The sequence below is a fragment of the Pongo pygmaeus genome, chromosome 8, assembly GCF_028885625.2.
Source record: "Pongo pygmaeus isolate AG05252 chromosome 8, NHGRI_mPonPyg2-v2.0_pri, whole genome shotgun sequence".
NCBI lineage: Eukaryota > Metazoa > Chordata > Mammalia > Primates > Hominidae > Pongo > Pongo pygmaeus.
This window is the reverse complement of record NC_072381.2, coordinates 73,258,953-73,317,870: the sequence shown is the minus strand read 5'-3', so window position 1 is coordinate 73,317,870 and position 58,918 is coordinate 73,258,953. Positions and strand designations below refer to the sequence as shown.

Below are 58,918 nucleotides of genomic sequence, written 5' to 3'. Positions count from 1 at the left end.
ACACACACACATTTCTTCTAAAAAGAATGGTTAAAACTACCTATACACTGGAAACATATTTTCATATAACTTTGCTTATTATTATTTGTATTCATATTGTGTAAATTATGTCAGTAGCTAGAATGACATGGATTCGACAAGAATAGAGAAAAGGTGGTTTCATATCCCAGACTCTTAAAACACACTTTTCAGTTTAGGACACAAGCACTCTGAAGATATGTATATAGTCCTCATGTCTGGCATCTAATTCCTATGAGTTTCCTTCAATTAATACTAAACACATGTATAGAAATTGCCATAAACTGAGCTGTATGATGGTAATAATCCTCAAATGACAATTCAATCATCCAGATCTTTGGGTTGTCCTAATTCCATTATATGAGGTGGATCTAATGGTCATTAGATCCCTAGATATGAGGGATCCCTAGAAAAGTATTTTCTTAATCTTAGATAATAGTTTTCAATGCTTTAGTGAAAATTGTTTATGGAACTCTTCGATTTTAATCAATCTTTGAAAATGGCTCTTTCAATGGTTGATAAGGTAAGCCATCACACAGTACTTCTATACTGTAAAAAAAAGCTAAAACAGTAATCTTAATATACATTAGGTATTAAATACCTCTTATTTCCAGATGTATACAATAAATTCCTTTTATATCTTAGAGCTAAAACCAGAGAAAAAATTGTCTGTCTCCATAAACCATGCACTCTTGTCAGATAAAGAAAAAAGTGTAATTCATCTTTATCTTCTCTGATCTATTATGTGACTTTTAATTTTGATTTTAAAAATTGAACTTATTGATTTTTTTCTTGATATATAAATTATACATGTTCAGTGTCTATAGCATACATTAAAAATTGTTTAAAATACCTATAATCTCAGCAAACAGAAAATTTATTTTATTTTATTGAAAATATTACCTAACATTTTAATTTTCCTAAATATCAAAACTGTCTTATTAGCATACACTTTCAAAATAAATTTTATTCTATCTTCTTTAATAACATACCAGTTTTTCCTTTATATGTATTTTGAACATATATTTTCTTCACTAAATGCTATTTTAAAAGCATGGATTTCATTTGTTAGTATTCCATAACTAGCAATTATAAAGTTGGACATTTAGATTTATTTCAGTTTTCAATATTCACTTCTAAAGAAAGGTTACAATGAATATTTCTGTAGTTAAATCTAACCACACATGCAAGATTATTTCTTTAGAATACATTTTAGAAGTAGTATTACATTAAGGCATTTGACTTACACTTTTAAAATCTCTTTAGAAACTGTTCTGTTATTATAATGGTCTATTTTTGTATGCCTTGTATTATAATTTGTATCAAATATATTTTTATATGCATGGTATATATAAGAAATGCAAATCTAATTAGATAAAGCAACAAATATATTACATAATTGTGAGATATATTCTTTAAAGTTATTATATCTGAGAAGTCTCCTTTTTCTTTTAATCTTCACAAATGTTTTTTCTTTTGTTCACTCTAGAAGATTTTGATGTATTGGTTTTGAATGACCAGGATTATTTCAGAAGGATAAAACTAATAAAATATTATAGGCAACAAGAGCAGTGAGGTGCTGAGAGGCATGTAAAACTGTGAGTCTATAGCATTTAATGGAAAGACTGACAGAAGGGAGCTAAAAAAATATATTTTTGGTACCAGAGCCTACTTTTACAACTAATAATGCTGAACACAGCAAATTTGAACCTATTTAAATAATTAAAAAGTCTTAAATATGAATATTGTCAACACTAGTGTTGATTTTAAATAGAATTCAAACATAATTGAGAAGAATTTAGCCGGGTGTGGTGGCACGCACCTGTAGTCCCAGCTGCTAGGGAGGCTGAGGCAGGAGAATTGCTTGAACCCGAGAGGTGGAGGTGGAGGTTGCGGTTAGCCGAGGTCGCGCCATTGCACTCCAGCCTGGGCAACAAAGAGTGAGACTCCATCTCAAATAAATAAATAAATAAATTAATTAAATAAATAAATAAATAGATAAAAATAAAAAGGCTCAAGCCTGTAATTGCAACATTTTGGGAGGCTGAGGTGGGCAAACTGCTTGATCCAGGAGTTCGAGACCAGTCTGGGCAGCATTGTGAGACCCTGTCTCTAGAAAAAATTAAATTAAAATATTAGCCAGGTGTATTGCTGGCATGTGTCTGCAGTCTCAGCTTCTTGAGAGGCTGAGGTGGGAGGATCACTTGAGCTCAGGAGGTCCAGGCTGCAATGAAGTGCAATTGCACCACTGCACTCCAGCCTGGGCAACATAGCAAGATCCTGCCTCAAAAAAAAAAAAAAAAAAAAAGAAAGAAAGAAAGGAAAAAAGAAAAAGAAAAGGCTGTGTGGGTTGGCATGCACTTGAAATCCCAGCTAATTGGGAGGATGAGGCAGGAAGATAGAAGATAGTTTGAGCCCAGGAGTAAAAACCAGCCTGGACAACATCGTGAGACACTGTCTCAAATAAAATAAAACAAAATTAAAAAAAGACACATTTTAAATCTTCAATAATCTTTAAAAATATGACTTTTAAGATTCTTGGTTAATGCAATAGAAAATTCAGTGATCCCCACCTTTTCTTTCTTTCTTTTTTTTTTTTTTTTTGAGAATGGGGTCTCACTATATTGCCCAGGCAGGTTTTGAACTCCTAGGCTCAAGCTATCCTCCAGCCCTCTTTTTAATACAAATAAGCAACTCATCCTTAATAATAGTTTACTTGAAGACAAGGCATCTTTTTTTTTTTTTTTTTTTTTGAGATGGAGTCTTGCTCTGTTGCCCAGGCTGGAGTGCAGTGGCATGATCTCAGCTCACTGCAACCTCTGCCTCCCAGATTCAAGCAATTCTCCTACCTCAGCCTCCTTAGTAGCTGGGAATACAGGTGCCCGCCACAACGCCTGGCTAAGTTTTGTATTTTTAATAGAGATGGAGTTTCACCATGTTGACCAGGCTGGTTTCAAACTCCTGACCTCAGGTGATCCGCTCTCCTTGGCCTCCCAAAGTGCTGAGATTACAGGCATGAGCCACTGCACACAGCCTACAAGGCATCTTTCAAAAGCAAACATGTTATTCCTTACACAGCTTCTGAAGGTTAAACATGGGATGGACACTACTGATGTGTGGTCGGCTTTGTATGGCTCACTAAGTGGGAGGAATTTTTTTAATATCCTATGTCATAACTCTCAAAGAGCGTGTTAAAGCCAACCCAGGAAATTTCTTAGGAATAGAGGTCAACTTGACCGTTACAGTATTTCTCGGACTTGCGGCTGATGACAAGGCACAGCAGCCTGGGAATTACACAATCTCCGCTCTTATGCATTTCTTAATCATGCACTGGATACAGTTGCATGAATACTTTCTGTTCCTGTTCGAGTTTAGTAAAAATAGCAAAATAGAAGCGTCTATGGGGTTAGGAGAGGAAAAACACTCTAGCAGCAAATTCTGTTCCATTCGACCCAACGTACACGATAGTGATCAGAGGACGGCTCTGGAGAGCGCGTTTTCCTTTTGACCTTGTGTACTTCCTGTACTCTGCTGCTTCTGTGAGCATGCTGCTCAGGCAGGGCTCTGGGTCCTCAGCAGCACCGAGGCAGCAGAAACACCAGGTATCTGGTGCCCACCACACACCAGCAACTTCTGCAGGTCACTGCTGATCCCCACCAGGTCTGAGGGGCAGCTGCTCCTCCTGCATTTCACAGATGATTGAAGGAGGCTCCCCAAGGAAGCTGTCCTGGTCAGGTGGTTACAGGTGGCAGAGCAGGTGTGATAGCCCCAGGGCTGTCTGGCTCCAGAGCCTGTCCTTCCTCAACCCTACCACCCTACTTTACAACTTTACCTCCACTTGTTTTTCTTGCCAAAAACTTTTAGCACTACAGGAGAAAGAAGGCCTAGCTTCAGGGCGCTCACAGTCTAGTGAAGGAGAAAAGATGAATATTTAAAAAGGATTTTCTTCTCTGTGCAATGAGGAGCCTGGCATTCAGGGATTCTAACTGAAGCATCAAACCAGATTAGCTCAATGCAGGATGTTGGAACAGAGCACTGTGGGAATCCTGCTTACTGTCAGAGTTTGTATATGGGTAGCGAGGCATGGGGAGGAAGTGGGAAACAGTGAAAGTTGGAGGGACCAGGATTATATCCCAGAGTGATGGGTAAGGTGTAGACAGTGTAACAGCAACCTCAATAGTTTGTATTGATTTTGGACTTGCCAGAGCCAGGTCTGAAGTGCTTTCTAGGTTTTGATGCTTTGAATCCACCCTGTAAACCTTAAAGTAGGTACTGTTACTCTGTCCATTTCCACGTGAATAATGGAGACACAGGGAGGTTAGGGAAATTGCCCAGGCCCCCCAGCTAGTAAGTGGGGAGTCCTTGAACCTGGGCGGGCTGACTCCAAGCCCAAGTTCTTGATCACTGTACAAAGTAGAGGATAAGTTGGCAAATACTCTAATAGATTTCGCCATTATGCTTGTCAAATTTGTAATTATTTGCTTACTGTCTGTTTTCTCCTCTAACCTATGTCTCCAAGAGGGCAGGAACTGTGTCTGTCTGGCTCTCAGAGGTAATTTCAGCACCTAGACTAGTGACTGGCACATAAAAGGGTCTCAAGAGTTTCAAAGAATGGATGAAATGCATTGAGGGAAACAGAGGATTCCTTTCCATGAGCAGTCCCCACCCTCTGAGTCTGCCATTCAAGAGCTGATGAATATGAGCAAACTCACTTCCCTCCCTCCCTCGCCATCAGCAAAATGGGGTTGATAACAGAAGTGAAGCTCCAGAAAATGGTCTGGAAGTTCCTAAAAAGTTAAAAAATAGAGTTACCATAGGACTCAGCAATTCCACTCCTGGGTGTTTACCCAGGAGAATTGAGAATACAGTTATGTCCACACAAAAACTTGTGCAAGGATGTTCATAGTAGCATTATCCATGATAGGCAAAAAGTGGAAACAACTCAAATGCCCATCCACAGGTGAGTGCATAAACAAAACCAAGGAGATCCATACAAGCACATATTTGGTCATAAAAAGGAGTGAAGTGCTGAGACATGCAATAACCTGAGTAAACCTAAAAAATATTATGCTAAGTAAAGAAGCTGGTCACAAAAGGCCACAAAGTGTATGGTTCCATTTACATGAAATGCTCAGAACAGACAAGTCCATGGAGGCAAAAAGATTAGTGGTGGACAGGAGCAGAGTGGAGGGAGGAATGGGGAGTGAATGGGTACAGGGTATCTTTTTGGAGTGATGAGAATGTTCTGGAATTCAATAGTGATGATGGTTATGAATATACTAAAAACCACTTAGTTGGAGACAGAACTGGGTTCAATCCTGGCTGCCTCCTGGCTTGGTGTATGAGCTGGGCAAGTTGCTCCATTTTGGGATCCTCAGTTTCCTCATTTGTAGGAAGAGACCCTGATCCATTTTGATCCTCATCACCCTATTCGCTCCTTCTCCTAGGTCCTTGGTGACAAGCCAGGGAGGAAAGAATGTCCTCTGTTGCACTGGATTTCCCTGAGGGCAGTGGATTTCCCTGACTGCTCTGATTAGACAGGGCACTTTTCCTTTATGTTGCAGCCTCCTACCTTGCAGACGAGGCTTATCCTGGAATATTGTCTATTTTGTCCCCAAAATTCCTCAAGTGATTCCAGCATGCACCCAAGTTTGTGAACCACTAACTTCAGCTAACATGCACCAGAATCACAGGAAGGCGTTTGTTAAAACACCAATTGTTGGTTCCACCTCCAGAGTTTCTGGCTCTGCACACCTGGGCAGGGTGGAGCCTGGACATCTGCATTTCTAACAAGTTCCCAGGTGATACTCATGATGCTGTTCTGGCCCACAGTGAGCCCAGACTACAGCCATGGAGATCAGCCTCAGCTAGACAATAGACTCACCTGGACAGTAGACTCACCTGGGAGCTCTTGCAAACACACAGGCTGCACCAATTAAATCAGAATCTTTGAGGCAAGTCCAGGCCTCAGGACTTCCCCCTCAGCATTGCATTATGAAAATGTTCAGCCCAGCGCGGTGGCTCATGCCTGTAATCCCAGCACTTTGGGAGGCTGAGGCAGGCAGTTCATCTGAGGTCGGGAGTTCGAGACCAGCCTGGCCAACAAGTTGAAACCCCAGCTGTACTAAAAATACAAAAATTAGCCAGGTGTGATGGAACATGCCTGTAATCCCAGCTACTCGGGAGGCTGAGGCAGGAGAATCGCTTGAACCTGGGAGGTAGAGGTTGCAGTGAGCCGATATGGCGCCACCGCACTACATCCTAGGTGACAGAGTGATATCCTGTCTCAGAAATAAATAAATAAATAAACAAAAATAAAATAAAATGTTTAAACACACAGCAAAATGGAAAGAATCCTACAGTGAGCAGCTGTGTATCTACCACCTAGATTCTATCTTGGACATGTGACTATGCTTTGTCACACATCAATCCCAACACCCATTCCTCTAACCTCAGGATTTCTTAAAGCCTAAATTCCCCAATATTCAGCCAAGTTTGAGAACCAAGAGCTAGAGTTTCTGGGCTCCTGCTCTGTGAAGCTCTTTCTGGCTACGATCTGGGGTTTTCTGTGATGCCTTCCCCATCCCTAAGGGTTTGTTGAGCAAGAATACACGCATTTTTTGAGCACCTACTGAGTACCGTTGAGGCTCCCCTTTCCTTGAGCTGACTCTAGTGGTAGATTTCCTCTTCTGAAATGTTTTAAAGCCAGGAAAATTCAGACTAAGGAGCCCCGTGTACTCAGTATGAGGCCCTCTACTGATGGGGAGGGTCTTGCTGTGCCACCACCATCAAGACCTGACGATCTGGAGGTGACTTGTCCCGGACCTCCTATCTAACAAAAGACTGGGAAGAAATGAAGCTTCTGGAGAGGGATCCCTATTCGCTCATTCCAGGGTACCCTCCAAGCTGTCATTGTGGGTTCTGTATCCTGCCCTCAGAGCTCAAGGCTTTATAGGGTCAAGCAAACTGCTCTTCGGAGTACAGTGTGATTCTATGTGATAAATGCTCTGCCAAATCAACCAAGGTTTGCAAAGCACTGGACGTACACTTTGGAGGGGAAAATAATACAGGGCTGTGCTGTGTGGAAGCTTCCAGAAGAACGAACCTGACCAAGAACCATCCCTCCCTCCCCACACCATGGGTGTACAGCTGGCCCTCTGGGGCCTTGGAGTATAGAGGAAGAGGGAGAACCCACAGACATGCATAAGCTTGCTCTAGGCTGCCCAGGTTTCCAGTTGGGCACCTTTGGTTTTTCTTCCACTTCAGCTTCTGGCAGCTGGGGTTGGAGTAAGGGACCAGAGAGCTGCATTTATGTAGGCGACAGTCTTGGTGGGGTGGAGTAAATGAATGTGTGTTCTTGTTTTTGTTTCTAGGGAAACAGTGGAAAAGTTGCTAAATGTGGAAACCCAAGCTGTGGGTCTCTTTCTGGGGTTTCTTTCTCATCCTCTGTTTGGAGTGGCAAGTGGAGAGGAGAAAGTTTCAGAGGGAAGCCAACCCATGCAGTAATTCCCCCACGGACACAGGCTGAACTTGCAATCCCAGTGGGCAGGAGGCGGGTTCGGGATTTCCTGGCTGGTCAGTAGGGTTAGAGGGTTCATTCTGAAACAAAGGGGGTTTTCCCTCCATCACCAATGAGATCAGAAGAGCTACCGCTTGGAAATACAACCCTGTGTGGAGGTAGTTTCAGCTCTGCTGGTGACTAAAGCTTGGGAGTGGGGACTTCCTCAAACACTTTTCTTCAGTCATTTTGAAAATGTCTGACTCTTCTGGCTCCCTCAGACTGGAGTCTGTTTTGCTGGGGCTTTTAGTGTGACTCATTTTGTATGTCTTCCAAGGTGTCTTCACATCTTAACAAAAATGGTTTGCTGGTTTCTTGCGTCTTTAAGGCCCAAGGACCTTAAGCTCTGTGAGGACCATGGTTGCCTGGTGACCCGCTGGGCCTCCAGTGACTTCAGCACAGGACCTGGACAGACTGTGTTCTCCACATACATGGCTTGTTCCACAAACACTGCAGTTTTCCACAACACCAACCAACCAAACAAACAAAAAACCCAAATCATGCCAGTCCAATCATGGGGAATGGTTTTGTCATTTTAGCACATGAACCAGAATGACAGGAGCCAGGATAGAAAAGCATGTAGCTTTTCCAAAAAAGCTAATAAGGAAGATTAGGCAGTAAGATACAAAAATATAAATGGTAGAAAAATACAATCTGGTAAGCATGTTGTGATTGCTACTACTCTAAAACATGATGTAGTTAAAAACTGGGCCAGGCATGGTAGCTCACGCCTGTAATCTTAGTGCTTTGGGGGGCTGAGACAGGAGGATTGCTTGAGCTCAGGAGTTGGAGGTTACAGTGAGCTATGATTGAGCCACTGCACTCCAGCCTGGGTGACAGAGTGAGACCCTATCTCTAAAAACCCAAAATAAACAAACAAAACTGGCTGGGCTCAGTGGCTCATGCCTGTAATCCCAGCACTTTGGGAGGCCGAGACAGACAGATCACCTGAGGTCAGGAGTTCGAGACCAGCCTGGCCAACATTGTGAAACCCTGTCTTTACTAAAAAAGTATAAAAATTAGCCGGGCATGGTGGCACGTGCCTGTAATCCCAGCTACTCAGGAGGTAGGAGAATCACTTGAACCCGGGAGGCAGAGGTTGCAGTAAGCTGAGACCATGCGCCATTGCACTCCAGCCTGAGTGACAAGATCAAAACTCTGTCTCAAAAAAAAAAAAAAAAAAAAAAGAAAGAAAAAGAAAAAAAAAACTGGAAGGCAAAGGCAAATGGAAATGATTGTGTTAGTGAGATTACGGTCAGCGACCGTTAAAGGTTTTTCTTAAATTCTAACTGTTACACCATTATTGCAATATAAAAACCAAACCTTTGTGGCTATGCTTCATGATGGACACAGCCAGGGCTTGCATGGCAGAAGTCCTGCGGTGTCCTGGCTAGAAGAAGCTACTTGAGGAGTGGGTCCACCTTTTTCATGCATCTCCCCATGGCCTCACACCTAGTAGGGCCACACCTAGCACATAATAGGTGCTCAGTAAATACTCATTGAATTAGTGGTTCAGTGTGCAGATTATGCCAAAGGGTTACATCTTTTTGGAGGTACCCAGGGGCATTCTTTTTGGTGAGGGGACACAACAAACGATTATTACTGTACTTGAGAAGTGCTTAGGGGACAAGTTTTCTCTCATTGCTCAGGCTGGAGTGCAGTGGTGTGAACATGACTCACTGTTCACAGTGAGTCAACCTCCTGTGTTGAGTCACCAGGACTCAACCTCCTGGGCTCAAGCGATCCCTCCACCTCATCCTCCCAAGAAGCTGGGACTACAGGTGTGCACCACCACACCCAGCTAATTTTTAAAGATTTTTGTAGTGACGGGGTCTCTCCATGTTGCCTAGGCTGATCTTGAACTCCTGGGCTTAAGCAATCTTCCCAGCTTGGTCTCCTAAAGTACTGGGATTATAGGCATGAGCCACCTTGCCAGGCCTCAGAGGCATTTTGACTGGAAGAGAAGACTTGGGAAAAGAAATCATATCTGACCTGAAAACCACCATCCAAAGGAAAATAAGTCTCATCAACTCTCATCTTGATTGCATATAAGTTGGTTCCCTTCAATTAAAATGATTTAGTAAATGTATTATCAAATTACTTATCTATTTATTTAAACTCCTAAGCTTTTCTGCATGTAAATAAAATCACTAAAGAGGAAGAAATACCCCTTGTTAGATGTGGGACCTCATTCTGAGTCCAGAGTCCAAGGAAGGTGATGAAGCCTTGCTCTCAGGGAGGAGCGGCTGCCTAACTCATGTCTCCTTGTGGTTCAGGACCCAGAATCGGTCACCACAGGTCGGCCTCCCTCTTGCTTCCAATGCAGGCATCTGTGGAGCTAAGCAACAAGGTGTTTGCTGCCAGCTCTCCCTTCCTGGGGTCCTGGTGCCTGGGTCCACAACTAGGCCAGCCTCACCAGCACCTTTGTCAGGACATGGGTGGACTTGGCTTGGCGGGGAGGAGCAAGTGGGATGTTTTTGGCATGGTTTGATATTTGCTAACTGGTAAAGGTCTTGCTCCAAATATTCCCTCACCAACCACTTCTGTGTCTGAAATCCCTGTCACTCTTTGAGAGCAGGGTTTTGAAGATCCCTGCTTAGGTACAGATCTAGAAAGGGGGCCTTTCTGAGCCATTTCTTTAAGGGAAAAAGAGCTGCAAGGTGACTCCACTCTGGGGAAAATGAACCACCAAGTCAGGTTGGAAGAAATTGTGTCTGGGAGCTATTCATGATGTGCCCCTAGCCAGGGAGGCTCAGACCAAATTCTGTCTTTCCTAGTGAGTCTGCCTGGACTACTGATATTAATTCATACACACCGCTAGTTGGTTGCCCAACTTGCAAGACCCTGAGAGAATGGAATGCAATACAGACAACAGTTGGCTTCTTACCCATTGTTTCCCAAGCAGTGCACCAAGCCCCCTACATGTGATATTCTCTTTTTCCTTCCTTTTTTTTTTTTTTTTTTGAGACGGAGTCTCATTGTCGCCCAGGTTGGAGTGCAGTGGCACAATCTTGGCTCACTGCAACCTCCGCTACCCAGGTTCAAGCGATTTTCCAGTCTCAGCCTCCCACGTAGCTGAGACTACAGGCGTGTGCCACCACGCCCGGCTAATTTTTGTATTTTTTGTAAAGATGGGATTTTGCCACATTGACCAGGCTGGCCTTGAACTCTTGACCTCAGGTGATCTGCCCACCTCGGCCTTTCAAAGTGCTGGGATGAGCCACCATGCATGACCCACGTGATATTCTCTTTCAATTTTCCCAGCGACCATGTGAAGTAGAAATATCCCTACTTTATAGGACCAAAGATAGAGGCTCAGAGATAAGCGACTTGCCCAGTGTCATGCAGCTAAACATAGTTATGCTGATTAACAGCTAGTACCATTGAGTGCTGCAGGCCAAGGCACTACAAAGGATTCCTGTTTCAACTCACTTGATCCTCATTACATGCTTGTGGAATCCCCATTTTAACAGATGTGGAAACTGGAGTACAGGGAGGTTAAACAGGCTCTCCGAGGCATTCAGCTGACAGATGTCAGATGTCAGCCTGCTCTTCGCCGCCCTGCTGCATGCAGTGTTGGAGCCATCTGCGTATGAGCCACAAAAATGTGCTGAGAGCCTGCTGTGTGCCAGGCACATACACTTACCCTGGAGATCCGACAGCCCTGGCCTACTGGAGGTTACATGCTGGCGTCCTTGCACCAGGACCGGTCAGAGATGGCCCAGGGTAGCAAAATGGTTGGGACATCCAGGGGACATTGGGCCCAGGCAGTGAGTGGCCTTGATTCTTGTCTCCCCTGCCTGGGAAGGGCAGTCAGGGGTGACCCTGACCTCTTCCTGTGTGGCTAACCTGAGGCAATGATTATCCTCTCTAGGGGACTGAGGCAAGCAGCCAGGTGTCTTGAGGGCCCGCTTATCTCTGGACTTGGACCTCTATGGGGTCTTGTCTCATACACCCACTGTGGGGCTTTCCCTATCTCTGCTTTACCTGCACATTGCAGAATAGGAAATGCTGTTGAAGGACTCTATCCAAGAAGCCCCTCCCAATGAGATTTGAGGCCAGGATTAAGAGGCCTTAAATGGACATTTCTGCGAGGAAGAAATTGTGCGTGCTTAGATGTCTCTGTCTTTGGAGGGTTTGGAGGGTCAAGACACCACCAAATTTGTGTTTCACAGGCTTGAACTTGAACAAGTTTGTGTTTCACAACAGGGTTGATGGGGTCTGGACTCTCTCTGCTATGGGGTCTGGACTCTCTCTGCTATGGGGTCAGCCCTCCTGGAGTCCACCCCAGCTTGAGCACTGGAAGCCTGCCCTGGATTGGACAGGACCCCTGCGTTTCTCCCCCTGGCACTCACCCTCCGCTGATCAAATTATATCCTCGGCTTCCTCAGCAGTACAATCTTCAGAGGACTGTGGAGAGGATTAAACTGTTATTACTGTACATGAGAAGTGCTTACATCAGTGCCTGCTCATAATTTACATGCGATTATTATCATTATAATCCCACCTGGCCTGGTCAACATAAAGAAACCTGGGGCCTGTTCTGCCTCCCTACCCCACTTTATTTTTAAAATAGAGACAGGGTCTCCCTCCCTATGTTACCCAGGCTAGTCTTGAACTCCTGGCCTCAAGTGATCCTCTGGTCTCGGCCTCCCAAAGTTCTGGGATAACAGGTGTGAGCCACTGTGCCCAGCCTGCTCCTTCTCTTTATCTGCCAGGCTCGAGCCCTTCTCCCTGGTGGGACCCAGAAGGCCAGCCTGGCAGAGCTGTGTGAGGACCAGGTAAGCTCTCACACCCACCCTGCCTGGCATGTAGTAAGCCCTTCCTTGCCTCTTTAAAGAAGACCAAGGCAAATGGGTTTATGATTTCTCAGGAAGGTTTTGGTTCCGTTGTTTTTCCTTCCCAACTTCCCAATTGTCTACTGTATCTGCAAACTCCCTATCCTTCGATTCCAGATCTAGGGTGTCTCCTGCAGCTTCTGTCTAAACTAAGGATTGCCCTTTTGGTCCCTATTCCAGCCCTTCCCCTCTGGGAAATGACGTATGCCTTCCAGAACTTCTAACTTTACCACACCCTGATGGTGAGCTGGGCACTGACTGTGTGGCTGGCATTGTTCTTAATTACCACGTTCCAGGTCTTCACACAGATGGGCTTATTTGATCCTCACTGTGTTCCTATGAGGATGGTGTAATTATGATCTCTATTTCTTTAAAAAATAGAGATGGGGTCTAGCTATGTTGCCCAGGCTGGTCTCCAACTCCTGAGCTCAAGCAATTCTCCCCACCTCAGCCTCCCAAAGTGTTGAGATTACAGGCATGAGCCATCGTGCCTGGCCTATCATCCCCATTTAAAAGACAGAAAATCTGAGGCACAAGGAGGTTAAACAACTTGCCTGAGATCCCAGTTAGAAAGCAGTAAGTTTGAACCTAAGTAGTGTGACTCTAAGCCCCAGCTCCCAACCACACCATTTTATTGCCATCGTAACTCTAATGTTTAGAATCTATTGGATACTCAAAGGTCTTGGTGTGTCTTAAATTTAAATAAATAAATAAATAAATAAGAATCCATAGGAACTGGGAAAAGGAGCATGGTCTTTGTTCTACGAATGTTGTTTGTTCTACGAATGTTGTTTGTTCTTTTTTTTTTTTTTTCTCAGTCGAAAGATATTTTACTGCAAAATTGGAGATTTCAAATTCCCCCTGGTTATATTCTGCTAGTGTTTAACCTCCTTCTAAATAAGGCATTCTTTCTGAATCTCACTGCATTCTCTTGTACTAAAAAATATAACTATTTTTTCTTGCTCCATCACCTGTGGAGATGGAAAAGTACTGATCAGCACGTTCTCTCGCATGCTTGAAAATACTTTCCTGGTATCTCACATCTCTCTGAGCCCATTCTTCTCCAAAGCCAGAGGACCTGGCTCCTTTCCACTAGGCGGGTTTCCTGTTCGCAGCCCTGACAAGTGTCCAGAGTTTTCCAGCCTCTCTCCTTCCACTGGGTATGCACTGGGCCATAAGGGTGGCACTGAGGGTGCACACAGGGTCCAAAGCAAGCCATGTGGCTTGGGGTCCTCCATCTCTGCTCAGAATTTTATTTTAGCTTACTTTGTTATTTTTTATATTCCAGAACATTTAAAAAAGAAATGAAGGTGTAAAGAAGTGGGGTGGGGGGGCAGGTGGAAAACGTTAGCCTTAATCTCTCCTCCCCTGACATTTTCATACAGGTTGGAGTTGACTTTGAACCTGAGGGCCTAAGTGCCCGGCACTGCGAGGGTATGGCAGGGACTCCATTCTTGATCCTGGCCTTGAGGTTCTCACAATCTGAGCTTGTGAGTATCAAGAACAGCTCTGGGCTGGGCACAGTGGCTCACACCTGTAATTCCAGCACTTTGGGAGGCTGAGGTGGGCGGATCACCTGAGGTCAGAAGTTCGAGACTAGCCTGGCCAACATGGCGAAACCCCATCTCTATTAAAAAATACAAAATCTAGCCAGGTGTGGTGGCAGGCACCTGTAGTCCCAGCTACTCGGGAGGCTGAGGCAGAAGAATCACTTGAACCCGGGAGGCGGAGATTGCAGTGAGCCGAGATGGCGCCACTGCAGTTTGGCCCAGGCAGCAAAGCGAGACTCTGTCTCAGGAAAAAAAAAAAAGGAAAGGAAACCAGGCATGGTTGCTTACCTCTGTAATCCAACACTTTGGGAGGCTGAGGCAGAAGGATCAGTTGAGGCTAGGAGTTCGAGACCAGCCTGGGCAACATAGTGAGACCCCATCTCTACAAAAGATTAAAAAAAAATTAGCTGGGTGTGGTGGCACATGCCTCTAGTCACAGCTACTTGGGAGGCTGAGGTGAGAGAATCGCTTGAGTCTGGGAGGTCAAGGCTGCAGTGAGCTGAGATTGCACCACTGCACTCCAGACTGGATGACAGAGTAAGACCCTGTCTCTAAATAAATAAATAAATAAATAAATAAATAAAGGAAAGGAAGGGGGCTATGGCATGCTGTACGGTATGGGGGAGGTTGCAGGATTAGGTGGGACGCCAGGGTTGGCCACCTTAAGAAGGTGAGATTCAGCTTCTCGAAGCTGAGGGGTTTAACCATGTGAGTACGTGGGAGTGGAGCATTTCAGTCGGAGGGAATAGCTAGAGCCTAAAAGAAACAAAATCCAACACAAACATCAGGAAGCGGCCACCTAAGAGATAAGGAGTCTGAGAAAGGGCCAAGGGAAGGGAAGAAGGAGGGTTTCATGCCTATGCTAATTGCATTGTGGCTGCTCTGAGGGTGGGGTCATTTACCCAACCCCGGGGACCACCCTCTGCCCAAACCCTTAGGCTAATGGAAATCAGACCACTGTGGTGGTGGAAATAGCTCTGATCCAGGCTCTTTCATAACTAGGACACGGCCTTGAGTAAGCCACATGCTCCTTGGGCCTCAATGGCCTCGTCTGTAAAAGGAAACAGCTGAAAACTGGGTGCTTGCAGGCCCCTGAGTGTGCTTTGTAATAATAGCAATGTTATAAATAAGATGGCAATTGTAGCATCTTGCCAGGGTGAGTAAGTTAATTATTCTTATGATTGAGACTTTTAAAAATCAAAAGCAAAACCATCTGATTTCTGTGGTTTCTGAGGAAAAGAAAAGCAGGAAAGAAAGATGAAGGGAGGCCGGGCGGGGTGCTGACACCTGTAATCCCAGCACTTTGGGAGGCGGAGGAGGGTGGATCACTTGAGCTTAGGAGTTCAAGACCAGCCTGGGCAACATAGTGGGACCCTGTCTCTAAAATAAATAAATAAATAAATAAGCTGGATGTGACGATGCACACCAGTAGTCCCAGTTACTTGGGAGGCTGAGATGGAGGATCACTTGGGCCTGGGAGGTTGAGGCTACAGTGAGCTGTGATCATTCTACTACATTCCAGCCTAGGCAACAGAGTGAGATCCTATCTCTGGAAAAAAAAAAAAAGACACAAGTTTTCCTTTCGCCAGCATTTAACCATCTTCACTTTGTGGGTGGTGGGTGGGGGATTGGGGGGACCCTCTCAGCTGCTTGTGCTGCGGTGGTGGGTGGGGGGTGGGGGGACCCTCTCAGCTGCTCCCTGGCAGTAGTTCCTTAGCTGAGGTTCAGAACATTTGCAAGCAACCAACGGTCTGTCTGTTGGGAAGGTTTGGAAAGTATTATGCAAATGGTGAAAAAAACGGTCTTTGACAACTTAGGAAAGAATAAAACCTCGCAGAGTGTCCTAGCCTTTAGGCTGTTGGGGCCAGAAATACAAAGTCACGTTCTCATAATCTACTAAGTTGCTAAAAGGAGGGATTTGAGAGCATCATGTTGGCAGACATGGGGTTCTGCTCAAACTCTGAGATTTAGGGCCCTGTGATTCCAGGAAGGGCTTTCCCTGCTCACGACAGACAGGAGTGTTTGTTTTTTAAATGCTAGGGCAGAGGTGGGATGGGCTTGCTGGGGAAACTGGACTGATAAAGAAAATCCTCCAGAAAGCTACATCCAACAAAGGAGAGCTCACAGGAGTGTCAGAACAAGTAAGAGTCAGGACCTGAAGTCAGATTGCCAGAAGTCAAATCCCTGTATTCAAACCTTTCTCTGCCTCAATTTTCTCATTTTTTTTTTGTAGGTATAAAAATGATGCCTATTTCACAGGGCAGTTATGATGATCATGTGAATTAACACACACAAAGTCCTCAGCATTGTACCTGGAATATCCTAGTGAAACCCACCACTGGTGCTTTATCTTTGGGTTACATGGGTTCTTCCAAATGATGTCTGAGTGTTTTTCATTGAGGACTGTCTATTTATGGGATAGTTTTTGGTGCAGATACACTTTCAGGTAATGAATCTCTCTTCTTTCTAACCAAGGTTTTCTTTAATTTTGGCTGGGTATGGTGGCTTGCACCTGTAATCCCAGCATTTTGGGAGGCGGAGGCAGGAGGATTGCTTGAGCACAGGAGTTCAAGACCAGCCTGGGCAACATGGTGAGACCTTATCTTTGCAAAAAAAAGAAAAATTAGCTGGGTGTAGTGATGTGTGCCTGTAGTCCCAACTATTCAGGAGGCTGAGGTAGGAGGATTGCTTGAGGCCAGGACTGAGGCTGGAGATTGAGGATGGAGAATCACTTGAGCCCAGGAGTTCAAGGCTGCATGAGCTATGACTGGCATCACTGCATTCCAGTCTGGGTGACAAAGTAAGATCCTATCTCAAAAAAAAAAAAATTTCCTTAATTTTAAAAATGTTACCATTTTCTAAGCCAGCACTGTCCAACAGAATATAATGCAAACCACAAACATAATTTCAAATTTTTAGTAACTATATTTTAAAAAGTAAAAGACATGTGAAATTAATTTTTACAATATGTCTTAATCCAGTATATCCAAAATATTATTTTTTCAATGTATAATCAATATAAAAAATTATTAATGAGACTTTACATTCTTTTTTCCTTACTATGTCAAATCCAATGTATATTTCACAAATACAGCACATCTCAATTTGGACCAGCTGCATGTCAAGTTTTTAACAGCCACATGGGGCTACCACGTAGGACAGTGCAGTTCTAAGGACCAAGAGGATGGCTCTTGGCAGTGAGCTTGAGTGGGCTAATCAGGCTGAGCACAGACTCCCCCTAATCACACTATAATGATGGGCCTCTGAGACGGGGGGGTGTCTTCTAGTCACACAGAAGAAGGAGGATCCCTGGCCAGGTGCCATGGCTCACACCTATAATCCCAGCACTTTGGGAGGCCGAGGGAGGCAAATCACTTGAGGTCAGGAGTTCAAGACCAGCCTGGGCAACATGGAGAAACCCTGTCTCTACCAAAAATACAAAAAATCAGCTGGGCGTTGTGGCACTCGCCTGTGGTCTCAGTTACTCAGGAGAGATGGGAGGATTGCTTGAGCCCAGGAGGCAGAGGCTGCAGCGAGCCAAGATCATGCCATAGCACTATAACCTGGGTGACAGAGTGAGACTCCATCTCAAAAAAAAAAAAAAAAAAAGAACAAGGAGGATCCCAATGCAAGCCCCGTATTCCAAGAGTGTGGTTTTGAACTGAGGTATATTGAGCAAGCTCTTGCTTGCCCCCAACGGTCTTTTCCTCCCTCTCTACTAACCACACCCCTTACCTCATCCTGGCTTGAGGATTAAATACTAAGATGATCATCAGTCCTTCAATGATTATCATCCTTTATTAAGATGCAAATGCTGGACAAGATTTCAGTTAAGAGGAATAAGTTCAAAGGATCTATTGTACATGATGTCTATAGTTAATTTTTTTTTTTTCAGACAGTGGCTAGAGTACAATGGCATGATCACAGCTTACTGCAGTCTCAAACTCCTGGGCTCAATCAATCCTCTAGCCTCAGCCTCCCCAGTAGCTGAGACTACAAACATGCACCACCATGCTCAGCCTTGACTATACTTAATGACACTGTATTGTATTCTTTTTTGTTGTTGTTGTTGAGATGGAGTCTCACTCTGTCTCCCAGACTGGAGTACAGTGACGCAATCTCAGCTCAATGAAACCTCCGTCTCCGGGGTTCAAGTGATTCTCCTGCCTCAGCCTCCTGAGTAGCTGGGATTACAGGTGTGCACCACAACACCCAGCTAATTTTTATATTTTTAGTAGAGACGGGGTTTCACCATGTTGGTCAGGCTGGTCTTGAACTCCTGATCTCAGGTGACCCCTGGCTTGGCCTCCCAAAGTGCTGGGATTACAGGCGTGAGCCAACGCACCCAGCCCAATGTATTGTATTCTTGAGAATCACTGAGAGTAGATTTTAAGTGTTCTCACCACAGAAAACACTAAGTATGTGAAGTAATGCATGCTAATTAGTTCAATTTAGGGATTCCACAATGTATACATATTCCAGAACATTATGTTGTACACAATAAATATATACAATTTTTGTTTGTCAATTAACATAACAAATAAAAAAGATGTGAATATTGGGGAGAATATCTTCATTGAGTATCAGCTGAGACTAACGTAGTTGAGGTAGAGATTAGGACGGGAGGCAGAACATGTTTTTGGGTTCCGTCTGGAAACTCTGAGAAGTGGCCTTGCTTAAAAACCAGCATTGGTAGGATGACCCTCAATGGAGTCTTTAGGGTCCCGGCATTTAAAGAGTCCTTTCAGTACACAACACTTTATCCTAATGGGAACCTTATTAACCACGGCTGCAGCTATGTGAGCAAGAGCAGACTTCAAAATGCTGGGCACCTTGGGTCCATATATATATACATATATATATATATAATATATATATACACGTATATATATACACATATATATACACACGTGTATATATGTGTATATATATACTTTTTTTTTTTTTTTGAGACAGAGTCTCACTCTGATACCCAGGCTGGAGTGCAGTGGCACAATCTCAGCTCACTGCAACCTCTGCCTTCCCACTTCAAGCAATTCTCCTGTCTCAGCCTCCTGAGTAGCTGGGATTACAGGCATCTGCCACCACGCATGGCTAATTTTTGTATTTTTAGTAGAGACAGGGTTTCACCAGGTTGGTCAGGCTGGTCTTGAACTCCTGACCTCAAGCAATCCACCTGCCTTGGCCTCCCAAAGTGCTGGGATTACAGGTGTGTGCCACCGTGCCTGGCTGGGTCCATATTTTTCTAGATGAATGAGTCTGTATCTGAAAACTACATTAGGAGTCCTGTGAAGGAGAAAATTTGCAAATTTATCCTGCCCATACATTCCTATCCATCCAGAAGGAGAGACTACCCCCTTCTCCCTAGGGAAGTGCCCTTTGACCCTATTCAAGGAGACAGCTGGTCTTTGAGGTAGGATGTACCTTGGGGAAGGCTGGCTTGACTTTGAGGACAGTATCTCTTCTCTTCACCTCTCCCTCCCTCCCTCCAGTCATGTTCCAGTGAATCTGCACATCTTTCCTCCAGAGTTTTCTTGAAGGAGGTCTCATATCCCTATTTCCAAGTTCTTGGGAAAAGTGAAAGGGACCTCACTTTCACCTCTGTAAGCTAAGACTATTATTACCACCATGGATGCTCTAAAATCTGAAAAGAAACAGTATTCTTTTTTTGTTGTTTGTTTTTGAGACAGTCTCTGTCACCTAGGCTGGAGTGCAGTGGCACAATCACAGCTCACTGCAGCCTCGAACTCTCGGGCTCAAGTGATCCTCCCACCTCAGCCTCCCAAGTAGCTGGGATTATAAGCACACACCACCACACATGGCTAATTTACTTCTATTTTCATTATTTATTTATCTATTTATTTATTTTTATTTTTACTTTTTTTGAGATGAAGTCTTGCTCTATAGCCGTGGCTAGAGTGCAGTGGCGCGATCTTGGCTCACTGCAACCTCCGCCTCCCAGGTTCAAGCGATTCTCCCGCCTCAGCCTCCTGAGTAGCTAGAATTACAGGCGTGTGCTACTGCACCTGGCTAATTTTTCGTACATTTTAATAGAGATGGGGTTTCACCATGTTGGCCAGGCTGGTCTTGAACTCCCGACCTCAGGTGATCTGCCCGCCTCAGCCTCCCAAACTGCTAGGATTACAGGTGTGAGCTACCGTGCCTGGCCTATTTTTATTATTTATTTCTGATTAGAGACGGTCTTGCCATGATGCCCAGGCTGGTCTCGAATTCCTAAGCTCAAGCGATCCGCCCCCCTCGGCCTCCTAAAGTGCTGGGATTACAGGCGTGAGCCACCATGCCCGGCCAGAAATACTGTTTTTTGAGACAAGGTCTCACTCTGTCACCCAGGCTGGAGTGCAGTGGTGTGATCATGGCTCACTGCAGCCTAGACTTCCCTGGCTCAGGTGATCCTACCACCTCAGCCTCCTGTGTAGCTGGGACTACAGGAACATACCACCATGCCTGGCTATTTTTTGTATTTTTTTGTAAAGTTGGTGGTGTGTTTCACCATGTTGTCCAGGCTGGTCTCAAACTCCTGGACTCAAGCAATCTTAACCACCTTGACCTCCCAAACTGCTGGGTTACAGACATAAGCCACCGCACCTGGTGTGGAAATAATCATTTGTGGTGACACTTGGATTATCTACTTAACCCACAAATGTTTTTCCGTTCAACCTTCATGATTACTGTATTACTCTCATCCAACTTGTAATATTCCTAACTATATTGTCTTGAGTTTTCAGGCAGTCCTGAATGCTAATCTTCGACCCAATTTCTTTAGACTCATTGTGCTCCAAAGGAAGTTATCTAAAGTATATCCTCCATTAACAGATTTTTAAAGTTAAACTTTTATTTGTTTTTTGAGAAGGCGTCTTCCTCTGTTACCCAGGCTGGAGTGCAGTGGCACGATCTAGGCTCACTGCAACCTCAGCCTCCTGGGTTCAAGTGATTCTCCTGCCTCAGCCTCCCGAGTAGCTGGGATTACAGGCTTGCACCACCATGCCTGGCTATTTTTTTTTTTTTTTTATTTTCAGTAGAGACAGGGATTCACCATGTTGGTCAGGCTGATCTTGAACTCCTGACCTCAGGTGATCCAACCGCCTTGGCCTCCCAAAGTGCTGGGATTATAGGGGTGAGCCATCACACCCGGCCTAAAGTAAAACTTTTGTAAACAACCAAAATATTTTTATTGAGCCTTTTTTCTTGATTATTAATATGATACATATTTTTTTCTACAAAATTTAGAGTAGTCTGGAAAAGATGTAGAAGAAACATTTGTAATCCTACTGTCCAGAAAATACCACTGTTAATTTTTTGGTCAATGGGTAGTTGAACCGATTACGTTCTAGAGCAGCGGCCGGGAGTGGTGGCTCACGCCTGTAATCCCAGCACTTTGGGAGGCGGAGGGGAGCAGATCACAAGGTCAGGAGATCGAGACCATCCTGGCTAACATGGTGAAACCCCGTCTCTACTAACAACACAAAAAATTAGCCAGGTGTGGTGGCGGGCGCCTATAGTCCCAGCTACTCGTGAGGCTGAGGCAGGAGAAAGGCGTGAACCCGGGAGGCGGAGCTTGCAGTGAGCTGAGATCGCATTTCTGCACTCCATCTGTCTGGGCGACAGAGTGAGACTCTATCTCAAAAAAAAAAAAAAAAAAAAAAATACATCCCTAGTATAATCTTGGTGTGAAGCCAAGACAAGAACATGCAAAAAAAAAAAAAAGGGGAAGTATTCAATACATATTTATTCATCTATTCATTCATTCAGTGCCTTGAGCAGAGGTACAGAAGCATGTCAAGCTAATCGGGAAGTTTAGTCCAGTTGAGGATATAATCAACTAAAGGTCATCAAGGTGTAGACAGAGCATTTCACTGAAGTTGGAAGAGGAGCAACCTATTTCAGTAGTAGATACTATTTTTTTGGATGGAGGGTGGCTGTATCCTTTCATTCTTTAGTGAGAATTAAAAGTTAAAATTTAGCTGGGTGCGGTGGCTTACACCTGTAATCCCAGCACTTTGGGAGGCCAAGGCAGGCAGATCACTTGAGGTCAGGCGTTTGAGAACAGCCTGGACAATACAGCAAAACCCTGTCTCTACAAAAAATACAAAAATTAGCTGGGTGTGGTGGCGAGTGCCTGTAATCCCAGCTACTTGGTAGGCTGAGATAGGAGAATTGCTTGAGCCCAGGAGGTTGAGGCTGTAGTGAGCCCCATGATCCAGCCGCTGCACTCCAACCTGGGTGACAGAGCCAGACCCCGTCTCAAAAAAAAAAAAAAAAAAAAAAGTTAAAATTCACCATGGGAAAAAATTTTTACCATCTCAATAAATCGCATTTCACTAAGTGATGCTGTTTATATTTTAAATTTTTAACCAAAGCAAAAAAAAAAAAAAAAAGCCTACAGTCTGGCAAAAAATAAGAACCAACTATAAAGTGTAGTAACTTAATTGGTAAATGTGGTCAGCCTCTGGGAACTGAAATGAAGAGGCCGTTGAAGATCCGGTTGATGTTCTGTGATTACAGATTAAGGGGCAAGAACTTCCTTCTTCCTTAGTGACCCTAACCTTAAGTATAACTGCAGGTATGGAGTACAATGGTGTGTGTCTGGAGGAGAAGGAAGTAGGGGTGACGTAGGAAATATTGTCACTGAGTTTGGGAACTTGGATAGGTTGCTTATCTTTGGAGGGAGCTCAGCATCTTATGGTGGTAGAATGAATGGATGGGTTATAGGATTGGCAGGAATGAACAACCAGGTGAGTTCTGGGGACATTGGTGGGGCTATGTAGTGCTGCAGGATAGGGTATAAAATAAGAGCAATGAAGGAAGTTGAGGGGGATCCAGCGTGCCAGGGAGTGGTGTGTGCTACTTTGAGTTGCACACTCAAAGTCATCATGATGGAAGACATGATAGTCATAATCTCTGCATGGTAGATGACAAAGGATTTGTCCTTTCTTTTTTAAATTTTTTTTTGAGACGGAGTCTTGCTCTGTTGCCCAGGCTGGAGTGCGATGGCACAATCTCAGCTCACTGCAGCCTCCGCCTCCTGGGTTTAAGTGATTCTCCTGCCTCAGCCTCCTGAGTAGCTGGAATTACAGGCGCGCGCCACCACACCCAGCTAATTTTTGTATTTTTAGTGGAGACACGGTTTCACCATGTTGGCTAGGCTGGTCGTGAACTCCTGATCTCGTGATCTGCCCACCTCTGCCTTCCAAAGTGTCAGGATCACAGGCGTGAGCCACTGAGCCGGGACTTGTCCTTTCTTTTAAGTCCCTCCTTGCAATTCTTCACCTGCTGACTTTTCCATAGTAAGCATTAATTAATTAGTTAATTATTTTTGAGACAGGGTCTCACTGTGATGTCCAGGCTGGAGTGCAGTGTCACAATCGTGGCTCACTGCAGACTTCAACTCCTTGCCTAAAGTGGTCCTCCTGCCTTGGCATCAACCACTGTGCCTGGCCTATTAATTGTTTTTTTGTTGTTGTTTTTGAGAGTCTCATTCTGTCGCCCAGGCTGTAGTGCAGTGGCACAGTCTTGGTTCACTGCAACCTCCGCCTCCCGGGTTCAAGTGATTCTCCTGCCTCAGACTCCTGAGTAGCTGGGACTGCAGGTGCGCACCACCACGCCCGGCTATTTTTTTGTATTTTTAGTAGAGACAGGGTTTCACCATGTTGGTCAGCCTGGTTTTGAACTCCTGACCTCGTGATCTGCCCGCCTCAGCCTCCCAAAGTGCTGGGATTACAGGTGTGAACCACCTCGCCCAGCCCTAATTTTTTAATTAGAAAAGATACCTAACTAAAGATAGACAAAAATAATTTTAGCATAGCATCGATAGATAGTGTGTCTTGGGAGAAAGGTAAGACTTAAGAAGTCAAATAAAGACCTCTTTTCTTGATTCACATTCAAAGGGTCCTGCTCTCTCTAACCCATATATCCACTCCTGTGCCCTTTCTGAAATTTCCCGAGAGATGTGTTTCCACTATTTGTAATATCCTATAGTTTTTTGTTTAAGTCCTGTAGTTTTGGAATTGAAATTCTGTGTCCTATTAGACTCAGGGTAGCATTTTGAGAAGTTATTCAATGCCTTTCTTTTTTTTAAATACGATTTTTTGGCTGGACAAAGTGGCTTACACCTGTAATCCCAGCACTTTGAGAGGCCAAGACCCAAGTTCAAGACCAGTCTGGGCAACATAGTGAGACCCCGTCTCTACAAAACATTTAAAAATTAGCTGGGTGTGGTGGTGCATGCCTGTAGTCTCAGCTACTCAGGAGGCTGAGGAGGGAGGATTACTTGAGCCCGGGAGGTCAAGGCTGCAGTGAGCCATGATTGCATTGCTGCATTCCAGCCTGACAACAAAGTTGAGACGGAGTCTTGCTCTGTTGCCCAGGCTGGGGCTGGAGTGCAGTGGCGCCATCTCAGCTCACTGCAAGCTCCGCCTCCCGGGTTCCCGTCATTCTCCTGCCTCAGCCTCCCGAGTAGCTGGGACTACAGGCGCCCGCCACCGCGCCCGGCTAATTTTTTTTTTTTTTTTTGTATTTTTAATAGAGATGGGGTTTCATCATGTTAGCCAGGATGGTCTCGATCTCCTGACCTCGTGATCCGCCCATCTCGGCCTCCCAAAGTGCTGGGATTACAGGCGTGAGCCACCGCGCCTGGCCTGAAAAAAAAAAAAAACTTTTTTAAAGAACAGTTTTAGGATGGGCATAGTGGCTCACGCCTGTAATCCCAGCACTTTGGGAGGATGAGGCAGGGAGATCACTTGAGGCCAGGAGTTCAAGACCAGCCTGGCCAGCATGGCAAAACCCTGTCTCTACTAAAAATAGAAAAATTAGCTGGGCATAGTGGCACATGACTACAATCCCAGCTACTCAGGAGGCTGAGGCAGGAGGATCACTTGAACCTGGAAGGTGGAGGTTGCAGTGAGCCACTGCACTCTAGCCTGGGTGACAGAGCGAGACTCTGTCTCCAAAACAAAGCAAACAGACAAAAGAACAAAACCAACCCATTAACCCCAAGTTCTTCAACTTTTAGGTACCTAGGGAGGTTTCTGGACTAGGACTCTGGAGACAAAATTTTAAGAAGGGGAGCAATCATGCTCTTGGGAAAATACATATATATGTATTTTTAGACAGAGTCTCCCTCTGTCGCCCAGGCTGGAGTACAGTGGCACAATCTCGGCTCACTGTAACCTCCACCTGGCAGATTCAAGGGGTTCTCCTGCCTCAGCCTCCCGAGTAGCTGGGATTACAGGTGCATGCCACCACACCTGTCTAATTTTTTATATTTTTGGTAGAGAAGGGGTTTTACCATGTTGGCCAGGCTGGTCTCAAACTCCTGACCTCAAGTCATCTGTCTGCTTCAGCTTCCCAAAGTGCTGGGATTACAGGCATGAGCCACCGCACGCAGCCATGGTAAACTAATATTAATAGATGTGTGGCTATGGTGATGAGAAGGGAGGAGCTGGAGAAGGAGCTACATGGCCCTGCCAGGGATGCCCTTGAGACTATGCCCTCTTCCGGGGCATCCCTACATTGTTCCTCGGTAAGGAGACCAAGGACACAAGGAGAGCTGCTCCCTTGGGACCAGAAGCATCAAGATAATTTCCTGACCAGGTGCGTGGCATGTGCCTGTAGTCCCAGCTACCTGGGAGGCTGAGGCAGGAGAATTTGCTTGAGCCTCGGCATTTGAGTCCAGCCTGAGCAACATAGCAAGACTTTGTCGTAAGAAAAACAAAAGGTGATTTTTTTGTCTTGGCCACAGTCTCCCTGTCCACTAAATGATTGAGGGTGGGAATGGAAGTAGAACCAAAATAATAGGAAACTCAAAGTTGTCTGAGATCCATGAAAAAATAAGTCACTTTGTAAAAAACATGCCTTTTTTTTTTCTGTAACATCTTTTTTTAAATCAGATGTTTTCTCATTTATATGGACTCTAAATAAAATGAAGATCTCTTTTTAAAAGGATAATTTTTTAGAAGTTTTATGGAAAAAAAATTTTTTTTGAGACAGGTCTGGCTCTGTCACTCAGGCTGCAGTGCAGTGGCATGATCTGGCTCACTGCGACCTCCACCTCTCTGGCTCAAGTTAGCCTCCCAACTCAGCCTCCCAAGTGGCTGGGACTACAGGCATGAGCCCCCATGCCCAGCTGATTTTGGTATTTTTCATAGAGTCGGGGTCTTGCCATGTTGCCCAGGCTGGTTTCAAACTCCTGAGCTCAAGTGACCCACAAACCTTGGCCTCCCAAAGTGCTGGGATTACGAATGTGGGCCACTGTGCTGGCTTATTATGAAAATTCTCAAAAATATATTAAAGTAGGGAGGATGGTATAATGAACCTTCTTTTACTCATTGCTCAACTTCAGCAGTTATCAAACCACTACTATACCCTTCCCATCCCCTCTTAAACCGGATTATTTAGAAGCAAATCCTAGTCATTTTATCACGCTAAACAGAAATGCTTAGCATGTACCTCTATGAGAAAATAACAAAAAGGACTTCTGATTATTTACAAATCTTAATCTTGTTTCCCCTTCATTCCTCATCTATCCCAGGGCATGGATTAGGAAGCGTGAGTTCTAACCTTGGTTTGCCCCTTGCTAACCGTGTGAGCAGGGGCAAATTATTTAACCTTTCTGGACTTGCATTTTTCTCAACTGAGTGAGGGAACTAGATGATTTCTAAGATCCCTTCTAGTTCTAGAAATAAAAAATTCATGCAAGGGCCGTCCTTCAAGCCTCTAGAGACATACAGATTTGGTGCAGTATCTATTTACTGGTTTTTGTTTGTTCGTTTGTTTTGTTTTTTGGTGCAGTGCCCAGTTCAGAGTCAAGACCCTCTCAATGAAGAGTCAAGCAAAAGTCCTAGAGGCTGCTGGTGGTGGAATCTTTAACCTGGAGCTCTAGGAAAGTAATAAGCCTTGGAGCTGCCCCTTTGTGCAGTTTCCTGCTGCCCTCGGTATCTCTTCTCATAACCTCAATTTATCATTTTTTTTCTTTTTTTGAGATGGAGTCTTGCTCTGTCGCCCAGGCTGGAGTGCAATGGCATGATCTCTGCTCACTGCAACCTCTGCCTCCCAGGTTCAAGTGATTCTCCTGCCTCAGCCTCCTGAGTAGCTGGTATTAGAGGTGCCCGCCACCATGTCCAGATAATTTTTTGTATTTTTAGTAGAGACAGGGTTTCACCGTGTTATCCAAGCTAGTCTCAAACTCCTGACCTTAGGTGAGCGATCCGCCCACCTTGGCCTCCCAAAGTGCTGGTGTGAGCCACCCTGCCCTGCCGGCGACCCATTACTTTATTAAACAACAGGAACTGGTTTCTGTCATGTTCCAGGTGACTGTTAAGGAATAAGAATACTCATTTTATGGGCAAATCAACTGAATGTGAAGTAAAGTAGGTGCATTTCAGGTTGCCTGGTGAAAGAAGGATTAAGTCTGGTATAGGGTTTGTCTTTTAAAATTGTGGAAAACATGCATATCGTAGATTGACTTTTAGGGAAAGATGTGGGTCCTATTGGGTTAATGGCGAAATCTTTTGGTAAGATCGTGCCCAGCCCTGAGGACTGTTGCCAATGCCTCCCTCACCGCGTGTGCCATGTGCTCTTGAGGACATCGTCTCACTGGCTTCCCACACCATCATTACAGCTGGAACAAGGGATGCATAAAAAGTGAGTGGCCCAGCGTGGCTCAGCTAGTAAGTGAAGGACATGGGCTTGGACCCAGGACTTCCAGCTGCCGCAGCATGTGTCCTGCTCCCCTACAGCTTGAAGAGGGCTAAATGAGACTGGAGGACCTCTTAGAAAAAGAAACTTGATTATCAGCGTAGTGGGAGAAGAGCAAATGCTTATGAATACTGCACCTGTGCTTTAAAAGTCACCATGAGCTGGGCGTTGTGGCTCACGTCTATAATCCCGCACTTTGGGAGGCCGAGGCAGGTGGGTCACTTGAGGTCAGGAGTTCGAGGGCAGCTTGGTCAACATGACAAAAACCCCATCTGTACTAAAAAAAAAAAAAGAAAAAAAAAAAAGAAAGAAAAAAATTAGTCAAACGCGCTTGCTTGAACCCAGGAGGTGGAGGTACAGCCTGGGCGACAGAGAGAGAGAGAGAGAGGAAAAAAAAAAAAAACACCATGACCCAGAGAAAGAAAGAAAAAAAAATGAAGTTCCCAAATGGAAAAAGCCCCGAAAATTACCATTTTAAAACACAAGCCCTAATCAGCTCTGGGGATTTGCAGGAAACTCATCGAAGCTATTGATAGGAACTATTGTTTTGGTGCCAGGGTTTTCAATTGGGAGTTAGATTAAAAACGACCAAAGATAACATCTGATATTTCAAACTGAAACCAGCGTTTCTCAGTGGAAAGCTTTCTGGGCCAGTGCATTTTGGGGTTGATTACTGTGCTTGGAGACGTCCCTGAGTTGGAGGACACGCTTCTGGCTGATTTGAGGGGCTTCTGAGGAGGGCCAAAATGTGCACTCTTTGTGTTCTTGCACCACGGCTATTAGACTGTGAGGCTCTGTCCTTAGCAGGAAACGGTAAAGGAATCAGCAGGAAGCCTAAAACAAGGGAAGGGAAACTCCTCCCTCTTATCAAAGGCCAGGCAAGGGTGAGGATGAGAATGGAAAGTGGGGCACGTGCATTAAGCCGTCTGGGGGAGCGGCAGGGATAGACATGTTGAAATGGAGAGTGGTTGAATCTTGAAAGGAAGTAGGGAAAATGTATATGCCACAAGGACAAGGATGTATGATAAGCTTGTATTTATTGTATAACTTTATTTTATTTTATTATTTTTATTTTTTTGAAATGGAATCTCTCTCTGTCACCCAGGCTGGAGTGCAATGGCACGATCTTGGCTCACTGCAACCTCTGCCTCCTGGGTTCAGGCGATTCTCCTACCCCAGCCTCCTGAGTAGCTGGGACTACAGGCACCCGCCACCACGCCCAGCTAATTTTTTGTATTTTTAGTGGAGACGGGATTTCACCGTGTTAACCAGGATGGTCTCGATCTCCTGAACTTGTGATCCACCCACCGCAGTCTCCCAAAGTGCTGGGATTACAGGTGTGGACCACAGCACCTGGCCTTTATTGTATAACTCTAATATGGAGCCTTAGTCCTCCAGAAATCTGCACCATGCCCAGGGAAAATGCTGTTCCTTTATTTACATGAGGCAGAGGTTTGTGCTGTTTGCTGAGGTCCAGCAGCTCACTGTGAGGACAACCTCTCCCTCGTTCCTGATTTCTGGCTTATTCAAGGCCAGAGGACCCAAAACTCAAGTTGAAAATTTTGACTAGGAGAACAGATAAAAATAGAAATGGAATCCAATCTTAAGAAATGCTCAATGTGAAGGAGAGGGGAATGCAAAATAATTTTTCTGTTTTACCACAGTCTTTGTAACTGAAAATCCTATGTTCTTGAGATAGAGAGAGAGTCGATGATCCAATGCAAGAAACGAGTTTAAGAAGAAACTGTTTGCTGGGCACGGTGGCTCACGCCTGTAATCCCAGCACTTTGGGAGGCTGAGGCAGGCGGATGGCCTAAGGTTGGGAGTTCGAGACCAGCCTGGCCAACATGGTGACACGCCGTCTGTACTAAAAATACAAAATTAGTCCAGCGCAGTGGCGTGCACCTGTAATCCCTGCCTCAGGAGGCTGAGGCAGGAGAATTGCTTGAACTCAGGAGGTGGAGGTTGCAGTGAGCTGAGATCACGCCACTGCTCCTCCAGCCTGGGTGACAGAGTGAGACTCCAACTCCAAAAAAAAAAAAAAAAGAGAGAGAAGAAGAAGAAGAAACTGTTCATCTGAAATCCAGCAACTCATTCTTGAAGGTTAGAGCTCAGCTTTGAAGTTTCACTTCACGAGCTTGGCTCAGTGAGGTATGTTACTCCCCGGTGAAAAAGAAAATGAAGAGAATGTTTTATGTTGAAAGTGCTTGGTGACGAAAAGGCAGCACCTAGCTCCCTTATCTCATCAAAAATGCAGCAGATTCTTAATATTAGCAATCTAGTGTTTAGATTGTTACCTGAAGAAAGGAAAAACAAACTGTCCCAAATGCTGATTCTACTGTTTCGGTGGGAAAAAAAAAAAATTTCTAGCAGGCAAACGGCAAACAACAAAACTTTTGAAAAAGCAGGCCTGGGGGGAGTCCAGTACAGTTTCATAATGGGTATGAATGGTTATTTTACTGTGTTCCCCCCACCGCCTTTCTTTCTGGGTTTTGATGTGGATGTCTTTCTATTTGTTCAGGAAATTGTGACGTGTGTTCTGGGCAGGGTTTGAGGTTTTGGAACATTTTCTAAAAGGGACAGAGAGCACCCTGCTACATTTCCTAATCAAGAAGTTGGCGTGCAGCCGGGAGAGCTGGACTAAGTTGGTCATGATGCAGAAGCTACTCAAATGCAGTCGGCTCGTCCTGGCTCTTGCCCTCATCCTGGTTCTGGAATCTTCAGTTCAAGGTAAGACTCAGGAGTCTTGTTCCCCAGCCATCTTCTCTGTAAGCCCCGTGGTCCATACAAGTCATTATATTCATTTTAAGGCGTAGAATGTATAATATTGTGGCAAAGGAGGCAAAGAAGAAGGATTTGGGGTCACTGAACCCTTTAATATGAGTTCTGTTAAGTTTGGTACCAAGAAAAATTAAACTCTGTGGTGTGTGCAGTCTTGTAAACTCTTACAATGATTGAAATGTGCTATTTTGGGATGAAAATGTGAGGTTTATAAATTTTAAAAGCTCAAAAAAGGAATCTAGAAAATGACTCCTGTGCCTGTTGCATGGAGGAGATGGCACCTTTGACTGTTGGGGGATTTCTGCCTACCCCTAAGTGTCTACATCAGCCCCAAGTTTTAGTGCGCTGTGCCGGTGTCATTGTTATTTTAACACTGGGAGACCTTATATTCTAATTGGGGTGAATCTGACTGTGTGTATTTTCTTTTCTTTTTTTTTTTTTTTAAAGATAAACTTGGTTCTTACTGAAAACTCAATTATGGTTAGACATAGTTCATGTAAAACCTCTCAGATTTTAAAGAGAAGGCCAAATAATTTGGTATTTGTTCTCTTGCTCAGAGAAGCATCATATTCGGAAATATCTTCCTAGGTTTATCTATCATTTAGTGTTGTTTAGTCAGACTGAAACAACTTAAAACCTCTAATGACTAAGACAATGAAAATGATAGGCTTGTAAGAAAAATACAATTTGTTCTTCTTTGGCAACTAAGGAATCATGTCTAAATAAGACAGAGGTCATGGGTTGATAGAGAGATGGCTGAATTTATAGTAGAAAAACACTAGGTTCCGCCAAATGGTAAGGGAAATGTTGAGTCACAATGACACACATGTCCTAGATTTGTTTCATCAAAGCGACTTTTGGTTGTCATGATCTTACTTCCGGTGGAGATGAAATCTTACAGATGATCGCAGAGACATTCATTTTATGTTGGAAATTTATAAAATCATTTTCTTCTAGTTATGCTAATACTGAAAAAAGAGCAAGTAATGTTTCTGGAACGTTATTAATCTATATATTTTTAAAATATAAAACATTGTCAATTGTAGGGAACAGGCTTCACTGGGATCTTTTAGGGAACATCTTCAGCTTGATGAAATAATTCCCGAATAGCCATGTGGTCTGACAAGATCGAGGGTAATGAGGCCCATACTTTAGTACAGTCTTGAGTGGCCAGATGGTGCTGGGCATACCCCAACCAGAGATACGTAAGTCTTTATGTTGTCAAAATTTCCCAGAAACATGAATTTCCCACTAAGATTCATTAAGGAAAACTAGAATGAAAACAAAAACGTTCCTTGTATAATATTCATTAGAAAGAAATGAGGAAGGCCGGGCGTGGTGGCTCACGCCTGTAATCTCAGCACTTTGGGAGGCTGAGGTAGGCAGATCATGAGGTCAGGAGTTTGAGACCAGCCTGGCCAACATAGTGAAATCCCGTCTCTACCAAAAATACAAAAAAAATAAGCCGGGCATGGTGGCACGCACCTGTCATCCCAGCTACTCAGGAGGCTGAGGCAGGAGAACTGCTTGAACCTGGGAGGTGGAGGTTGCAGTGAGCTAAGATTGCACCACTGTACTCCAGCCTAGGTGACAGTGCAAGACTCTGTCAGAAAGAAAGAAAGAGAGAGAGAGAGAAAGAAAGGAAAGAAAGAGAAAGAAAGAAAATAATTCATCATGAAATTGTATAAAATACTAGCATTTATGTCATGACCTCATAGATTTAGCTCTTTGTTAGAAAAAGAAACCATAGAAAGAGACAAGGGAGAAACTGACAAACTAGGGTGTTTCCGAAAAAAGGCTCTCGGTATTGGGCTCAAGGGCTTGTGCCCACATCTGAGCATGCAGGGAAATAGATGTCCCCCACTGGCTGCATGTGTGAGTGACTGCGGCACAAGGCTGTGATGTGAAGAGTTGTGACACCATTTCCTCACACCTCCACGCAATGCCAGATATGATTCGACAACATTCTTCCTGTCTTATGAAAAGTGTTTATCTAGCCCCTCGGTTTGGCAGATGAAATCAACTAGGCTTTTGGCTTGCTTTTACTGAGCATATTCAAAACCATTTCAGGTTACTATAGTGGTTTGCTTGGGTTGCCATAACAAAGTACCACGGACTGAGTGGCTTAAATAACAGAAATGTATTTCCTCACAGTTCTGGAGATGGGAGTCCAAGATCAAGGTGCTGTCAGGGTTGATCGCATTCTGAGGCCTCTCTCCTTGGCTTATAGATGGCGCCTTCTCCCTTGTCTGCACATGGCCTTTCCTCCATGCATCCGTGTCTTAATATCATCTTCTTAGAAGGTCACCAGGCATTGGATCAGGGCCACCCTAATGGCCTCATCTTAACTAACTATATCTGCAATGACCCTATTTCTGAACAATTTCACATTGTGAGATTCTGTGGGTTAGAACTTCAACATATGAATTTGGTGGTAGTATATTTTTATTATAAGTCAAATCCAAGTAAAGATGTGGGGTAAGATTGTGTCTACCAGGCACAAAGAAATGGAAATTTGGGGATGTGTGGGTAACTCTGGAGAGCACAGATGACTAATCTATTTAATGTAGGGCTCCAGGGGATTTGATGAGGCCTGTGAATCTTCCACTCTTATTGCCTCTCTTTTCCAATGATGCCCATAAAGAAAAAAAAAATGGAATATCCATGAACAGGTGCAGCCAAGGGGGCCAGGCCCACCACGTGTCCACTGTATACTGTCTCCTAGCTCACAGGAATGATACTGATCCACTCATTGTGCTGCTCTTTGTAAAGTGATTTCACATTCGTTCTCTGGTAATCATCATCACATTCCCTTTGAGGAGGAATTAGCACCAATCGTAGAGGAGAAAACTGGATCTGACATTTCTCATCTCATTTGCTCTATACATTAACCTCTTGCAAAAAATTTGTGAGTCTTGCCCAAGACCCATTACAACTAATTAACAGCTGAACTGGTCGTCTGATTTCAAGGCCAGAATTAACTTTCTACTGCCGCTCATGGATCAGAGGTTTTCTTTGTTTAAACAAACAAACAAAAAATCCTTTGACTGTAGCCCTTGCTATAATGTTTCCCACTGAGCTGAGGGAGAAATTGAAAGTAAACTTAGGAGCTTTTTATAGCTTGTCAAACCATGCAAGAGTGGGGGAAGCTTATCCATCTTGTGGAATTGATAGACCAGGAGGAAGTAACTCCGGCTTAGATAATGCTACCATTTTGAATAAATCAAATGGTCTTCTTTTCCCCTTGACAGTAGTTGCTGCTTAAGTTTCTCTAACATGCCTGCAGTAAGTTTCCATTAAGAATAGGAAATTAGGCTCGGTACAGTGGCTCACGTCTGTAGTCTTAGCACTTTGGGAGACCGAGAAGTGTGGATCACTTGAGGTCAGGAGTTCAAGACCAGCCTGGCCAACATGGTGAAACCCCCATCTCTACTAAAAATACAAAAATTAGCCAGGCATAGTTGCATGCACCTGTAATCCCAGCTACTCAAGAGGCTGAGGCAGGAGAATCACTTGAACCCGGGAGGTGGAGGTTGCAGTGAGCCAGGATCATGCCACTACACTCCAGCCTGGGTGATAGACTGAGACTCCATCTCAAAAAAAAAAAAAGAAAGAAAAGAAAAGAAAAAAAAGAAATTAGTATATTGTGATTATGTTGAGGAAAAAGTTAGTACCATAATATAAAAAGGTATGGACTACTGGAGAAAGTTGTTTGCTTTGGTAACATTTACTCATAGAAAGTATTTTGGTAAAGCAGGACTCAGGGTGGTGGGAGAGGTGGGCAGTGAGGGATAGGATTCAAATAAAAACCATTCTTTCCCTTGGAATCCACTACACAATTAACCAACAAATCCCATAAGTGGGCCTTTTAGGAAGATAACATTTCTGTCCATGAGATAGCCACTATAATCACAAGACATTTATCTCAAGCAAGATAGAGTCAAGATAGTCTCACAACCTCAGGGGCTGGAACTGTAAATTTTCACATCCTGCCAACACCCTTGAATAGCTATGTCAAGAATTTAGTGTCTGTAACTTGTTCTTTATTTTAAAGTACATTTAACATCATCGGCCCCAAATTAGATAGGCTTTTGAAGTGGGAGCCCTTCTACTTTTGATTTCTTTATAAAATTTTAAAATAGCTTTGTTGAGATAGCGTTCACATACCATACAATTCACCCATTAAAAGTGTTCAATTCAATGATTAGGCCAGGTGTGGTGGCTCATGCCTGTAATCCCAGCATTTTGGGAGGCCAAGGCAGGTGGATCCCTTGAGGTCAAGAGTTTGAGACTACCCTGGCCAACATGGCGAGAACTTGTCTCTACTAAAAATACAAAAATTAACTGGGCATGGTGGTGTGCACCTGTAATTCCAGCTACTTGGGAGGCTGAGGCAGGATAATCACTTGAACCTGAGAGGCGGAGGTTGCAGTGAGCTGAGATCGCACCACTGCACTCCAGCCTGGATGACAGAGCAAGACTCTGTCTCCAAAAAAAAAAAGAAAAAGAAGTGTTCAATGTTTTTTAGTATATTCACAGAGTCATGCAACCATCACTATAATTGCTTCTAGAACATTTTCATCATCGCCAAAAAGAAAGCCTTCGTTATGAATTTTAATTAGCTGAGATTCTGAACTCTTGGGGAATTTTGTATTCTAGAAATATTTTTTACTAATATTCTACAATTGTATTTGTCATGCTGGTGAAAAGATATGTTCTTTCACCTGGATGCTTTCTCATTAAGCATTATTTTTCTGTTTAGCTTCCTATGTAAGCAAACGTTTTCTCAGCTTGATACTCAGCACGTCAGCAGCTTGCAGAAGAGACTGCCTAGACCTGCTCTGTCCAGTACGGTAGCCACAAGTCACTTGTCGCTTGCCACTTGAAATGTGGCAAGGCCAAATTGGGACATGCTGTAAATGCAAAATATACAAGATTTGGAAGCCTTAGTATGAAGAAAAGAATGCAAAATATCCCATTAATAACTTTTATATTGATGATATGTTAAAGGACAATATTTGAATAAATTAGGTTAAATAAAATTAATTTCACCTGTTTCTTTTTACTTTTAAAAATATGGCCGCTGGAACATTTAAAACTCCCTATGTGGTTTGCTTTGTGTTTCTATTGGACAAAGCTGGTCTAGACAGTATAAGATGTGAAGACACCGCCCTCTGCTGGAGAAGATGCTGGATTTTTCTAATTGGACGTCTAAGTAGCAATTAGATGCCAAACTAATGCTGCCTCAGGAAAGAATCAAAAGAGAAAGAATGAAACCAGGCCAGGCGCGGTGGCTCACGCCTATAATCCCAGCACTTTGGGAGGCCAAGGCGAGCGGATCACGAGGTCAGGAGATCAAGACCTTCCTGGCTAACCCGGTCTCTACTAAAAATACAAAAAATTAGCCGGGCATGGTGGCACGTGCCTGTAATTCCAGCTAGTCAGGAGGCTGAGGCAGGAGAATAGCTTAAACCCAGGTGGCGGAGGGTGCAGTGAGCTGAGATGTGCCACAGCACTCCAGCCTGGGCAACAGAGACAGACTCTATCTCAAAATAAGGAAAAATAAAAAAGAAAAGAAAGAAAGTCTATAAATTGAGACTCCTAGAGATACTAAAAGGCAGAATGGGAATTTGAATTTAAATTTATAAGATGTTCACTATCAGAGATCATAGGTCATTGTTGTCCTTCTCCTTTTCATGAGAGGAACTAGCAATGAAGAGCTCTAACTATGTGCTAGGTACTACTCTGAGAACCTAACATTTGTATCTCCTTATTAGCTCTATTACTGCCCCATCCTACAGATGAGAAAATTGAGGCACAGGAAGTTTAAGTTGGCCAAGATCACACAGCCAGTAAGGGGTAGACGTTAAAAGGTCATTTTGCCTGCCTTATCCCCAGCCTCCAGGCAGTGGCAGAGCTAGCTCATTTTGGACAAACAGCTCTCCCAAACCAGACATTGTAAGCTATACTCAGGAATCGTAGAAACGATTATGATAGAATAATATATAGTTACAAAGAAAAGAAAGAAAATCCAATGGGAGAATATTTACTGTTTTCTATATTAAAGTGTTTAATGTTTATGTTTTTAGAGGAATATTGTTTATTATAGCAATTTAGAAAACAAAATGAGAAAAAAAACACCAAAGATTCTACCATCAGTTATTTTTGTGTATTTCCTTCCATTTTTCCCCCATGTCTGTTTATATAATTGAAACTATTACTCACACAAAGAGGTATTCTGATTTTCTCAGTTATTTTTATTTATTTTTAATTTTGTAAATTAACTTTTTTCTTCTGAGACAGTCTCACTCTGTCACCCAGGCTGAAGTGCAGCCGAGCAATCTTGGCTCACTGTGACCTCCCAGTCTCAAGCAATCCTCCTGCCTCAGCCTCCTAAGTAGCTGGGACTACAGTGTGTGCTACCACAACCAGCTAATTTTTAAAATCTGTTTTTTTTTGTTTTTTTTTTTTTTGGTAGAAATGGGAGTCTCTCTATGTTGCCCAGCCTGTATTGAACTCCTGGGCTCAAGCGATCCTCCCACCTCAGTCTCCCAAAGTGCTGGGATTTCAGGCGTGAGCTACCACACCCAACCTAATTTTTATTTTTATTTTATTAAAAAAAAAAAAAAAGTTTTTGCCTACCCGCCTCTCACCCTCTCACTCATTTTTAAGTATAGGTTTTTCTACAATGCCACATCGTCTTTTCCATAAAAAGTACTTTTGGCCGGGCGTGGTGGCTCACACCTGTAATCCCAGCACCTTGGGAGACTGAGGCGGGTGGATCACGTGAGGTCAGGAGTTCGAGACCAGCCTGGCCAACATGGTGAAACCCTGTCCCTACTAAAAATACAAAAATTAGCCGGATATGATTGTGAGCACCTGTCATCCCAGCTACTCGGGAGGCTGAGGCAGGAGAATCACTTGAACCTGGGAGGCAGAGGTTGCAGTGAGCCGAGATTGTGCCACTGCACCCCAGCCAGGGCAACAGAGCAAGACTTTATCTCAAAAAAAAAAAAAAAGTACTTTTCTTCATTTGGTTAGTATTCTCTTATGAGTTGATGCCTTGTAATTTATCTGAGTGTTTTCCATTATTTTGTGGTGAGCTTTAAAACTACCCTTCCTGCCTTTCAAGAATCCTAGACATGCTCCTTCTTGCTAGGTAATTATTAGTTGCACTCATTAGAATAAAGTATATGCTTGGAGTGGGGAGGAGATGAACTTTTTGAAGGGCGGTGAAGTATTTCTCACCACCAGGCCTTTGTCTTTGCTAAACTGAGGAAGGAAGATTTTATTTCATTAACTAATAAAGAACCTCCTATATAGGCCGGGCCTGGTGGCTCACACCTGTAATCCTCACATTTTCAGAGGCCAAGGTGGATGGATTGCCTGAGCTCAGGAGTGTGAGACCAGCTTGGGCAACATGGCGAAACCCCATCTCTACTAAAAATACTAAAAATTAGCTGGGCGTGGTGGTGAGTGCCTGTAATCCCAGTTACTCCGGAAGGTGAGGCAGAAAAATTGCTTGAACCTGGGAGGTGGAGGTTGCCATGAGCTGAGATCGTGACAGTGCACTCCAGCCTGGGTGACACAGCAAGACTCTCTCTCAATAAAATAAAATAAAATAAATAAATAAATAAATAAATAAATAAATAAATAAATCTCCTATATAACCTCATAACATCAGATTTGGAGCCTTTTCCATAGAAATGAAATTCAGAAGAAGCTGAGACTCAGATATTCCAAGCTGCCTGATGCTCTGTGACTAGAGGAGACTTGTTCTTGTGAAATCTGAGTGCAAAGACACAGGACAAATTGTTATCTACTTTTCATTCCTAAGGATACTGTATGGCCCTAAAACACAAGAACTAGAATTCTGTGATACCACGGATACTACACAGTGTGTTCCTTCCCCTTTCTGAACCTGATTTGACTCATCTCTATGAAAAGATGTGGGCTTTGGGGTCAGATGTGGGTTGGAATCCTAGCGCCTGTGTGGCTGCAATTTTCTTTTGTGTAAAATTGAGATAATAGTACAAAAGTAACAACAGTTAATATTATCAAGTGTTTACTGTGTGCCTGGCACTGTGTTAAATTCTTTAAGTGTATTTTCTCATTTAATTTTTGTGATAGGCTTATGACACTATTAGTATCTTCATATTACAGTGAGGGTTCAGAGAAGTTAAGGTTTCATAACTAGTCAGCAGAGCTGGGACTTCACTCCAGGCAGCTGATTCCAAAGCCTATTCTAACTTTAAACTGCTACTTTTTGGAGTGTTGTAAGAAGGACAATTTATATAAAAGGTTGGCACATAGTGGGTGTTGCTGTTATATGAATGGACATAAAATCTGTCTACATTTTGCCTTTTACCAAATTTAGAATCTATTTAGTTAAAACCTTCTTAGGGCAGGCTGGGTGCAGTTGCTCATGCCTGTAATCTCAGCACACTGGGAGGCCAAGGCAGGAGGATTGCTTGAGCCCAGGCGTTTGAGACCAGCCTGGGCACATAGTGAGACCCCCATCTCTCCAAAAAACAAACAAACAAACAAAAACAAAACAAAACAAAACTAGCTGGGCGTGGTGGTGCGCCTGTATTCCCAGCTACTCAAGAGGCTGGGGTGGGACAATGGCTTGAGCTCAGGAGTTCAAGGTTGCAGTAAGCTATGATCACAGTACTGCACTCCAGCTTGGGCAGCAGACTGAGACCCTGTCTCGAAAAAAAATAAAAATAAAAACTTCTTAGGACAGAGTGATTAGAAGCTGTGTAGTAGATACTTAGTAACAATGTGGGTTCCTTGGGCAGGTTATCCTACGCAGAGAGCCAGGTACCAATGGGTGCGCTGCAATCCAGACAGTAATTCTGCAAACTGCCTTGAAGAAAAAGGACCAATGTTCGAACTACTTCCAGGTGAATCCAACAAGATCCCCCGTCTGAGGACTGACCTTTTTCCGTAAGTGGACTTTTCTCTATTTATTTATTTATTTATTTATTTGAGACAGAGTTTCACTTTTCTTGCCCAGGCTGGAGTGCAATGGCGCAATCTTAGCTCACTGCAACCTCTGCCTCCTGGGTTCAAGCGATTCTCCTGCTTCAGCCTCTGGAGCAGCTGGGATTTCAGGCGCCTGCCACCATGCCCAGCTAATTTTTTTTTTTTTTTTTTTTTTTTTGAGACGGAGTCTCACTCTGTCGCTCAGGCTGGAGTGCAGTGGCGCAATCTCGGCTCACTGCAAGCTCCAATTCCTGGGTTCACGCCATTCTCCCGCCTCAGCCTCCCGAGTAGCTGGGACTACAGGCACCCGCCACCACGCCCGGCTAATTTTTTTGTATTTTTAGTAGAGACGGGGTTTCACCTTATTAGCCAGGATGGTCTCGATCTCCTGACCTAGTGATCCGCCTGCCTTGACCTCCCAAAATGCTGGGATTACAGGCGTGAGCCACCACACCTGGCCTAATTTTTTGTATTATTAGTAGAGACAGGGTTTCATCATCTTGGCCAGGCTGGTCTCGAACTCCTGACCTCAGGTGATCCACCCACCTTGGCCTCTCAAAGTGTTGGGATTACAAGCATGAGCCACTGTGCCCGGCCTTTTCTCTAATTTTAAAGTGTCTGTAATTTCACAACCTCTTGGCGCAGATGTGGGAGTGTTTTTCTTCAAGCTGTCCAGAGTGTTTTGCTTTGAGCTCTTGCTTTGGTAGTTTGGCTCCTACTCTGCAGTACATGGTAAAACTGTACTGTATATACTGGCATATGACATGTGCGAGTATACATGATTCACCTATGTTTTTGAAAGTTTTTTTGTGGATGGTAGAGAGGAGCATTGAGGACTTTTCATCAACAAGTATTGAAAATGATTGAACATAGTTTTATTTGTGTAAACAGAACACACTATATATTAAAATCCAATAATTAACTGAATGGATAAGCAAAATGTGGTATAAGCATACAAAGGAATATTATTGGGTCATAAAAAGAATGAAGTACTGATACATGCTACAACATAGATAAACCTTGGAAACATTATGCAGAGTGAAGGAAGGCCAGACACAAAAAGCCACATATTGTATGATTCCATTTAGATAAAATGTCCAGAATAGGCAAATCCCTAGAGGCGGAAAGTAGATTAGTGGGTTCCAGGGGCTGGGGAAAGGGAGGAATAAAGAGTGACTGCTAATGGGTATGAGGGTTTTTTTTGGAGGAGGTGATTAAAATGTTCTTCTGCCAGGTGCGGTGGCTCATGCCTGTAATCCCAGCACTTTGGGAGGCCAAGGCGGGAGAACTGTTTGAGCCCAGGAGTTTGAGGCCAGCCTGGGCAACATAGTGAGACCCTATCTCTATTTCAAATACATTTTTTATATTAAAAAAAGTTCTTCAATTAGATGGTAATTATTTTTAAAAATGGCCAGGTGCAGAGGCTCATGCCTGTAATCCCAGCACCTTGGGAGGCTGAGGTGGGAGGATCCCTTGAGCCCAGGAGGTTTGGGACCAGCCTGGGCCATACAGCAAGACCCTGTCTCTACAAAAAATACAAAAATTAGCTAGGCATGGTGATGTGCACCTGTGGTCCCAGCTACTCGGGAGGCTGAGGTAGGAGAATCTCTTGAGCCTAGGTTGAGCCTGCAGTGAACCCTATTTATGCCATTGCACTCCAGCCTAGGCAACAGAGTGAGACTCTGTCTCAAAAAAAAAAAAAAAAAAAAAAAATTAGGGAAAGGAAGAATAATTGGCCAAGACTTGTAAAACAAAAATCAAATCTCTTCTTTTGATCAGATAAAACTTGCTTTAAACTTGCAAAAAAGACCTGATATAAATTCATAAGTAACAAAAAATTGAATTATATTAGAAACCATTAATTCAATGAATACTAAAGCTATGTAGGATGTAGCAAAATATATATATTAAGAAAAGGATTATTATAAAAGTTTTAATCTCCAGGCTCACACCTAGAAAATCACTCTCCTCAAAGCCAGGTTAATCATCATGCTCCAAATCAGGTACATTTCACATCACTTTGGGATCCTGGCGACTTTCTCTTTTTTTTTTTTTTGAGACAGGGTCTCCTCTGTCACCCAGGATGGAGTGCAGTGGTGTGATCATAGCTCACTGCAGCCTCGAACTCCTCAAGTGATCTTCCTGCCTCAGCCTCCCAAGTAGCTGGGACCACAGGCACACAGCACCATGCCCGTCTAATTAAAAAAAATTTTTTTTTGTAGAGACAGGGGTCTCTGTACATTTCCCAGGCTGGTCACGTACTCCTAAGCTCAAGCAGTCCTCCCAGCTCAGCCTCCCAAAGTGCTGGAATTACAGGCATGAGCCACCATTCCCAGCACTGGTGACTTTCTCCATCACTGTTGACTTTCTCCATCACTGATATTCACTGCATTAGTGATGACATCATTACAATCTTCAATATGCAACTTTGTAGTCCTACTCTTGCATTCTTACTTTAAGGCCTCGGCATTAAGTTTGAATGTAATATTACAGCATCCTTCATTACTTTAAATCATTGGTTTCAATAGTAATTCATTTAAATCTAAAATGTTAGGCTGCAGTGGCTCATGCCTGTAATCCCCCCAGTTTGGGAGACTGAGGTGGGAGAATCAGTTGAGGCCAAGAATTTGAGACCAGCCTGGGCAACACGGCAAGACCCCGTCTCTAAAAATTAGTGGCCAGGCGCCGTGGCTCACACCTGTAATCCCAACACTTTGGGAGGCCGAGGCGGATCGCTTGAGGTCAGGAGTTCAAGATCAGCCTAGCCAACATGGCGGAAACCCATTTCTACTAAAAATACAAAAATTAGCTGGGCATGGTGGCACGCCTGTAATCCCAGCTATTGAGAGGCCGAGGCAGGCAGATTGGGAGGCCGAGGCAGGCAGATTGCTTTGAGACCAGCCTGGGTAACATGGAGAAACCCTGTCTCTACAGAAAACTACAAAAATTAGCCAAGCATGGAGAAACCTCGTCTCTACAGAAAAACACAAAAACTAGCCATGCATGCCTGTGGTCCAGCTACTCGGAAGGCTGAGGTGGGAGGATTGCTTGATCCTGAGAGGTCAAGGCTGAAGTGAGCCGTGGTGTGGCACTGCACTCCAGCCAGGGTGACAGAGTAAAACCCTGTCTCAAAATAAATAAACACATTTAAAATAAATAAATACAATTAAAACTAAAATAAAAAAATTAATAAAATGTTAAGAGAATAGCTCAAATTCTCCAAAAGAACTCTTGCACACCATTCCTCCTCTCCTCAAATCTCTATTTTCCTTCCCCAAAGCCAGTAACTTTGCTTCTCACCCTGACCTTGTGCTTTCCTTCCCGTCATTGCGAAAGAATGGTCCTTGCTTCTGTGCCTATCCCAAACCCTTTTGCCCTCAGATCCTCCTGTCCTTCCCTGGCCCTGCTCTGTACTGGCTGTGGGGTGGGGGTAGGGGTGGAACTGACTCCTGGGGTCTGCATTTCTCAGGCTCCCAGGGCTGTGGCTGACTTTGGCCAATGGGAGGCAAGGAAGGGAGACTGAGAGCTTGGGAGGAAGGGAGAGAGGTATGTTTCTTCTCCTTACTCCCTGCCTTGGGTGGCACCTTGGGCAGGACTGTTTCGCCCATGGCCTCAGCTCCCACCAGATGCCTCTAGTCCCTGGGATCAGGAAATAGACAACCTCCTTCCACTATCACTGTAGCCCAAGGAGGGAAGTATTTTTTCTTTCTTTTTTTTTTTTTTTTTACAGAGTCTCACTCTCATTGCCCAGGCTGGAGTGCAGTGGTGCAATCTTGGCTCACTGCCACCTCTGCCTCCCGGGTTCAAGTGATTCTCCTGCCTCAGCCTCCAGGTTGTGCCACTATGCCCAGCTAATTTTTGTATTTTTGGTAGAGACGGGGTTTTGCCATGTTGACCAGGCTGGTCTTGAACTTCTGACCCCAAATGATCTGCCTGCCTCATCCTCCCAAAGTGCTGGGATTACAGGCATGAGCCACTGTGCCCGGCCGAGGGAAATATTTTCTTGCTATTGCTAATCTCTGGGTTACCTCGCTATCCCCCATTTAGCTTCACTTCTACTCCATCACCTGTATGAGGAATTCCCTCTGTGTTAAATATCTGGAGAAGTTTCCTGATTGGACCCTGGCTCTTGCAGCTTCCAAGGCCACCTCTCTTTGTGGCCGGTATCCTTTTCCCATGCATCTTCTCCAGGACTTCCATTCTGCAGTTATCTCTCTGAACTCAGTGTCTTCTTCCCATCAGTATGGGGGTGGACTTTAGTATCTCCTATGTTTAGACAACATCTCTCCTTTGACTCTGCGTCCTCTCCAGCGGTTGCCCTTCTCTGCTCCTCTTCACAATAACACCTCCTGAAAGGGCCACCCATGCCTGCCCCCTCCTTTCCTCACCCTCTCTGCGGCTGGACTTCTGTTCCTACACTCCACCCTGGTTGACAAAGTCACTGATTACTTCTCTATTTTCAGCTTACTTGATCCTTAATTGCCTTCAAAAACGGCTAACTGGGCCATGCATGTAATCCCAGCACTTCAGGAGGCCAAGGCAGGAGGATCACTTGAGCCCAGGAGTTCAAGACCAGCCTGCCTGGGCAACATAGTGAGACCCTATCTACGAAAAATAGAAAAATTAGCCGGGCGTGGTGACTCACGCCTGTGGTCCCAGCTACAAAGGAAGCTGAGGTGGGAGGACGGCTTGAGCCCGGGAGGGTGAGGCTGCAGTGAGCCATGATCACGCCACTGCGCTCCAGCCTGCACAACAGAAGGAGGCCCTTTCTTTAAAAAAAAATGATTGACCACCCCTTCCTTGAAATGCTTTTTTCTCGAGGCTTCCATGCCCTGCCTTATCCTGTTTCTTCCTACTTCTGTGGTTGTGCTTTTTCCTCTGCTCAATATTTAACATGTTGGTGTGACCCTGGCTCTGGCCTGGGCCCCCTTCTCTATCTACATGTTTTCTCTCGACGACCTCCATTGGTTGCATGGGTTTAACTACCAAATCTGTGATTCCAGCTCCGACACCCCAGGCTAAAGTAGCCACCTGGTCACTCCCTATTAAATTAGTCAATTTCATTTCTCTGTACCACCTATGATTTTCCTGATTTATTTATTCACTTTTCATTGTCTATCTTCCCCACTAAAATAAAAACTTCTTGAGAAGGGGCTTCATTGATCTGCCTCTGTGCTATCCCAGGCCCTCAAAACAAGGACCAGATGTTCAACAAATATTTATTGAATGCATACATGAATTAAAACTCTAATTGGTTGTATGCTGGTGGTTTATTATTTTCATGGAGGAAATGACTTGTAGGCTGTGACACTCAGCTTTTGTCTCTGATGCTTTGTTGCCCTGTTCTGTCACTGAGGGCTGTCATCATTGCTCTGGCCATTTTGTGCTCTTTGAATTTCTAATCATCACACTCAACCCAGAAGGCAGCCTTACCTTTCAGTACTCTTCAGCTGAGTGAATGCAAATTGGAAGCAGGGTCATTTTTTGATAGGAAATTGAAGGTTTATGTGCTGGTATATATAAAGCTTAGCTTTTTACAAAGAATTTCTCAAAAGTGAGCTTTGTTGAAGCACTGTAAGTTATTAGAACTTTTATGGAAATTTTAATTTAGGAAAAAATGTCATCTGTCTGGGCAGACTTAGTTGTTAGTTGTTTGTTCTTTCTTTTTTTTGGTGGAGGGTATGGAGTTTTGCTCTTGTAACCCAGGCTGGAGTGCAGTGGCACGATCTCGGCTCACTGCAACCTCCGCCTCCTGGGTTCAAGCAATTCTCTCACCTCATCCTTCCGAGTAGCTGGGATTACAGGCATGCACCACCACGCCTGGCTAATTTTTGTATTTTTAGTAGAGATGGGGTTTCACTATGTTGGTCAGGCTGGTTTCGAACTCCTGACCTCAAGGGATCACCCACCTTGGCCTCCCAAAGTGCTTGGATTACAGACATGAGCCACCACACCCGGCCAAGAGGACTTCTTTTAAAAATGATTTCTTGGGCTGGGTGCAGTGGCTCACACCTGTAATCCCAGCACTTTGGGAGGCTGAGGTGGGTGGTTCACAAGGTCAGGAGTTTGAGACCAGCCTGGCCAATATGGTGAAACTCCATCTCTACTAAAAATACAAAAATTAGCCAGGCGTGGTGGCACACCCTTGTTGTCCCAGCTACTCGGGAGGCTGAGGCAGGAGAATCACTTGAACCCGGGAGGTAGAGGTTGCAGTGAGCCGAGATGGCACCACTGCACTCCAGCCTGGGTGACAGAGCAAGACTCTGCCTCCAAAAATAAAAATTAAAAAAAATAAAAATAAAAATGATTTATTAAGTAAATTTCAAATATAGAATGTATATGCTAGTGATAACAAAATTAACACTGTTTATGCGAGTCTGCAATAGGTAGATGTGGAGTTGATAGGTGCAATAAGTATAGGCAAACACATAGGAACATTTGACCTGTTTTTTTGTTGATTTTAAAACATTGAATAATGGGGAAGATTTTAAATCTCTTAATTTGAGCAACTAGATGGCTGTATTTATCTCCTTATCTTAAAAAAAACTATTATAATTATCTTTCCCACGTATCAAACTCTACTGGTTTTTTTCCCATTTTTCTTTCATACTTCAGAAAGACGAGAATCCAGGACTTGAATCGTATCTTCCCACTTTCTGAGGACTATTCTGGATCAGGCTCCGGCTCCGGCTCCGGCTCCGGCTCCGGCTCTGGCTCTGGCTCCGGCTCTGGATCAGGATCTGGGAGTGGCTTCCTAAGGGAAATGGAACAGGATTACCAACTAGTAGATGAAAGTGATGCTTTCCATGAGAACCTTAGGTCTCTTGACAGGAATCTGCCCTCAGACAGCCAGGACTTGGGTCAGCATGGATTAGAAGAGGATTTTATGTTATAAAAGAGGATTTTCCCACCTTGACACCAGGCAATGTAGTTAGCATATTTTGTGTACCACGGCTGAATGATTAATCTTGGGACAAAGAATTTTATAGAAATTTTTAAACATCTGAAAAAGAAGCTTAAGTTTTATCATCCTTTTTTTCTCATGAATTCTTAAAGGATTATGCTTTAATGCTGTTATCTATTTTATTGTTCTTGAAAATACCTGCATTTTTTGTATCATGTTCAACCAACATCATTATGAAATTAATTAGATTCCCATGGCCATAAAATGGCTTTAAAGAATATATATATATATTTTAAAAATAGCTTGAGAAGCAAATTGGCAGGTAATATTTCACAGCTAAATTAAGAATCTGACTTGGATTGTGAATTATAGATATGCCCCTTTTCTTATAAAACAAAACAAAAAAATAATGAAACACAGTGAATTTGTAGAGTGGGGGTATTTGACATATTTTACAGGGCGGAGTGTACTATATACTATTACCTTTGAATGTGTTTGCAGAGCTAGTGGACGTGTTTATCTACAAGTATGATTGCTGTTACATAACACCCCAAATTAACTCCCAAATTAAAGCATGGTTGTGCTCTCAATACCTCATACTGCTTTACCTTTTTTTCCTGGATATCTGTGTATTTTCAAATGTTACTATATATTAAAGCAGAAATATAACCAAAGGTTAAGCTGTCTTGGATCTGTTGTTCTAAACCCAGGAAATAGTTATTTTTGGCCAGACGTTTCTCCGGAAGTCTTATCAACAAAACAACTTTAAACGTATTCTACAGTAAACACAAGTTTTGTAACCAGAATCAAATCATACTAACTAGCAAATGAAGAAAGCAATGATGCCTTAGCAAGAGGGTTATATATCTCAAAGCACTTCCTCACCTGAAAGATAGTTCCATCTCTGTTCCCCTTAGTTCTGAAAAGCCCCCTTGCATCACCATCCTGGATTCTGTTCTGCACTGTCCAGATCCCAGCTCCAGAACTGAGTACTTACTCAAATTAATCTCCTCAGGAGAGAGCCACCTTGCCCAAGGTCATGCTGCTTTGCAGGGCAGCCTGCATCCAGTGACTGGCTGATATGGGCATATCAAGGCCTGAACTCAGAGGAGTCATACAGATTCAAAACTCCCCACAGGGTCAGCTCAGGTTTTGCTGGGACTACTTTGTAGCTCAGTTTCTTCTTTACTCAATTTTACTTCCTTCCATTCTGCTCATAGGTGTCTATCCTGAGAGTGCCCCCTTAGAAATTTTCTGCTAGTTTCCATCTCAGAATTTGCTTCTTGGAGAACACAACTTGTGACACGTTGTGCCAGGAAGGATAAGAAATGGATGCTAAGATGGGATTTTGGAGCTAGATTGCCTGCTGCCTGGCTGGCAATGAGGACTCCATCCTTGGCCATAGATGAGCACAGGCACAAGATAGCAGTGCAATTGTTAAAACTTTCACTGGTGATGAACCGAGACGGTATACCAGTGGAAGGGAGTGCACCAGTGTGTGATGTACTAGACGTCTGAGAAATGTTGGCAAGTAGTAATAATAAAGACAATGGTATTGGTTGGCTACTGCTGGACTTAATTAATGCTTTTGAAAAAGACAATGAAAGGCTAAGGATGATTAATTAAAGGCTAAATGTGAAAACCATTGGGCCTCCTTGGCAGCATATTAAGAAACTCTCTTCTGTAATAGAAGGAATTAAAAAGCTGAGGACCAGGCCCAGGACTTATGAGAATAGCAGATGGCTGGGCGTGGTGGCTCACGCCTGCAATCCCAATGCTTTGAGGGGCTGAGGCAGGTGGATCACCTGAGGTCAGGAGTTTGAGATCAGCCTGGCCAACATGGCAAAATCCTGTCTCTACTAAAAATACAAAAATTAGCCGGGCGTGGTGGCAGGCATCTATAATCCCAGCTACTCGGGAGGCTGAAGCAGGAGAATTGCTTGAACCTGGGAGGTTCAAACTTGGGAGGCTGCAGTGAGCTGAGATCATGTCACTGCAATCCAGCCTGGGCAACAGAGGGAGACTCCATCTCAAAAAAAAAAAAAAAAAATAGCAGAGTTCCAAGAATATTAAATTGTCAGCTTAGCCCAGTCTGTTATGCAAGCTCAGAGTCCTTACTGGGGAAAAATGGGACCCTGAGAGATGGAGACATCTGGGCTAATACATTCAAGTTTTAAATCCTCAGATTCCTTTGAACCTCTGAATCTACAGTAGAGTCCCATGCTTTAAGGACAGATGCTGGCCAGGTGTGGTGGCTCATGCTTGTAATCCCAACACTTTGGGAGGCTGAGGCGGGTAGATCACTTGAGGTCAGGAGTTCAAGACCAGCCTGGCCAACATAGTGAAACCCTGTCTCTACTAAAAATACAAAAATTAGCTGGTTGTGGTGGCGAGCACCTGTAATCCTACTCAGCAGGCTGAGGTATGAGAATCACTTGAACCTGGGAGGTGGAGTTTGCAATGAGCCGAGATCACGCCACTGCACTCCAGCCTGGGTGACAGAGCAAGACTCTGTCTCAAAAAACAAAAACAAAAACAAAAACAAAACAAAACAAAAAAACAGCAATCAAAAAACAAAAAAACTAATGCTTTCCTGTTGAAGACAATCAAGAGGGCTCTACCCTTAAAGACAACACTCACCCTCCTTCAAGATCTGTCCCCACCTCCCTTCCTAGACAGCAGATAAATATCAAAGTTAAGTCAGTATAAACCAACAGGGAAGTTTTGGGCTTGCTCAGGAGGAAAGGTAAAATACTCTGAAAGTTCTGCAGAACTTAGCTAACGTGGACCTTAAAAGCTGAGAGGGTGTCTATAAGACTTAACTCTGGAAGTCTTTGATCCAGGGACGGAGATAGAACACAAAGTTGGATAAGGGAGTGTTTAGCAATGTGAGTGTACCTTCCTGGGATACAGGTTTTAATGCCCTGGCAAGAACCCTGGGAGAAGGTGTTGAGACTCTGCTAAAATGGCTCTTAGACACTTGGAGAAAGTGACAGCCCACACTTAAGTGAAGTGGAAATACTAGAATTGTCATGCCAGGCAGTGGAAAAAGGGGTCAATAGGATTAAGGAAATGCACATGATAGAATGAACGGACTATGTAAGCCTTGCAAACCCACCAGATGACTGTCTTACAGGAAGGCCAAAGCAATAAAGAATAGCTTGGTGAGAGCAATCAGCACCTCTGAGCCATCTGCAGTGGCTCTCCTCTGAAGGGCAGGGCTGATGTTGTTACATAACTGGGCTTATTAATAGCAGTGGGAATAATGGGTACCAAAATAATAGAGGCCAGGTGGTAGTGCTCAACCATCAGAAGCCAAGAGGTGCAGTTACCTTTTTTTTTTTTTTTTGGAAATGGAGTCTCACTCTGTTGCCCAGGCTGGAGTGCAATGGTGAGATCTCAGCTCACTGCAACCTCCGCCTCCCGGGTTCAAGCAATTCTCCTGCCTCAGCCTCCTGAGTAGCTGGGACTACAGGCACATGCTGCCACACCTGGCTAATTTTTTTTTTTTTTTTTGTATTTTAGTAGAGATGGGGTTTCACCTTGTTGCCCAGGCTGGTCTTGAACTCCTGAGCTCAGGCAATTTGCCCGCCTTGGACTCCCAAAGTGCTAGGATTACAGGCAGGAGCCACCATGCCCAGCCAAGAAGCCAAGAGGTGCAGTTATCTTAATGAGCAACAAGGTCAGAGATGTACCCAGGGGAGCCTGATGGGCACTGAGATAGGAGATGGCATCTCTAGAGGCAATGTAGTTGCACAGCCAGCAAAAGTATTGCTCAATCTATCGTATTAAGCAGGGTTTGCCAGAGAGACAGAACCACTAGGACATATACTTAGATATATGAGAGGAGGTTTATTAGGGCAGTTGGCTCATGTGATGGTGGAGGCCATCTGCAAGCTGGAGAACCAAGGAAGTTGGTAGCATAGCTCAGTCCAAGTCCAAAGGCCTTGGACCAGGGATCCAGGGATGTGGCAGATCTTCCCCACTTGGTCTACCAGCTCACACTCTAATCTCCTGAGGAAATAACTTCACAGATACACCCAGAAATAATGCTTTACCTGCTATCTAGTTATCCCTTAATCCAGTGAAGTTGACACCTAAAATTAACCACCACATTATTCAACCAGAAAGATCAAGATGGTCAGAAGGCATAGGGCAATTGCCTCAATAAAAAAGCACTATGGTGGCTGGGCGCGGTGGTTCACGCCTGTAGTCCCAGCATTTTGGGAGGCCAAGGTGGGCGGATCACAAGATCAGGAGTTGGAGACCAGCCTGACCAACATGGTGAAACCCCATGTTTACTAAAAATACAAAAATTAGCCAGGTATGGTGGCACGCACCAGGTGTGGTGGCTCACGCCTGTAATCTCAGCACTTTGGGAGACCGAGGCAGGTGGATTACGAGGTCAGGAGTTCAAGACCAGCCTGGCCAAGATGGTGAAACCCTGTCTCTACTAAAATACAAAAATTAGCTGGGCATGGTGGCAGGCTCCTGTAATCCCAGCTACTCAGGACGCTGAGGCAGGAGAATCGCTTGAACCCAGGGGACGGAGGTTGCAGTGAACCGAGATCGAGCGACTGCACTCCAGCCTAGGCGACAGAGTGAGACTCTGTCTCAAAAAAACAAAAACAAAAAACAAAGAATGCAGGAATGCTGGTCCCCAATGCACCTCCATTTAATTCACCAGTCTGGGCCTCACAAAAAGCAAATGGAGAGTGCCAGTCGACTATTACAAATTCAACCAAGTACAGAGGGTCCCCAACTTACAATGATTTGACTTAATGATTCTTTGACTTTATGATAGTGTGAAAGTGACACACATTCAGTAGAAACCAAATTTCAATTTTTGAATTTTGACATTTTCCCAGGTTAGGGATATGTGATGTGATGCTCTCTGGCGGTGCTGGGCAGCAGTAGCGAGCGTGGTTTTTTGCTTTCAGTATTCAATACATTACATGAGACATTAAAACTCTTTATTACAAAATAGGCTTTCTATTAGATTATTTTCCCCAAGTGTAGGCTAATGTAAGTGTTCTGAGCATACTTAAAGTAGGCTAGGCTAAATAAACTATGATGTTTGATACGTTAGGTGTATTTCGTGTGTTTTTGACTTAAGATATTTTTGGCCAGGTGTGGTGGCTCAACGCCTGTAATCTTGGCACTTTGGGAGGCCGAGGCAGGCGGATCACCTGAGGTCAGGAGTTTGAGACCAACCTGGCCAACATGAAACCTTGTCTCTACTAAAAATAGAAAAACTAGCTGGGTGCGGTGGTGCACACCTGTAATCCCAGCTACTCTGGAGGCTGAGATAGGAGAATCGCTTGAACCCGGGAGGCAGAGGTTGCAGTGAGCCGAGACTGCGCCACTGCACTCTAGCCTGGGAGACAGAGTGAGACTCAGTCTCAAAAACAAATAAATAAATAAATATTTTCAATTTATGATGGGCTTATTGGGATGTAACCCCACTGTAAGTTGAGGTGCATCTGTAGTAGCTCTATTGTCACAGCATCCCCAGGTGGAACACTTTTGCTAGAGCAGAGTTACATAGCTTTAGATACCTAATAGTCATTTATTTGACAAATGCCTTCTTTTACATCCCTATCAAAAAAAGAGGATAAGGCTGGGCACGGTGGCTCATGCCTATAATCCCAGCACTTTAGGAGGCTGAGGTGGGAGAATCACTTGAACCCAGGAGTTCAAGACCAGCCTGGGAAATATAGCGAGACCTCATCTCTCCATTTTTTAAAAGAGGATCAGAGGCTAGGCGCAGTGGCTCATGCCTGTAATCCTAGCATTGGGAGGCCAAGATGGATGGATGGCTTGAGCTCAAGAGTTCAAGACCAACCTGGGCAACATGGTGAAACTCTGTCTCTACAAAAAATACAAAAATTAGCCAGTTGTAGTGGCAGGCGCCTGTAGTCCCAGCTACTCAGGCAGATGAGGTGGGAGGTTGGCTTGAGCCTGGGAGGTAGAGGTTGCAGTGACCTGAGATTGCACCACTGCACTCCAGCCTGGGCAACAGAGCCAGACCCTGTCAAAAAAAAAAAAAAAAAGAGGATCAGAAAGAGTTTACATTCTCTTGGAACAGACAGCAGTATATTTACAGTCTATTCCCAGGACTATTTTAACTCTCCCACTCTCTGTCATAGTACCATCTAAAGAGACCTGAACTGGCTGGACATCTCACAGAAAATCACTGTGGTCACTGACCAGACCCCCATGTCATTGCCACTGATGCACCAGCATTTCTTCCTGGGCTCACATCTATGGCTGTATGAGGGCTTCCTAATGACCAACTGCCAGGGTAGGAATAAATTCCAGCTTGGTTCACACATGGATTGGTCTGGTATATGGGAGCAGGCCAAAAGTGGATATCAGCTACACTATAGTGCCACTCAGGAGTGGACTTGAAAAGCAGCTTTGAGGGGAAATCCTCCCAGTGGGCAGGAGTGTTGGGTGGTGCTCCTGGCCATCCACTCTGTGTAGAGAGACAAGTAGCCTGAGGTTGGAAGATACTCATTTGCATGGACTGTGGTGACTGTTTTGCCCAGTTGATAAGGGGCCTAAAACAGAAAGACTGGAAGATTGGGCACAAAGCGGCTTGGGGTAAAGGCATGTGGATGGACCAATGAGAGAAGACAAAGTGTGAAGACGTACGTATCAAATGTGAATGCCCACCAGAAAACATCCATCATAGAAGAGGCACTAAACAACCAGGTAGACAAAATGACTTGGACAGATGTCAGTCAGCCTCTGTCATGGGCCACCCTAAAACTAGCACAATGAGCTTAGGAAGGAGTGGCCACAGCGGCAGTGATGGAGGCCACACACGGGCTCCCACCAACCAAGATTGATCCAGCTACTGATGTTGCCAAATGTCCAGTATGCTAGCAACAGAGCTCATTGCTGAGCCACTGATATGGCGCTATCCCTGAAGGAGACCTTGGTGGCTAGTAGACTACATTAGGTCCCTTCTATCCTGGAAGGGCCAGAGATTTGTTTGAACAGTGATAGATATGTATTTCAGGTATGTGTTTGCCTTTCCTGCTCAGGGGATGTCTAACACTAAAATCTAAGGGCTTACAGAGTATGTTTGATTTATCAACAGGGTTTTGCATATAACATCACATCACAGCATAACAGCTGGAGATGCAGCAGTGGGCACATGACCATGGGCTCCACTGGTTTTATCACCGACCACATCACCTCAGTGCCCTCAACATGACAGAATGATGGAAGGGCCTGTTGAGGGCACAGCTGAGGCAATGCTTGGCTATGTACACTGAGGTTGGCGTCACAACCTTCGGGATGCAGTTTACATGCTAGATCAGTAACCTTTATGTGGTGCTGTGTCCTTAATAGGTAGAATACATGGGTCCAGGAACCAAGGAGTGGAAGTACAAAAGGGCTCAACATCAAAACTATGTGGGGTGTTTAGCTGGACACAATGGCTCAGGTCTGCAATCCCAGTTACTTGGGAGGCTGGGGTGGGAGGATTGCTTGAGGCCAGGAGTTCAAGAGCAGCCTGGGCAACATAAAAGACCCTGTCCCCTTATCTAACAAAATAAAACAAAACACTACTTGTGGAATTTATTCTTCCTATTACCGCAACCCTGAGTTTTGCATATTTAGATGTTATGGTTCCCTGTGGGAAATGTTTCCACCAGGGGACATGGTAAGAGTCATACTGAACTTTAAGCTATGGCATCTTAAGCTCTTTTTGGCAAGGGATGAATGGTCAAGAAGTCACCATCTTGGCGGGGGCTATGAACCTGATTATCAAGAGGCAGGGCTGCTGCTACACAGTGGGGACAGGGAGGACTACGCTTGACACCCAAGTGATCCACTGAGGCTTCTCTTAGTATTTCAAAGAAGTACTAATGGTTTAATGGTAAATGGATAAATACAGCAGCCAGGCCTGAGAAGAACCTGACAACTAGGGGCTCAGATCCTCATGGTTGAAGGTCTGGGTCAATCCTCCAACTATGCCATCTAGACTAGCAGAGGTGTTAGCCAAGGGTGAGAGAAATCTAGAATTGATAGTAGAGGAGGCATTTAATGAGTATCCATTGTAGTCTCGATATCAGCTGCAGTGGCAGTGGCTGCAGTTCATTCCATTGACCTTTCTCCAGGAAAAGAGCCCTGCAGTATCCTGAAGGAGCTGTTCCCAGAATTTATATAAAGCAAAAAGATCTAAGTGGCACAAGGGGTAACCTGTTACGAATGCTGTGCTGTGTTACCGAGATTCCCCCTTTGGGACTGGAAGATCTATTCCCTCGGCCACAGGAAAGGTTGGCTGATGGCTGCAAGTTCTTAGATGCAGACAGCCAGTTCATCCAAGGTCATGCTCCCTTCTCATGGACAGCTCACAGTCAAAGACTCATCTCTGTGGGGGTATAGAGTCTCAGAGCTCATGCTCCGCTTGGAACAACTCAGAAGAAACACCCCAACTTCAGAACTCTCTATGTGGTCAGCTGATGCCTTGTGATTATACTGCAGCTCAATTTATTCCTCTCTAATCCTGTTTCCTTCTTGTTCTGCATAGGTGTTGATCCTAAGGCAACTCCATCATTAACTTCCTCCATGCTATTCATCATCTCAGAGTTTGCTTCTCATAGAACACAACTCATAGGAATATGTTTATAGCATTTTACTTTTGGTGACAGTTGTAAATTATACCCTGATCTTTCTGTTAATAAATCTGAGATTATTTAATAGGAACTTAGTTAGTTTTATGCCCAATGGGGTATTACTGTCAAGAGGCCTATTTTTGGCTTCCATATGATATAGCAGAGAAAACAAGGCACGTTTTAGAAAATATTCCTGTTGCTTTGTATCACTAGTTAAGTGCTAGGTTTTACACCTTTAAAGGAGAGGCAGGTAGTCTAGGTTTTGTTTAAAACATGACATTTTTGTTAAAAAAAGTTTTTAAACTTGCCACAAAGGAACTGTAGAGTATTTCTCTTTTGTAGAAAGAGTTTGAGTTTTATCATTGCAAAGTCCTGGCTTAAATACCAGTTTTACTCTTTATTAGCTGTATAACTTTAGAACTAGCCTAATTTAGCTAAGCTTGTCTAGGGAGAGCAGTATAGTAAGGGGTTAATTGTGTGGACTCCAGAGCCAGATCACCTGGATTGAAAGTTCTGTCGGCCAGGCGCAGTGGCTCACATCTGGAATCCCAGCACTTTGGGAGGCCGAGGGCGGTGGATCACGAGGTCAGGAGATCAAAACCATCCTGGCCAACATAGTGAAACCCCATCTCTACTAAAAATACAAAAATTAGCCGAGTGTGGTGGCATGTGCCTGTAATCCCAGTTATTTGGGAGGCTGAGGCAGGAGAAATCACCTGAACCAGGGAGTTGGAGGTTGCAGTGAGCTGAGATCATGCCACTGCACTCCAGCATGGTGACAGAGTGAGACTCCGTCACACACACACACAAAAGTTCTGTCACTTACCAACTAGATAAGCTTAGATGAGTTACCTAACCCCTCTATACTTCAGTTTCCTCCTTTTTAAGGTGAGGATAATGATAGTACCTACTTTGTAGGTTTGTTAAGAAGATTAAATAAATTAATACATGTAAAGTGCTAGAGACAATGCCATTGAGCAACTGATCAATAAACATGAGCTATTATCACTACCTGTACTATAGGTTAACAATACTTGCCCAAGGGGTTGTGGTGAAGATTAAATGAGGCAATGTATATGATATAGTTAGCTCAGTGTTTGGCAAATAGTAAGCCCCTAAAAAATTGTAATCATGAAAATGTGTGTTGATTGACAGATAGAGCCCAAAAGGTAAAAGAGTAAGAATTTTTTTTTTTTTTTTTTTTGAGACAGAGTCTAACTCTGTCACCCAGGCTGGAGTGCAGTGGCGCGATCTTGGCTCACTGCAAACTCCGCCTCCAGGGTTCATGCCATTCTCCTGCCTCAGCCTCCTGAGTAGCTGGGACTACAGGCGCCCGCCACTGCGCCCAGCTAATTTTTTGTATTTTTAGTAGAGACGAGGTTTCACTGTGGTCTCGATCTCCTGACCTCATGATCCGCCCACCTGGGCCTCCCAAAGTGCTGGGATTACAGGCGTGAGCCACCACGCCCAGCCAAGAGTAAGAATTTAAAAACCTACACAACTTAAAAAAATTTAAGAGTAAGAATTTTAAAAACTACACAAAACTACACAAGCTATTTCATAAGATTATTTTAAAGATTACATCTATGTGCTAGGTGACGGGAATACAGAGGGAAACAAGGACACATCAGATGGCATTTGTCCTTGAGCTTAGTCTAACAGGGTTTGAATGAGAGTGAATGTAACATGTTAGTCTTGCCTGGCACTAAGGAAGGTATTATGTGAGTGCAATAGTAATTGCGGTTTTTGCATTGTTGGAATTTGCCATTTGATATTGGAATGCATTCTTAAATAAATGTGATTATGTTATACATCATTTTAACGGGCACTTCTCGTTTTATGTTTTTGTGCTAGTGACTTATTACTTGCTGTTTATTTTATGTTTATTTTAGACTATGGAAATAATGTTAAGACAAAAGCAAATTCAAGCTATTTTCTTATTCGAGTTCAAAACAGGTCTTAAAGCAGCGGAGACAACTCGCAACATCAACAACACATTTGGCGCAGGAACTGCTAACAAATGTACAGTGCAGTGGTGGTTAAAACGTTTTGCAAAAAAGATGAGAGCCTTGAAGATGAGGAGCGTAGTGGCCGGCCATGGGAATTTGACAATGACCAATTGAGAGCAATCATTGAAGCTGATCCTCTTAAAACTACACAAGAAGTTGCCGAAAAACTCAACATCGACCATTCTACAGGTCGTTCGGCATTTGAAGCAAATTGGAAAGGTAAAAAAGCCTGATAAGTGGGTGCCTTATGAGCTGAGGGAGAATCAAAAACATTGTTGTTTTGAAGTGTTGTCTTCCTTTATTCTACACAACAACACAAACCATTTCTTGATCTGATTGTGACGTGTGACAAAAAGTGGATTTTATACAACAACTGGCGATTACCAGCTCAGTGGTTGGACCGAGAAGCAGCTCCAAATTACTTCCCAAAGCCTAACTTGCACCAAAAAAAGGGCATGGCCACTGCTGCCAGTCTGATCCACTACAGCTTTCTGAATCCCAGTGAAACCATTACATCTGAGAAGTATGCTCAGCAAATTGATGAGATGCACCGAAAACTGCAACTCCTGCAGCTGGCATAGGTCCACAGAAAGGCCCAGTTCTGCTCCACGGGAATGCCCGACTGCAGGTCGTAGAACCAATGCTTCAAAAGTTGAATGAATTGTGCTACGAAGTTTTGCCTCATCTGCCGTATTTACCTGACCTCTTGCAAACTGACTACCACTCCTTCAAGCATCTGGGCAACTTTTTGCAGGGAAAACGCTTCCACAACCAGTAGAATGCAGAAAATGTTTTCCAAGAGTTCATCAAATCCAAAAGCATGGATTTTTACACTACAGGAATACAAACTTATTTCTCATTGGCAAAAATGTATTGATTGTAATGTTCCTATTTTGATTAATAAAGATGAGTTTGAGCTTAGTTATAATGATTTAAAATTCATGGTCCAGGCTGGGTGCGGTGGCTCACACCTGTAATCCCAGCACTTCGGGAGGCCAAGGGAAGAGGATCACTTGAGGTCAGGAGTTTGAGAACAGTGTAGCCAACATAGTGAAACCCCATCTCTACTAAAAGTAGAAAAAATAAGCTGGGCTTAGTGGTGGGCACCTGTAATCCCAGCTACTTGGGAGGCGGAGGCAGGAGAATCGCTTGAATCCAGGAGGTGGAGGTTGCAGTGAGCCAAGATCATGCTACTGCACTCCAGCCTGGGTAACAGAGGGAGGCTCCATCTAAAAAGAAAAAATAAAAATAAAATTCACAGTCCAAAACTGCAATTACTTTTGCACCAATCTAGATAGCTGGAAGTAAATATTACTTTTGTACCAACCTAGATAGATGGAAGTAAATATTATCAGCCACATAGAAGAAATAGTATATAAACCATATAGTTTTTTTTCTTTTGAGACATGGTCTGGCTCTGTTACCCAGGCTGGAGTACAGTGGTGCGATCTCAGCTCACGGTAGCTTCCAACTTCTGGGCTCAAGCGATCCGCCCACCTCAGCCTCCCAAATAGCTGGGACCACAGGTGCACACCACCACGCCCAGCTGTCTTTTCTTTTGTATTTTTGGTAAAGACAGGGTCTTGTTGTGCTGCCCAGGCTAGGGGTTTTTTTTGTGGTTTTTTTTTGTGTGTGTGAGGGACAAAGTCTCGCTCTGTCACCCAGTTCACCCAGTCTGGAGTGCAGTGGTGCGATCATAGCTCACTGCAACATCCACCTCCCAGGCTTAAGCAGCCTTGAGCTCCTGGCCTCAAGTGATCCTCCTACCTTAGCCTCCCAAGTAGCTAGGACTACAGGCATGTGCCACCATGCCTGGCTCTCTCTCTATATATTATATATATATATATATATATATATATTTTTTTTTTTTTTTGAGAAAGGCTCTCATCATGTTGTCCAGGCTGGCCTCAAACTCCTGGCCTCAAGCGA

At 44.0% G+C, this 58,918-nt stretch overlaps 1 protein-coding gene across 2 annotated transcripts; it reads left to right on the top strand.

The window, feature by feature from the left end:
- The first annotated feature begins 29,051 nt into the window (after window positions 1-29,051).
- SRGN (serglycin) lies at window positions 29,052-47,024 on the top strand. Of its 2 annotated transcripts, XM_054436639.1 has the most exons (4): window positions 29,052-29,828; window positions 30,199-30,407; window positions 39,260-39,407; window positions 46,062-47,024. In XM_054436639.1, the coding sequence occupies exons 2-4, from the start codon at window positions 30,329-30,331 to the stop codon at window positions 46,339-46,341; spliced, it is 507 nt and encodes a 168-aa protein (XP_054292614.1). In that variant the 5' UTR covers window positions 29,052-29,828; window positions 30,199-30,328; the 3' UTR covers window positions 46,342-47,024. The 2 variants fall into 2 exon arrangements, with proteins under 2 accessions (XP_054292614.1, XP_054292615.1); XM_054436640.1 differs by lacking the exons at window positions 29,052-29,828; window positions 39,260-39,407 and having other exon boundaries at window positions 30,349-30,407.
- Window positions 47,025-58,918: the final 11,894 nt, after the last annotated feature.

Coding starts and splice junctions, on each gene's coding strand:
- SRGN (XM_054436639.1), top strand. CDS start 30,329: ATGATGCAGAAGCTACTCAAATGCAGTCGGCTCGTCCTGGCTCTTGCC. Junction 30,408..39,259: donor TCTGGAATCTTCAGTTCAAG/GTAAGACTCAGG, acceptor TTCCTTGGGCAG/GTTATCCTACGCAGAGAGCC. Junction 39,408..46,061: donor CTGAGGACTGACCTTTTTCC/GTAAGTGGACTT, acceptor TTCATACTTCAG/AAAGACGAGAATCCAGGACT.